The 66,937-nt window shown below is 28.8% G+C and overlaps 2 long non-coding RNA genes across 2 annotated transcripts in view; both read left to right on the top strand.

Moving 5' to 3' along the window:
* Positions 1-29,252: 29,252 nt before the first annotated feature.
* Positions 29,253-38,324, top strand: LOC145259610 (uncharacterized). The gene is made up of 3 exons (XR_013864172.1): positions 29,253-29,382; positions 35,499-35,540; positions 38,301-38,324. It is a non-coding gene; the product is annotated as an uncharacterized LOC145259610 (long non-coding RNA).
* Positions 38,325-54,785: 16,461 nt separating this feature from the next.
* Positions 54,786-66,937, top strand: part of LOC145259609 (uncharacterized) — a 14,253-nt gene continuing 2,101 nt past the window's right edge. The window contains exons 1-3 of the long non-coding RNA XR_013864171.1: positions 54,786-54,816; positions 60,908-60,946; positions 62,972-63,010. This is a non-coding gene — a long non-coding RNA (uncharacterized LOC145259609). The remainder of the gene's footprint in view (positions 54,817-60,907; positions 60,947-62,971; positions 63,011-66,937) is intronic.

Here is a 66,937-nt window from a genome sequence, read left to right as displayed (position 1 = left end):
TAGAGTGATTGTGTGAAAAAAAAAAGTACAAAAATAATCAGCATATTAAATGAAATGATGTTTCTGAATTTTTGAGATGAGGGTTGGTTTTTCGTATTGGTTGAATTCAACGGACTACTCCTTTCTTCTGGAAAGAGAAGGGAAACCATCTACCAGTATGGGACGAAGTAGAAAAACTATAGACAGAGAAGAACGGTGGAAAGTCAGACGACTCAAAGAAGCATCACATATGCTAGAAAAGAACCAATTACTAAGTGGAGCTTCTATAGAATTTAATACGATATGTGAACCATTAATTATAAACAATAGCTAATATATGTAAATATGGAAAACTATACAAAGGTAAGATGTGTCGTCCACTAAAAGTATGGTTAGAAGAACATCGAAAAGCCGAGGTACGTGGAGAGATTGTAAACTCAGGTATAGCTGACCATATCTGGAAGGAAAACGGAAACCATCTACTATTATGGTAGGAAGTAAAAATCATAGACAGAGAAAAGCGATGAAAAGTAAGACGACTCAAAGAAGGAGCACATATGCTGGGGAAAACCCAATTACTAAGTAGACCTAGTATAGAATTTAATACGATATGGGAACCATTAATTGTAAATAATAGATAATATATACAAGTAATAAGTATGAACATATATATATATATATATATATATATATATATATATATATATATATATATACACATACATTGATAGATATACGTTAATATATAGTAATAATTAGTAATAAATAGTGATATTTACAGATAGAAATATAGTAGGTTTACGGCTCCTATAATTCGTACTAGAATTGTCCGCAAGGACCCGTAGCGGAGTGGTTAGACTACTTGGAAAAATCAATTGTAAAAAGGGATATTCTTCAAAAGGTTGAAGGTTCAATCCTCAGTGAGGTCGACCAAAAATAAAATTGCGAGTTACTTAGGACATCCATCATGCCGCACGGAGCAAGATGCATGCTACCCCCGTGGGGTAAATAAAGGGTTCCGTCGAAATTCCGTCCAAAATTCCCGAGTTCGACAGAAACATTCTCAAGGTTGACAAGATACACCTGAAGAAGGTTGGAGGTAACATCGATGGAAACGTTGTGAAGAAAAAACACTCAAGATGAGAACAGTGGTCCGATGTAGCCAAATAATAGCAAATGAAATGTTTATGAATTTTTAGATGAGGATTGATAATGTGTATTGTTTTGATTCTTTGGACTACTGTTCTCACCTCCAATGAGGATTTTTTTCACAACGTTTCGGCAGGTGTAATATCAAACCTTATTTACGTGTCTTTCGTCGAATTCGGGAATCTTTCTGCCAATAGTATGTATATATTTTTATGGAAATCGCTCGATGCAAAGCATGAATCCAATTTATGTAACGGTCTAACGAGAAGTACGGCAGATTATTGCAAAGATACAAAGACAAGAGATGCCTACTGACCTTTGTCTTGAAAAAAAAACCAACACTGTAGGTAGAAGGAAAACAGTGAGCAGGAAGAGAGTTCCACAACATTGCAGACGTTGGAAAGAAGCTACTGGAATAGGAAGTTGCATTACAATGAAGTATTTAAAACTATGAATAGATGATAACCACTAGACCAACGGGTCAAACGAGATGGAACAAAGGACGCAGGGAATAGATCAGACAATTTTGAGGAAACATGGCATATCTGTATTTAAATAAAAAGAGTTGAGGCCAATCAAATTACAGATATGTTTCTGAAATTTATCAAGAACCTTCGAATGGGACACAGATTCACCAGCCCTTAATTTATTTTATATCGCTTGTTTCGACATGTTCATATTTGGATCGTTATTAGAGACAATTTGTTTTTTTAATTCGGAGACATGGAGGCAACAGTGGATGAATGAATTGAAGAATGAAAATCGAAAAAAGGTAAGACACCATACCACTGTCGAGTCTATGTCTCCAGCTCTATATCCTCTTTCGTCGATATTGAGCACTTTTCTTAGTGATTGTACCTATTTACTATGCCTCCCCACGGGACAGAGTTAGACACCAGGGTCGTTTTTTAACGTGGAGAAAAGGTACAAAAATAAAAATTGTCCCAGTCGTGAAGTACTGATCCTCCACAGAAAGAGAACAAGAAATGGAAGTGCAGCATCTGAAGAACAGATACTACACTGTGATCTTTGTATTTATTTGCTTCCCCACTGAGCAAATTAGGCACAAGGCCAATTTTTAATATGAGGAGTGAAGGGAGGGGGGAGGGAAAAAGGGGACCAGCTCCCGAGAGGTGGGAAATGGGAGCTGGTTAAAGGTCAGGTATGTGGTGTTGCCCCCACATCTGGTCCTTGCTTGCAGCATCTGAAGAACAGATACTACACTTTGATCTTTGTATTTATTTGCTTCCCCACTGAGCAAATTAGGCACAAGGCCGTTTTTTTAATGTGGAGAGAGAGGGAGGTGGAGGGAAAGGGGGGTCCAGCTCCCGAGAGGTGGGAAATGGGAGCTAGATAGTAACTGTGATCGTAGGGTGATCCCTACCTTGACCAAGTTCAGATATGTGGGGTTACCCCCACATATGGTCTTTGCTAGTCATAGCTGGTCTCTGCTTGCAGCATCTGCCGGAACAGATGGTATTTATTTGCTCCCCCACCGAGCAAATTAGGCACAAGGCCAATTTTTAATGTGAGGAGTGAAGGGAGGGGGAAGGGAAAAAGGGGACCAGCTCCCGAGAGGTGGGAAATGGGAGCTGGTTAAAGATCAGGCATGTGGGGTTGCCCCCACATCTGGTCTTTGCTAGTCATAGCTAGTCATAGCTTGCAGTATCTGCCGGAACAGATACTACACTTTGATGGTATTTATTTGCTCCCCCACTGAGCAAATTAGGCACAAGGCCGTTTTTAATGTGAGGTAAAAACCAGCTCCCCTAAAAGTAGGCAAAAAGGGGGCACTCTGGTTACCAAAAATAATAATTGTCCCAGTATAGAGGGTTTCCCCTCCATTGACTAGTACAAATTATCTTAAGTGCAGTATCTGTCGGAACAGATGGTGTTTATTTGCTCCCCCACCGAGCAAATTAGGCACAAGGCCGATTTTTAATGTGAGGAGTGAAGGGAGGGGGAAGGGAAAAAGGGGACCAGCTCCCGAGAGGTGGGAAATGGGAGCTGGTTAATGGTCAGGCATGTGGGGTTGCCCCCACATCTGGTCTTTGCTAGTCATAGCTAGTCATAGCTTGCAGCATCTGTCGGAATAGATACTACACTTTGATCTTAACCAAAAGGCCAAGTTCCTATTTACAATGCCTCCCCACGGGACAGAGTTAGACACTAGGGTCGTTTTTTAACGTGGAGAAAAGGAACAAAAATTAAAATTGTCTCAGTCGTGAAGGATTTCTCCTCCACTGACAGAGAACAAGAAATTGAAGTGCAGCATCTGAAGAACAGATACTACACTTTGATCTTGTCCCGAAGGCCAAGTTAGCGATTGTTACAACTATTATATAATATAATTACTACGTGCATAAAAGTAAGTCATCTATATACATGCATGTTTCAGAGTTCTCTCCTCATCAGTATAGCTAGACTTTATTGACAAGGATCGAACCTACAACAGCTCGATAAGTAGTCAGGTGTTTTACAACGGGACCACCAGGCCCTTGCCAATTTTACGCACGATTTTTTACGGTTATAAATGTAAGATTGTCGAATTTTTATTTCTTTTTTTTGGTTAGCGATTAATTAATTTCTTTTTTTCTATTATAAGAAGCATGCATTTATATAGATGACTTACTTTTATGCATGTATTAAATATTAATCAATAATTAATCAATAATATTTAAATAAAATAAAAAAAAAGTAAATACGTCCTAAAAATGTGGCGAAGAAAAATGTGAATAAAGGGAAAATAACTCCTTTCTTATAATTAAAACGATCAGGGAGCGAAAAAAAAAAGAAAGAAATTAATCGCTAATAAAAAATGAATAAAAATTCAACAATCTTATATATATATATATATATATATATATATATATATATATATATATATATATATATATATTAGGCTTTAATTATATATATATATATAGATATATATAAATATATATATATATAAATATATATATTATAATTAATATATATATATATATATATATATATATATATATATATTAGGCTGGAATGAAAAATAAGCTTGGTTATGGGTCCTAAAAGTTGTTATAATACATTAAAAATAATAACTTCTGATCCTTGCTCAATGACATCAGTATGGCGTCTAAAACTGGTGCTACAAAAACCTTCAACGCTTCGAACTCCGTTTAGCAGCCAATTTTAAATTCAGTTTAGAAGATAATTTTTACAAGATACATTATTCATCCTATTATTTTATTTGGTTTTAATAAATAAATTACATCTATATTTGTTTTGTTTTGTTTTTATTTGTTTGTTTCTTTTTCGTTTTGTTTTAATAACTTTATTACTTAGAAACAGGCTCACATTAGGAAGCATGTTTCTGTTTATGTTGGAAGTTGATACAATTTAAATTAAGTTTACAAGGAAATGCTAATTCCTGTATAGAATGATATTCATTTTTATTGATTTTTTTGTTGTTTTTTTTTTGTTTGTTTGTTTGTTTTTAGTCTGTTTTATTATCGTCAATATTTAAAACAACAGCTTTAACATTCGACGGGACGGAAATTATTATTTTTATTGTTATGCTGTTGTTGTTACTACTACTACTACTACTACTAATAATAATAATAATAAGAAGAAGAAGAAGAAGAAGAAGAAGAAGAAGAAGAATGCATACTATCAGAAATATACATATACATAATTATCTATATATACAAGCGAAAATGTATGTATGTATGTATGTGCGTCCGTTTTTTCTGTGTGCCTACAAAAGGCTTTTTTCAGAAAAGCGGTCGCTCGCTTAACAACTTTTTAAAACTTTTTATATCACATACAAATCGTAATATCTCACAGTTAACAACGAAGCTCGCCTGTCTATTTAATTTGCTCGATTTCGGGAAGATAAATATTCAATATTTGTGGCTCACCGCATGTGGGTTAGTCTTTTTCCTATAACATCTTGGGGGTGGAAAAAAACGCGTTCAGCAGTAAATGAATACAATCCCGCAGTTGACCTTATTAACTCATTAAAACGAGCACCTGCTAAATCCAAGTAACGTGTTCAGTAAGCATGTCGCGGTGGGACAATGGTTAACGTCGCACGTATTTTTTTTTTTCACAACTTTGCCTTGACGGTTCGGGTTCGATCCTGATACTTACTTTTTTAACCCCCCCCCTCACACACACACCTCCAAACACCCGGGCGACGCCGGGTACCCCTCGCTAGTATAATATACAGCATTTATGTGTTGGGACACCTAAGTATGAATTTTATTTTTAAATTTCTATAAGGCAACCTTTCGCCCATGTATGGAGTATTGCTGCCATATTTGGGCTGGTGCATCGGCTACTAGTCTCTCGCTCCTTGACAGGGTTCAAAAGAGAGTCGCAAACCTGATAGGCCCGAAACTGGCATCTAAGCTTCAGCCTTTGTCCCATCGACGAAACGTTGCATCCCTCTGCCTGTTCTACAAGTATTTTAATGGTGAATGCTCTGATGAACTGCAAGCACTTGTGCCCCCACGACGTGAACACCCTCGACAGACCCGACAAGCTGCAAAATCCCACCCTCACACTGTAGAGATCCTTAGATGTAAAAGATTTTTCTACTCCGGTAGTTTCTTCCCCAGAACCGCTAGACTTTGGAATTCCATTCCAGGTCACTGCTTCCCCAACTGTACTGACATGCAGAAGTTCAAGTGCAACGTGAACCAACAGCTTGCTGCTCAAATCCCTACATAGTACCCCAGTAGTTTTTTCGCCTGATAGTAGCCCCCTACACCAAAGTGGGAATGTGCCTTGTTTGGGGTGAAACTGTAATAAAAACAAAATAAAAAAATTTATTGCTTTATTTTCTGTACTCATTATATATATTATATTGTATTACTCATTATATATATTATATTGTATTACTCATTATATATATAATATTTTATTACTCATTATATATATTATATTTTATTACTCATTATATATATTATATTGTATTACTCATTATATATATTATATTTTATTACTCATTATATATATTATATTGTATTACTCATTATATATATTATATTTTATTACTCATTATATATATTATATTTTATTACTCATTATATATATTATATTTTATTACTTATTATTTTATTATATTTTATTACTTATTATATATAATATATTTTATTACTCATTATATATATTATATTGTATTACTCATTATATATATTATATTTTATTACTCATTATATATATTATATTTTATTACTCATTATATATATTATATTTTATTACTCAGTATATATATTATATTTTATTACTCATTATATATATTATATTTTATTACTCATTATATATATTATATTTTATTAATCATTATATATATTATATTTTATTACTCATTTTATATATTATATTTGATTACTCATTATATATATTATATTTTATTACTCATTATTTGATTATATTATTTGATTATATTGCATTTTATTATATTATATTTTATTACTCATTATATATATTATATTATTTTATTATATTGCATTTTATTATATTATATTTTATTACTCATTATATATATTATATTATTTTATTATATTGCATTTTATTATATTATATTTTATGACTCATTATATACATTATATTATTTTATTATATTGCATTTTATTATATTATATTTTATTACTCATTATATACATTATATTATTTTATTATATTGCATTTTATTATATTATATTTTATTACTCATTATATATATTATATTATTTGATTATATTGCATTTTATTATATTATATTTTATTACTCATTATATATATTATATTATTTTATTATATTGCATTTTATTATATTATATTTTATTACTCATTATATATATTATATTATTTTATTATATTGAATTTTATTATATTATATTTTATGACTCATTATATACATTATATTATTTTATTATATTGCATTTTATTATATTATATTTTATTACTCATTATATACATTATATTATTTTATTATATTGCATTTTATTATATTATATTTTATGACTCATTATATATATTATATTATTTTATTATATTGCATTTTGTTATATTATATTTTATTACTCATTATATATATTATATTATTTTATTATATTGCATTTTATTACATTTTATTATTTTATTACTCATTATATATATTATATTATATTACTCATTATGTATATTATATTTTATTACTGATTATATATATTATATTTTATTACTCATTATTTTATTATATTATTTTATTATATTATATTTTATTATTGTATTACTCATTATATATATTATATTATTTTATTATATTATATTTTATTATTTTATTACTCATTATATATATTATATTATATTACTCATTATATATATTATATTTTATTACTCATTATATATATTATATTGTATTACTCATTATATATATTATATTTTATTACTCATTATATATATTATATTTTATTACTCATTATATATATTATATTTTATTATATTTTATTACTTATTATATATAATATATTTTATTACTCATTATATATATTATATTGTATTACTCATTATATATATTATATTTTATTACTCATTATATATATTATATTTTATTACTCATTATATATATTATATTTTATTACTCAGTATATATATTATATTTTATTACTCATTATATATATTATATTTTATTACTCATTATATATATTATATTTTATTACTCATTATATATATTATATTTTATTACTCATCATATATATTATATTTTATTACTCATTATATATATTATATTTTATTACTCATTATATATATTATATTTTATTACTCATTATATATATTATATTTTATTACTCAGTATATATATTATATTTTATTACTCATTATATATATTATATTTTATTACTCATTATATATATTATATTTTATTACTCATTATATATATTATATTTTATTACTCATTATATATATTATATTTTATTACTCATTATGTATATTATATTTTATTACTCATTATATATATTATATTTTATTACTCATTTTATATATTATATTTTATTACTCATTATATATATTATATTTTATTACTAATTATATATATTATATTTTATTACTCAGTATATATATTATATTTTATTACTCATTATATATATTATATTTTATTACTCATTATATATATTATATTTTATTACTCATTATATATATTATATTTTATTACTCATTATATATATTATATTTTATTACTCATCATATATATTATATTTTATTACTCAGTATATATATTATATTTTATTACTCATTATATATATATTATATTTTATTACTCATTATATATATTATATTTTATTACTCAGTATATATATTATATTTTATTACTCATTATATATATAATATTTTATTACTCATTATATATATTATATTTTATTACTCAGTATATATATATTATATTTTATTACTCATTATATATATTATATTTTATTACTCATTATATATATTATATTTTATTACTCATTATATATATTATATTTTATTACTCATTATATATATATTATATTTTATTACTCAGTATATATATTATATTTTATTACTCATTATATATATTATATTTTATTACTTATTATTTTATTATATTTTATTACTTATTATATATATTATATTTTATTACTTATTATATATATTATATTTTATTACTCAGTATATATATTATATTTTATTACTCATTATATATATTATATTTTATTACTCATTATATATATTATATTTTATTGCTCAGTATATATATTATATTTTATTACTCATTATATATATTATATTTTATTACTCAGTATATATATTATATGTTATTACTCATCATATATATTATATTTTATTACTCATTATATATATTATATTTTTCTACTCATTATATATATTATATTTGATTACTCATTATATATATTATATTTTCTTACTCATTATATATATTATATTTTATTACTCATTATATATATTATATTTTATTACTCAGTATATATATTATATTTTATTACTCATTATATATATTATATTTTATTACTCATTATATATATTATATTTTATTACTTATTATTTTATTATATTTTATTACTCATTATATATATTATATTTTATTACTCATTATATATATTATATTTTATTACTTATTATATATATTATATTTTATTACTCATTATTTGATTATATTATTTGATTATATTGCATTTTATTATATTATATTTTATTACTCATTATATATATTATATTATTTTATTATATTGCATTTTATTATATTATATTTTATTACTCATTATATACATTATATTATTTTATTATATTGCATTTTATTATATTATATTTTATTACTCATTATATATATTATATTATTTGATTATATTGCATTTTTTTATATTATATTATATTACTCATTATATATATTATATTATTTTATTATATTGCATTTTATTATATTATATTTTATTACTCATTATATACATTATATTATTTTATTATATTGCATTTTATTATATTATATTTTATGACTCATTATATATATTATATTATTTTATTATATTGCATTTTATTATATTATATTTTATTACTCATTATATATATTATATTTTATTACTCATTATATATATTATATTTTATTACTCATTATATATATTATATTATTTTATTATATTGCATTTTATTATATTATATTTTATTACTCATTATATATATTATATTTTATTACTCATTATATATATTATATTTTATTACTCATTATATATATTATATTATTTTATTATATTGCATTTTATTACATTTTATTATTTTATTACTCATTATTTATATTATATTATATTACTCATTATGTATATTATATTTTATTACTGATTATATATATTATATTTTATTACTCATTATTTTATTATATTATTTTATTATATTATATTTTATTATTTTATTACTCATTATATATATTATATTTTATTACCTATTATGTTATTATATTATTTTATTATATTATATTTTATTATTTTATTACTCATTATATATATTATATATATTACTCATTATATATATTATATTTTATTACTCATTATATATATTATATTTTATTACTCATCAGTTTTATAGTCTCTCATATCTATATGGTCGTTGGTGAATTAGTCCAGAAAATACTTTTGTTACCATTGTTTTAGTTTTGTGAGTTTTTAGCCAAACGTTTCGATTGAAAATATTGATTGAAAATACACTTGAAGGTCACTTGTCAGTATACGTTAGGAACGGAAACGAAAACGCGATACTTTGGCGACAACTTTTTCTACTTTCATACAAATATTGGATGAGTTCGAAGAAACGACTGTCAGGACAGATATCCATTTCGGAAACCATAAACAAGTGGCATCGCGGACATTGAAGAAAACCAACGGTCGAATGTCTATTGCATGTTAGAATGCATGCTTATCTGTGTTGGCAGATTCGATCAAGAACGTTTAGAGATTCGATCTTGTTCCTTCATACGAGCGGGAAATGTATGCATTTCGTAAATAACAATCATCCAACGGACTCACATAACGCAACGTTCTTCGAAAGTCATAAAATACTTTTGAGCAAGAGAGATGGGAAAGGGTTAGGGTTAGGGTTAGTGGGGTAAGAAGAGTGTCATAATGTCGGCCTGCACTTGTTCATATCTTTTGAAAATAATACATCCTACACCAGGCATTTCGATTGAAACATCATTTGAATATTACATACGAGGATTCATTTTCTGCCTTATTTGGATCATTCGGAATATTGTTCTCATTTCGGGCATATATATATATATATATATATATATATATATATATATATATATATATATATATATAGTCATTCACATAGAGTACTGTTTCGCTGTTTCACAGCTTCTCAGCGCGGCTAGACAGGCAACTGCCTCAAGCCACGATCGAAACCCGAGAGCCCAAATTACAGTCAATGTTTCCCACCATTGCGCTATACGGTTGATGCTGTGTGGGTAATAAATTAACGATGTTTTGACACCTTCGAAATGCGTATATATATATATATATATATATATATATATATATATATATATCGATTGCCTTCGTTAAGTCTCTAAAGACAAAAGATAACCCCTGTAGGGACATGTGCGTGTGAAGCAAGGGTTGGGCAATCTCCAACCACACCACGGCATTGTTAAAGTCCAGTGGTAAGACTCCAGGACGACTGGAAACAATGCCAAGATAAGCGGAGAACATACACAACATAAATTAATAAATACAAATTCGATACATAAATTAATAAAACCAAATTTGATACATAAATTAATAAAGACAAATTTGGTACCTAAATTAAGAAATACATATTTGATACATAAATTAATAAATACAAATTTGATACATAAATTAATAAATAAAAATTTGATACATAAATTAATAAATACAAATTTGATACATAAATTAATAAATACAAATTAGATACATAAATTAATAAATACAAATTTGATACATAAATTAATAAATACAAATTTGATACATAAATTAATAAATACAAATTTGATACATTAATTAATAAATACAAATTTGGTACATAAATTAATAAATACAAATTTGATACATAAATAATTAAATACAAATTTGATACATAAATTAATAAATACAAATTTGGTACATAAATTAATAAATACAAATTCGATACATAAATTAATAAATACAAATTTGATACGTAAATTAATAAAGACAAATTTGGTACATAAATTAATAAACAAAAATTTGATACATAAATAAATAAATACAAATTTGATACATTAATTAATAAATACAAATTTGATACATAAATTAATAAACAAAAATTTGATACATAAATAAATAAATACAAATTTGATACATAAATTAATAAATACAAATTCGATACATAAATTAATAAATACAAATTTGATACATTAATTAATAAATACAAATTCGATTCATAAATTAATAAATACAAATTCGATTCATAAATTAATAAATACAAATTCGATACATAAATTAATAAATACAAATTCGATACATAAATTAATAAATACAAATTCGATACATAAATTAATAAATACAAATTTGATACATTAATTAATAAATACAAATTTGATACAAAAATTAATATATACAAATTTGATACATAAATTAATAAATACAAAATTTGATACATAGATTAATAAATACAAATTTGATACATAAATTAATAAATACAAACTTTATACATAAATTAATAAATACAAATTTGATACATAAATCAATAAATACACATTTTATACATAATTTTATAAATACAAAATTGATACATAAATTAATAAATACAAATTTGATACATAAATTAATATATAGAAATTTGATAAATAAATTAATAAATACAAATTTGATACATAGATTAATATATACAAATTTTATACATAAATTAATAAATACAAATTTTATACATAAATTAATATATACAAATTCGATACATATATTAATAAATACAAATTTGATACATAAATTAATAAATACAAATTTGATACGTAAAATAATAAATACAAATTTGATACATAAATTAATACATAAAAATTCGATACATAGATTAATAAATACAAATTTGATACATAAATTAATAAATACAAATTTGATACATAGATTAATAAATCAAAATTTGATACATGAATTAATAAATACAAATTCGATACATAGATTAATAAATACAAATTTGATACATAAATTAATAAATACAAATTGATACATAAATAATTAAACACAAATTTTATACATAAATTAATATATACAAATTTGATACGTAAATTAATATATACAAATTTGATACATAAATTAATAAATACAAAATTGATACATAAATTAATAAATACAAATTTGATACATAAATTAATATATAGAAATTTGATACATAAATTAATAAATACAAATTTGATACATAAATTAATAAATAGAAATTTTATACATAAATTAATAAATACCAATTGGGTACATAAATTAATAAATACAAATTTGATACATAAATTAATAAATACACATTTTATACATAAATTAATAAATACAAATTTGGTACATAAATTAATAAATACAAATTTGATACATAAATTAATAAATACAAATTTGATACATAAATTAATAAAGAAAAATTTGACACATGAATTAATAAATACAAATTTGATACATATATTAATAAAAACGAATTCGATACATAAATTAATAAATACAGATTTGATACATAGATTTATCGTTGGTTTTCTTCAATGTCCGCGATGCCACAAATTTGATACATAGATAACAAATAAAAATTTGATACATAAATTAATAAATACAAATTTTATACATAAATTACTAAATACAAATTTGATACATAAATTAATAAATACAAATTTTATACATAAATTAATAAATACAAATTTGATACATAAATTAATAAATACGAATTTGATACATAGATTAATAAATACAAATTTGATACATAAATTAATAAATACAAATTTGATACATACATTAATAAATACAAATTTGATACATAGATTAATAAATAAAAATTTGATACATAAATAAATAAATACAAATTGTATACATAAATTAATACATACAAATTGGATACATAGATTAATAAATACAAATTTGATGCATAAATTAATAAATAAAAATTTGATACATAGATTAATAAATCCAAATTTGATACATGAATTAATAAATACAAATATGATACATAGATTAATAAATACAAATATTATACATAAATTAATATATACAAATTTGATACGTAAATTAATATATACAAATTTTATACATAAATTAATAAATAATAAAATTGATACATAAATTAATAAACACAAATTTATACATAAATTAATATATACAAATTTGATACGTAAATTAATATATACAAATTTTATACATAAATTGATAAATACAAAATTGATACATAAATTAATAAATACAAATTTGATACATAAATTAATATATAGAAATTTGATACATAAATTATAAATACAAATTTGATACATAAATTAATAAATACAAATTTGATACATAAATTAATAAATACAAAATTGATACATAAATTAATATATACAAATTCGATACATAGATTAATAAATACAAATTTGATACATAAATTATTAAATACAAATTTGATACATAGATTAATAAATACAAATTTTGGTACATAAATTAATAAATACAAATTCGATACATAGATTAATAAATACAAATTTGATACATAAATTAATAAACACAAATTTGATACATGAATTAATAAATACAAGTTTGATACATATATTAATAAATACAAATTTTATACATAAATTAACAAATACAAATTATACATAAATTAATAAATACAAATTTGATACATAAATTAATAAATACAAATTTGATACATAGATTAATAAATACAAATTTGATACATAAATTAATAAATACAAATTGGATACATAAATGAATAAATACAAATTTGATACATAAATTAATAAATAAAAATTGATACATAAATTAATAAATACCAATTTTATATATAAATTAATACATACAAATTCGATACATAGATTAATAAATAAAAATTTGATACATAAATTAATAAACAAAAATTTGATACATAAATTAATAAACACAAATTTGATACAGAAATTAATAAATACAAATTTGATACATACATTAATAAACACAAATTTGATACATAAATTAATAAATACAAATTCGATACATACATTAATAAATACAAATTTGAAACATAAATTAATAAATACAAATTTGATACATAAATTAATAAACACAAATTAGATACATAAATTAATAAATACAAATTTGATACATAGATTAATAAATACAAATTTAATACATAAATTAATACATACAAATTTGATACATAAATTAATAAATACAAATTTTATACATAAATTAATAAATACAAATTGATACATAAATTAATAAATACCAATTTTATACATAAATTAATACATACAAATTCGATACATAGATTAATAAATACAGATTTGATACATAAATTAATAAACAAAAATTTGATACATAAATTAATAAACACAAATTTGATACATAATTTAATAAATACAAAATTGATACATAAATTAATAAACACAAATTTGATACAAAAATTAATAAATACAAATTTGATACATACATTAATAAATACAAATTTGAAACATAAATTAATAAATACAAATTTGATACATAAATTAATAAATACAAATTTGATACATAAATTAATAAATACAACTTTGATACATAAATTAATAAATACAAATTTTATACATAAATTAATACATACAAATTCGATACATAGATTAATAAATAAAAGTTTGATCCATAAATTAATAAATAAAAATTTTATACATAGATTAATAAATCCAAATTTGATACATAAATTAATAAATACAAATTTTATACATAAATTAATATATACAAATTTGATACATAAATTAATATATACAAATGTGATACATAAATTAATAAATACAAAATTGATACATAACTAAATATACACAAATTAGATACATAAATTAATATATACAAATTTGATACGTAAATTAATATATACAAATTTTATACATAAATTAATAAATACAAAATTGATACATAAATTAATAAATACAAATTTGATACATAAATTAATATATAGAAATTTGGTACATAAATTAATAAATACAAATTTGATACATAAATTAATAAATACTAATTTGATACATAAATTAATAAATACAAATCTGTTACATAAATTAATATATACAAATTCGATACATAGATTAATAAATACAAATTTGATACATTAATTATTAAATACAAATTTGATACATAGATTAATAAATACAAATTTGTGTACATAAATTAATAAAGACAAATTCGATACATAGATTAATAAATACAAATTTGACACATGAATTAATAAATACAAATTTGATACATGAATTAATAAATACAAATTTGATACATAAATTAATAAATAAAAATTTGATACATAAATTAATAAATACAAATTTTATACATAAATTAATATATACAAATTTGATACGTAAATTAATATATACAAATTTGATACATAAATTAATAAATACAAAATTGATACATAAATTAATAAATACAAATTTGATACATAAATTAATATATAGAAATTTGATACATAAATTAATAAATACAAATTTGATACATAAATTAATAAATAGAAATTTTATACATAAATTAATAAATACCAATTGGGTACATAAATTAATAAATACAAATTTGATACATAAATTAATAAATACACATTTTATACATAAATTAATAAATACAAATTTGGTACATAAATTAATAAATACAAATTTGATACATAAATTAATAAATACAAATTTGATACATAAATTAATAAAGAAAAATTTGACACATGAATTAATAAATACAAATTTGATACATATATTAATAAAAACGAATTCGATACATAAATTAATAAATACAGATTTGATACATAGATTTATCGTTGGTTTTCTTCAATGTCCGCGATGCCACAAATTTGATACATAGATAACAAATAAAAATTTGATACATAAATTAATAAATACAAATTTTATACATAAATTACTAAATACAAATTTGATACATAAATTAATAAATACAAATTTTATACATAAATTAATAAATACAAATTTGATACATAAATTAATAAATACGAATTTGATACATAGATTAATAAATACAAATTTGATACATAAATTAATAAATACAAATTTGATACATACATTAATAAATACAAATTTGATACATAGATTAATAAATAAAAATTTGATACATAAATAAATAAATACAAATTGTATACATAAATTAATACATACAAATTGGATACATAGATTAATAAATACAAATTTGATGCATAAATTAATAAATAAAAATTTGATACATAGATTAATACATCCAAATTTGATACATGAATTAATAAATACAAATATGATACATAGATTAATAAATACAAATATTATACATAAATTAATATATACAAATTTGATACGTAAATTAATATATACAAATTTTATACATAAATTAATAAATAATAAAATTGATACATAAATTAATAAACACAAATTTATACATAAATTAATATATACAAATTTGATACGTAAATTAATATATACAAATTTTATACATAAATTGATAAATACAAAATTGATACATAAATTAATAAATACAAATTTGATACATAAATTAATATATAGAAATTTGATACATAAATTATAAATACAAATTTGATACATAAATTAATAAATACAAATTTGATACATAAATTAATAAATACAAAATTGATACATAAATTAATATATACAAATTCGATACATAGATTAATAAATACAAATTTGATACATAAATTATTAAATACAAATTTGATACATAGATTAATAAATACAAATTTTGGTACATAAATTAATAAATACAAATTCGATACATAGATTAATAAATACAAATTTGATACATAAATTAATAAACACAAATTTGATACATGAATTAATAAATACAAGTTTGATACATATATTAATAAATACAAATTTTATACATAAATTAACAAATACAAATTATACATAAATTAATAAATACAAATTTGATACATAAATTAATAAATACAAATTTGATACATAGATTAATAAATACAAATTTGATACATAAATTAATAAATACAAATTGGATACATAAATGAATAAATACAAATTTGATACATAAATTAATAAATAAAAATTGATACATAAATTAATAACTACCAATTTTATATATAAATTAATACATACAAATTCGATACATAGATTAATAAATAAAAATTTGATACATAAATTAATAAACAAAAATTTGATACATAAATTAATAAACACAAATTTGATACAGAAATTAATAAATACAAATTTGATACATACATTAATAAACACAAATTTGATACATAAATTAATAAATACAAATTCGATACATACATTAATAAATACAAATTTGAAACATAAATTAATAAATACAAATTTGATACATAAATTAATAAACACAAATTAGATACATAAATTAATAAATACAAATTTGATACATAGATTAATAAATACAAATTTAATACATAAATTAATACATACAAATTTGATACATAAATTAATAAATACAAATTTTATACATAAATTAATAAATACAAATTGATACATAAATTAATAAATACCAATTTTATACATAAATTAATACATACAAATTCGATACATAGATTAATAAATACAGATTTGATACATAAATTAATAAACAAAAATTTGATACATAAATTAATAAACACAAATTTGATACATAATTTAATAAATACAAAATTGATACATAAATTAATAAACACAAATTTGATACAAAAATTAATAAATACAAATTTGATACATACATTAATAAATACAAATTTGAAACATAAATTAATAAATACAAATTTGATACATAAATTAATAAATACAAATTTGATACATAAATTAATAAATACAACTTTGATACATAAATTAATAAATACAAATTTTATACATAAATTAATACATACAAATTCGATACATAGATTAATAAATAAAAGTTTGATCCATAAATTAATAAATAAAAATTTTATACATAGATTAATAAATCCAAATTTGATACATAAATTAATAAATACAAATTTTATACATAAATTAATATATACAAATTTGATACATAAATTAATATATACAAATGTGATACATAAATTAATAAATACAAAATTGATACATAGCTAAATATACACAAATTAGATACATAAATTAATATATACAAATTTGATACGTAAATTAATATATACAAATTTTATACATAAATTAATAAATACAAAATTGATACATAAATTAATAAATACAAATTTGATACATAAATTAATATATAGAAATTTGGTACATAAATTAATAAATACAAATTTGATACATAAATTAATAAATACTAATTTGATACATAAATTAATAAATACAAATCTGTTACATAAATTAATATATACAAATTCGATACATAGATTAATAAATACAAATTTGATACATTAATTATTAAATACAAATTTGATACATAGATTAATAAATACAAATTTGTGTACATAAATTAATAAAGACAAATTTGATACATAGATTAATAAATACAAATTTGACACGTGAATTAATAAATACAAATTTGATACATGAATTAATAAATACAAATTTGATACATAAATTAATAAATAAAAATTTGATACATAAATTAATAAATACAAATTTTATGCATAAATTAATACATACAAATTCGATACATAGATTAATAAATACAAATTTGATACATAAATGAATAAATACAAATTCGATACATTAATTAGTAAATACAAATTTTATACATAAATTAATAAATACTAATTCAATACATAGATTTATAAATAAAAATTTGATACATAAATTAATAAGTACAAATTTTATACATAAATTAATAAATACAAATTTGATACATAAATCAATAAATACAAATTTGACACATGAATTAATAAATACAAATTTGATACATAAATCAATAAATACAAATTTTATACATAAATTAATAAACACAAATTTTATACATAAATTAATAAATACAAATTTGATACATAAATCAATAAATACAAATTTTATACATAAATTAATAAACACAAATTTTATACATAAATTAATAAATACAAATTTGATACATAAATCAATAAATACAAATTTGACACATGAATTAATAAATACAAATTTGATACATAAATCAATAAATACAAATTTTATACATAAATTAATAAATACAAATTTGATACATAAATTAATAAATACAAATTTGATACATAAATTAATAAATACAAATTTTATACATAAATCAATAAATACAAATTTGATACATAAATTAATAAATACAAATTTTATACATAAATTAATAAATACAAATTTGATACATAAATTAATAAATACAAATTTTATACATAAATTAATAAATACAAATTTGATACATAAATTAATAAATACAAATTTGATACATAAATTAATAAGTACAAATTTTATACATAAATTAATAAATACAAATTTTATACATAAATCAATAAATACAAATTTGACACATGAATTAATAAATACAAATTTGATACATAAATCAATAAATACAAATTTTATACATAAATTAATAAATACAAATTTTATACATAAATTAATAAATACACATTAGATACATAAATTAATAAATACAAATTTGATACATAAATTAATAAATACAAATTTTAAACATAAATTATTAAATACAAATTTGATACATAAATTGATAAATAAAAATTCGATACATAAGTTAATAAATACAAATTCGATACATAAGTTAATAAATACAAATTTGATACATTAATTTATAAATATTAATTTGATACATAAATTAATAAATACAAATTTGATACATAAATTAATAAATACAAATTTGATACATAAATTACTAAATACAAATTTGATACATAAATTACTAAATACAAATTTGATACATAAATTACTAAATACAAATTTGATACATAAATTAATAAACACACATTTGATACATAAATTTATAAATACAAATTTGATACATAAATTAATAAATACAAATTCGATACATAAGTTAATAAATACAAATTTGATACATTAATTAATAAATACAAATTTGGTACATAAATTAATAAATACAAATTTGATACATAAATTAATAAATACAAATTTGATACATAAATTAATAAATACAACATTGATACATAAATTAATAAATACTAATTTGATACATAAATTAATAAATACAAATTTGATACATGAATTAATAAATACAAGGTTGATACATAAATTAATAAATACAAATTTGATACATAAATTAATAGATACAAATTTGATGCATAGATTAATAAATATAAAATTGATACATAAATTAATAAATACAAATTTCATACATAAATTAATAAATACAAATTTTAAACATAAATTATTAAATACAAATTTGATACATAAATTGATAAATAAAAATTCGATACATAAGTTAATAAATACAAATTCGATACATAAGTTAATAAATACAAATTTGATACATTAATTAATAAATATTAATTTGATACATAAATTAATAAATACAAATTTGATACATAAATTAATAAATACAAATTTGATACATAAATTACTAAATACAAATTTGATACATAAATTAATAAATACAAATTTGATACATAAATTACTAAATACAAATTTGATACATAAATTAATAAACACACATTTGATACATAAATTTATAAATACAAATTTGATACATAAATTAATAAATACAAATTTGATACATAAATTAATAAATACAAATTCGATACATAAGTTAATAAATACAAATTTGATACATTAATTAATAAATACAAATTTGGTACATAAATTAATAAATACAAATTTGATACATAAATTAATAAATACAAATTTGATACATAAATTAATAAATACAACATTGATACATAAATTAATAAATACTAATTTGATACATAAATTAATAAATACAAATTTGATACATGAATTAATAAATACAAGGTTGATACATAAATTAATAAATACAAATTTGATACATAAATTAATAGATACAAATTTGATACGTAGATTAATAAATACAAATTTGATACATAAATTAATAAATACAAATTTGATGCATAGATTAATAAATATAAAATTGATACATAAATTAATAAATACAAATTTCATACATAAATTAATAAATACAAATTTGATACATAAATTAATAAATACAAATTTGATACATAAATTAATAAATACAAATTTGATACATAAATTAATAAATACAAAATTGATACATAAAATCATAAATACAAATTTGATACATAAATTAATAAATACAAATTTGATACATAAATTAATAAATACAAAATTGATACATTAATTTATAAATACAAATTTGATACATAGATTAATAAATACAAATTTGATACATAAATTAATACATACAAATTTTTTTTTTTTCAATTTTCACCCCAAACAAGGCACAGTGCCACTTTGAAGCCGGGGGCTTCTATTTGGGAATTAATTAGCGGGGTCATTATGAAGGGAGAAGAGTAGAAAGATGTTTGTTAACATTACACTTGAACTTCTGCATATCATTGCAGTTGGGAAAGCAGAATCCCGGAAGGGAGTTCCAAAGACCCGCAGTTCTGGGGAAGAAACTATTGGAGTAAAAGGCTTTCTTGCACCTAGGGATCTCCACTGTAAAGGGATGAGACTTAGTAGCTTGTCGGGTATGTCCGGGGTAGTTACGTCGGGGAGGTACAAGTGTTTGCAGTTCGTCAGAGCATTCACCATTAAAGTATTTGTAGAACAGGCAGAGGGATGCAACATCTCGTCGATGGGACGGAGGTTGAAGCCTAGATGACAGTTCAGGACCTATCAGGTTGGCGACTCTTTTTTGAACCCTGTCCAGGAGCGAGAGACAAGCAGCAGCATATGTGTTCGTTTGTTTTCCCCTCATATCTGTTATAGAGAGTGGTGTCATCGGCAAATATACCCATCTCCGAAACAATATTATCAGGGAGGTCGTTTATGAATATCAGGAACAATAGAGGTCCAAGGATAGACCCCTGAGGCACTCCCGCATTTATGTCATATTGTTTGGATGTACGTCCGTCGAGGACAACTTTGATTTTTCTATTACTTAAGAAGGATTTAATTACGTTATGAATTCTTCCAGTGATTCCATATGATCTAATTTTCCTTAGAAGACCATCGTGCCATACCCTGTCAAAAGCCTTAGATATATCAAGGGCCACCGCTCTACCCTCCCCTGTTTTATCCAATGAACGGTATATACGTTCAGAAACTACAGTTAAGATATCTGCTGTTGAACGGGCTTGCCTGATTGAGGGTACCGGATTGACAGTTCCTGGCTGCTGTTTCCGACTGATAGTACAGGAGCCCTAACTCTTTGGTAGCGCTTAGAGCGGCTGCTCCATCAACAGTTGTAAAATGTCGGGATGTTTGTAGTGCCATGTCGCGCATGGAAAGGGACCCTGCACTCATCCCCGGTGGGGTTTCCTGAGGCCACAATCCTGTGGGTGAGGACAGCTGATGGTCTACTTGTATTGCATGTCTGGTATTCTGCACAACTACTTGTCCAGTACCCCCTCATTCATCCACCCTAACTGAAACTTTTAAATAAAATAAAATTAATAAATACAAATTTGATACATAAATTAATAAATACAAATTTGATACATAAATTAATAAATACAAATTTGATACATAAATTAATAAATACAAATTCGATACATAAATTAATAAATACAAATTTGATACATAAATTAATAAATACAATTTTGATACATAAATTAAAAAATACAAATTTGATACATAAATTAATAAATACAAATTTTATACATAAATTAATACATACAAATTCGATATATAAATTAATAAATACAAAATTAGTACAAAACTGTGAAAACCGCAAAAGTGAACCAAAAACTAAACTCTAAACTCTTTACCATCTCCCGAAACGTTGCATCCTTGTGCCTGTTTTACAACTATTTCAATTGTAAGTGCTCTCACGAATTTAAAGCCCAAGAACCCCCACGACAGTAATACTCTCGGCAAATCTGACAAGCAGCAGAATCCCAACCTACAGTGTACAGATCCCCAGATGCCGTAAAACCTTTTACTCAAACAGCATTTTGTAATTCCATCTGCACCCCTAGCTGTAATGTCATACAGAAATCCATGCGTAATGTGAACATACATCTCGCTCTCCAACTCCAAAATAATATCACTGCAAATCTGGTCCCAAATTGGAGACCGTCACAATTAAGTTGCCTTGTTTGGAGTTAAACATAAGTAAAATAGATCTCGTAATTGTAAAAGCTTCTCCGTCTCTGCAAATGTAGTAATAACTTTCTACTTCCATTTTATAAATAATCTCACTTGTTATCGCACTTGGTTAACTCATCTTGCAAATCAACAAGAAGATTTACCTTATTAATCTCCCGTTCTTTATCCGCGGGATAACAGAAATAATTACACGAAAAGCGGAAGCGTGAAAATCCGCTTTTGGATGAGAAAATCATTTTATCTCACAAAATAATCGGCGCAAAAACTACACAAGCTGGATAAAAAGAAGAGTAAAATAAAGATGACGCCCATGTTGCACCTTGCATTGAGTAAAATAAAGATGACGCCCATGTTGCACCTTGAACTGAGTAAAATAAAGATGACGCCCATGTTGCACCTTGCACTGAGTAAAATAAAGATGACGCCCATGTTGCACCTTGCACTGAGTAAAATAAAGATGACACCCATGTTGCACCTTGCACTGAGTAAAATAAAGATGACGCCAGGACTCAAATAACTATCCTTCCTCGCTTTGCTCATTATGTCCGATATGCAGTCGAGGCGACACCGATGAAAACAAATGTGTGCACACATGTACATTCCAGATGGATTTTTGTCCTATTATTTGAACGGAATTGTAATTATCGCCGAAAACAAATAAATGTATACGTTCCAGGTCGAGAGGTTATAAATTGCGCAACGCAAAATAAAAATAATGTAATATTTTTAACATTACATTTTAGGAATGTGTGGTGATATATATAAGACAATATATATATATATATATATATATATATATATATATATATATATATATATATATACAACAGAAAAAGAATAAATAATAAATGACTCTATATTACACAAGCTGGACAAAAATTAAAGGTTGCGTATTGTGTACTTAGCTCTCCTGACTGTATTGACATGCAGAAATTCAAGTGTAATGTAAACAACCATCTCGCTGCTCAACTCCCTAAAAAGTATCCTAACAAATCTGGTCCCAAATAGGAGCCTCTCGTGGCTAAGTGGCTCTGTGCCTTGTTTGGGGTGAAATGAAAATGAAAAGAAAATTTTTAAATATCAAGAACTGAATCTTACTGGACATCGTTTGCTGAAAGCTTTAGTCGATGATTCTTCTGACTTGACGGTATGTGTACACGTTAATATATTACATTTATACATACATACATAAGCTTTACAGACTATAATATGTGCACAATATTCAAATGTCTCCGATTTACATTTAATTGTATCCACAGTTGTTAAACACCAATCTAGCAGCATTCACTGTATTTCGATTTCTTCTTAAGCCTCCTTAAGCTTAAGTCTTAAATTTTAGACATTTTTAAGAAAATAATAATTTAGTAGATTTTGATCAAACCCAGAACAATGATTTCTACCATTATAGAGATGGAACTCTGTGTGTGTGTGTGTGTGTGTGTGTGTGTGTGTGTGTGTGTGTGTGTTTTCTCTCTATTTTTTTTTCATTTTTCTTATCGTTTTGTTTAAGCCAGGGATGGGGCATCCTACCAGATGCCAAACATACACCTGCTATTTTAGACACTCCAACCGAGAGATCTTTTTAAGATTCTAACCGTCCCTTTAAGTGCAATTGTGTGCGTGTGTGTGTGTGTGTGTGTGTGTGTGTGTGTGTGTGTGTGTGTGTGTGTGTGTGTGATCAGTGAGTTCGTTCTCTATGGACACGAAAACAGTGAGCTGATTTTATGAAATTTCAAACAAAGGTACTTTATATGTCTGGCAATGTTCTTAGGTTTTGTATCGGAATGTCTTCGATAAGTATCGATACTTGATTTGAAAAAAATCCGATGAAAGAAGGAAACAGACGATTTTGACCAAAGTTAACACCTTGCGCCTTGCACAGCCTAACATCACAAGTGCATTTGAGAAGTTTTATAATAACATAAGCCGAAAGGCCCCACATATAAAATCAACAGTAGGTTCTTTAGATATGACAGTGACGCGTTGGAAATAAATGTTTCTATTCAGAGCACAATTGTATTATGATATTTGACTTTTTCATTTTAAACTTGAATTCGAGCCATTATCACCCAACAAGTCGTAAGGCTATGCCCATAATAGTAACTGTAGATTCTTTGTTATGACAGGGGCGGGTCCGAAATTAATGTTTATGTTTACAGCAAAACTGAACCATGATACTTGACTTTTGCATTTTAAACTTTAAGCCATTATATATATCTTCAGACAAGGGAGGATGGGGTCTGGTGGTCTCCCTCCTTCTGCAGCCTTGGACTCTGCTATTGGTCAGCATTTGGTTGACAACCCGTGCTGTGCCCATAGATATAAAATAGATTGGTCGAGGTGCTTCATAGAGCGAACTCCAAAACCATTTAAGGATTTTGGAGTCTGTCTCTATTGCGGTGCGTCAACCTTCTTTGTGCCGACAAAAGAAAACATCATTGTTTCTCTTTGGGGAACTTTGAATCTTTTCTCCCGCTTTTTTTTTTTTTTTCTTCCCTCGTTGTGCCAATATTTTAATCGTTTTTAAACGTTAATAAATTTATTCAGTGTCCCCGTACTTTTGGCACATTTAATAAGTTCCCCATTAGAACTCTTTATTTTTCGACACAATATTATTTTGTTCGCTATCGATTTTCTCCTGACGAGATGATAGCCGAAAGAGCTCTCGAGAAACTTCAGCCTATTATTTTTAAAACTATATATATATATATATATATATATATATATATATAATTTTATAAAATCAACAATAGGTTCTCTACAGTGCAATGTAGACTACAATGTATTGTGGACTAAGGCACTGTGGGAAGGCATGTGAAGCTTTCTTTCAGTGCGCCGCGATGAATCCACAACTAGTGCAGACAATCGATTGATTTGATTAAAAGATCGATTTGATTGGTTTCGATGACAATAAAAATAGGGTAGTGTGAAACATTAGTTGGTCGTCATTCAATCCCGTGCAACGTCGGGTCACCATGAAATATATATATAATCGTCAGACCTTATATCCTGATTTAAAGTTTCGTCAAGTGAAATAAGAATGTCTCAAAACTGTTATATTTGGGCGGGTATATTTAGCATGTGTACATACATCTCTCTCTCTCTCTCTCTCTCTCTTTCTCTCTCTCTCTCTCTCTTTCTAATTATATATATATATATATTCAGGTTTGAGATGTTCAAAAGTCGGTACAATTGAATACAACGAGGTTGTTAGATAGTGCTCAATAATAAGAGCCAAATTTTTTTAAATTATTTATTAATTTTTTTAATTATTTATTAATTTTTTTAATTATTTATTAATTTTTTTAATTATTTATTAATTTTTTTATTATTTATTAATTTTTTAATTATTTATTAATTTTTTTAATAATTTTTAATTTTTTAATCATTTATTAATTTTTTTAATTATTTATTAATTTTTTTAATTATTTATTAATTTTTTAATTATTTCTTAATTTTTTAATTATTTATTAATTTTTTTAATTATTTATTAATTTGTAATTATTTATTAATTTTTTTAATTATTTATTAATTTTTTTTAATTATTTATTATTTTTTTAATTATTTACTAATTTTTTTATTATTTATTCGAGGGTAAACAGTTACAGATGGTCGCTACAAACAGCCATCTTTTTCAGTCAAGGAGACTTCGTCAGGCGACCCTGAATCCATCGACGCCGGTTTTTTTTTTTTTTTTTTTTTTTTTTTTGGTTTTTGGGGGGTTTTTTCTTGGCGTCGATGGGTTCAGGGTCGCCTGACGAAGTCTCATTGACTGAAACAAATGGCTGTTTGTCGCGACCATATGTAACTATTTACCCTCGAATAAATAATATATATATATATATATATATATATATATATATATATATATATATATATATTCAATACGAAATATACATTAAATACAAAAATACAGATTAAAAACAGTATTAGCGACCCATTACAGGGACCTCAAAGAAAGTGGACGTTAGCCAATGATCTAGTGGAAAATAATACGAGAGGTCAGCATATGTAGAAATTGAAAACGGAAACCGCAGAAAAGTTTTCTGAACTTTACCAAGTACATTATCCACTAAGCCACGGGTCCGCAACATTGAAGGTTCAATCATCGGTGCTAGCGACACTCATAATACGATTGTGAATTTACGTAGGACTTCTTCTCAGTCATGGCTCCTACTCCCGCGGATTAAATAAAAGTTTCCGTTCGAAATTCCATGCAGATTCGCGAGTTCGACAGAAAGATTCCCGAGTTCGACAAGGTACACCTGAAGAAGGTCGGAGGTTATATCGACCGAAACGTTGTGAAAATGAAATGATATTTATTAACTCAATTATTCTAATTTTCTTTTCTCGGATATTATTCTCACGTTGGTCTAGGCGATGTCATCTACCCCCACCCCGATCTTGATCTGTGTACTTCCGGTCCCCTTTCACTCAAAGTCAGGATAGTTCTAACCCACAATCGTTTTTATAATCTTAGCATAACAACGAAAATGAAGTAATAACCACCACAATGCCACATTTACTTTCATTTTTTCTCAGAAACTACTAAACCGATATCTATGAAATTTTGTATGGGCCTTTGTTATGGTTAGGTACAGCGAACTAATTATTATGATACCTGTTCGATGTACAATTTGTGATTAATATGGAAGTATAGAAATTAGTCAGAACAATACAACATTCACTGCAGGGGTTTTTCTCGGAAACTACTAGACGGATCTAGATGAAATTTTGTATCAACCTTCGTTATGGTGAGGTGCAGCGAACTAAATATTATGGTATTCGTTCGATGTACATTTAGGGATTCATAGCGATTGATAGGGATTAGTCATCACAGTACCAAATTTACTCTAGAAGTTTTCTCGGAAACTACTGAGCCGATCTGGTGGAAATTTTGTATGGATCTTTGTTATGATAAGGTGCAATATTCTGTTTAATCGGATAATTATATTCGTCCGATGTAGAGTTATGGATTAATAGAGAGGAATCGATATTAATATTTAATGCAAAAATAAGCACAAATTTAATCATATTTAACTATCAAATTAACAAAAAGCACTCAGTCTAAGTAAACGGTCTATAACTTTTTCCCCATATTAACAGACTAAAAACTCTAGTAACTATTTATTTCAAGATCTACTAAGATTTGTAAGCACATTTTCAAAATGACGGTAAAAAAAAAACAATCAATAATTTCGCCAACAATTAAAACTCGGATCATTAAGTAAATCTGTCAACAAAAAAAATCGTTAACATTTCTCATGAAAATTCGCATGGTGGTGTACTTTTTAATTAGATTTTGGAAGAAAAAACTAATTTGAAAAAATTCGAAGCAAATCCGATTTTTAAACACTTCGTATAAAATCGGGAACGCACTCTTGTTACGAGTATAACCATTCGCGTTTCCTTCAAGCAAAGCTGGTCTCCTGAAGAAGAAGCACCTTCATCAAAGCCAACTATGTCGCCGAAGTGTCTTCTTGCGTGCGGACTTCTCGGTAAGGATGATTTTTTTCCCCGTGTTGATCCTTTTATTAAAATAATCATCTCTTATTTTAATTCCTCCTTAACTTTTCATTAGAAAATGGTTATTTATGTAATATATAGCCAAGGCTTCTGCATAGGAAGTGGACTCTCTTTACGGTGCTAAAAAAACTACTCACAACTGTATTCTGTATCTTTACAGAGCAACCATTTGCCATATATTCAGAATCTGGGTATATATATATATATATATATATATATATATATATATATATATATATATATATATATATATATATATATATATATATATATATATATAATTTAATCACATAAATCATATAAATTAATATACGAAATATAATTTTATGCGTAAAGTTTAAGTATTTACTTCAACAGTGCTCAATAAATCAGTAGAGCTAGATAGTAAGTTATATATATATATATATATATATATATATATATATATATAATATATATATGGCAATTAAACTACACAGAATATTCCGCGTTTTATCCACGCGTAGATGAAACGCGGAATATTCCGTGTAGTTTAATTGCTATATATATTTTTATAACTTACTATATATATATATATATATATATATATATATATATATATATATATATATATGCATATGTATATATATGTATATGTATGTATATATATATGTGTGTGTATACGTATATATATGTACATGTATGTATATGTTTATATATGTATCACCATCATCGTCGTCCTGATCATTGAGTATTTAAGACCTTTGGAATGTTCCTTCATGTGTATCATATGTACGTATGTATATGCATGGGTATGTATATGCGTATTTGTGTGCTACTATGTGTGTATGTTTGCATGTGTGTGCACATGCATAGGTATGTTGGCATACATCTGTATGTATGCATGTGTTTATTTCCATGTGTGTGTGGGGTGGAGAGGGCTCCCGTAAGGCGTGGTGAAGGCAACCCCTCTAGGAGAAGCAAATCTCTGATTTAAAAAAAACACAAAGCGGGAGACCAGTACCCGCATTAAGCTTAATAAAATATGCAAGAGAGCTATATGCTCAGTCTGTTAAATCCAAAGTAGCTGAGCAGCGGCTTGGTTCCCACCAGTTCTGGCAAATAGCAAACAGGATCTTGAACAGAAGTGTGCGTTCTATCCCAACTATCATCAATGGACCTGAGGTCATCTCGTCAGTATCAGACAAGGCCAGACTATTTGCCAAGAATTTTGCAGCTAATTCTACCCTATGCGACAATGACCATCAACTCCCTGTATTTCCTCCTATAGCAGACAACACGCTATGCACCATACAAATATCTGTGCGTGAGGTCGCCAAGCTAATCAAGAACTTTGATTCCAGTAAAGCAACTGGCCCTGATGGCATTCCAGTTATAGTGCTGAAAAAGCTCCAACCAGAACTTGCCTCCATACTTACAAAAACTGTTTAAGCGTTTCCTTAAGGAGAAGTGCTTTCCAACACCCTGGAAAACCTCATCAGTATGCCCTGTATTTAAGAATTCAGGTGAAAAGTTATCTCCCTCTCAGTACAGACCAATAAGTCTCCTGTGTGTCATGAGTAAGTTGCTGGAATCCGTATTAAATAAAGAAGTAATCAACCACCTCAACAGAAACAACCTTCATAGTGACTTGCAATATGGTTTCCGCTCTGCAAAATCTACAGCAGATGTGCTAACGGTTATGCCACATAGGATTTGTGAATCTCTTGACAAAGGTTTCCTTTCCAGGGCAATTGCTCTTGGCATATCGAAGGCCTTCGATAAGGTATGGCATAAGGGCCTACTTCACAAGATTTCTAGCTACGGTATTACTGGAAATGTTTTCTCAATCATTAAATCATTTCTCTCCGATAGGTTCATAAGAGTAGTGGTTGATGGGCGGAAATCAGAGGCCCACAGTATTAATGCTGGAGCCCCCCAGGGGTCGATCCTGGGCCCAACTCTCTTCCTGATCTACATCAATGATCTCTCAAAACACATACTTAAATCACTCGTTGACATCTATGCTGATCACACGACCATCTATGGCAACACATCAAAGGACAAAGTTCTCTCTGATTCTCTCTCCTCTGATCTTGAGCACGTAGTACAATGGGGGAAGAGGTGGCTTGTCACTTTTAATTCATCCAGAACCAAGCTTCTATATTTACATCATCAACGCTATGATCCCCATCTTGCATCAATTGAAATGGATGGCTCTCGTCTTGAAGAGGCTCCGTGTTTTGACAAGCTTCTGGGTTTGACCTTTACTCCTGATCTGAAATGGAACACGTACATAAAATATGTTGCCAGGGACGATGGGAAGATGGTGGGATCCTTCTACCGCTCCAGAAGATATCTCACTACTGATGCAATTCGTTATCTGTATAAAAGCCAAGTACGTCCAAGGATGGAGTACTGTTGCCACATCTGGTCAGGAGCTGCTAAAAACAGCCTATCCTGCCTTGACAGAGTACAAAATAGACTTTGTGATTAGTGGGAGATGCCCTTTTCTCTTCCCTGCAACCTCTCTCCCACAAAACAGACGTTGCGAGCCTGTCTTTGTTTTATCGCTATTTCCATGGCAGGTGCTCGTTTGAGCTCCAATCCCTCGTCTCCCTCGCAAATCTTTCACGAGAAACACCCGTCTGGCTGAAACTACTGTCAATAATTTTCCCCACTCTTTATCTGTGCCTAAATCCAAACGTAGATTCCATGAGCAAAGCTTCTTTCTTAAAACTGCACGCCAGTGGAACTCTCTGTCGCTTGCCTGTTTCCCACCTGACTACAACTTGGACGTCTTCAAGTCCAACATAAACAAACTCCTGACAAACCGCCCCCTTAAGTAAGACACTCTATCAAATCTCCAATACTAATGATTACTACAATACTATCTTATTGATTACTGTACACGCAATAACCCTTATCCCTGAGTGGCCTTCAGGCCTTGATAAGTGGTGACCCCCATGTAAAAAAATTAAAAAAAAAAGCTGGCCTGCAGTTTGACTTGTTGCTGGCTATCTTGCTCTTGCTTGTTGCTGGATATCAACATTTTGAACCGAGAGAGAGAGATTTAGCTGTCGTACAAAGCTAAAACTCTGTAACATCATCTTTGTATAGATACTCCCTCAGGCATTTGTCTATTAAAAAAAAAGTCCTGTGGCGATAAAAAAAAAGTCGTGACGTGTGTACGCCTGATATGCTGGAGGCATTTAACAATTAATCTGCCATCATTATATGTATCTATGTATATATGTATGTATATGTGTACGTATATTTATATATGTACATGTGTGTATATGTATTTATATCTATGTGTATATGTATGTATATGTGTCTGTGTGTATATATGTTTGTGTGCGTATGTATATACATTTATATATGTTTGTATGCATGTATGTGTGTATATGCATATATGTGTTTATGTGTATGTATGCACATATATATGTATGTGTATGTATGCATGTGTGTATGTATATGTATGTGTATATGTGCATGTATGTGTATGAATGCATATATATGTATTTGCATGTATATGTAGGTAAGTGTATGTATATATATGTGCATATGTGTACGTATATGTATGTGTATGTGTAAGTATATGTGTGTATGCATTTGTATATGTGTGTATATGTGGATGTATATGTATGTATATGTGTATGTATGCATGTGAGTATGTATATGTATGTTTGTGTATTATGCATTGTGTATGTATATGGGTATATATGAGCGTATGCTTATAGATATGTATGTATGTATGTATGCATGTATATATTTATATGTATGTATGCCAATGACCGTCTTGTTTATGTTTGCATGTGTGTGTATATATATGTATGTGTGCATATTATGTATTGTGTATGTCTGCATGTATATATATGTGCGATATGTGTACATATGTATGCGTGTGTGCGTGTATATATATATATGTATGTATACCAATGACCGTCTTCAGTGTCATGTCTGCTTGAGCATGTGAATTCGCCGGCAGGACTATATGTCATTTTCGGGCTCATGAACTTTCAGTATTTGAGGGAGTGACACTCGTCTGACAAGACGTTGCAATCATCATAATCATCATGTATATCTATGCATATATATATATGTATATATATATATGTATATATATATATGCATATGTATGTATGTATATTTATATATGTGTATATGTATATATATGTATGAAGGCTGTTTTTGAACCCAGTCAACGACGGGTACTTTTGCTAGTATATATATATATATATATATATATATATATATATATATATATATATATATATATATATATATATACTAGCAAAAGTACCCGTCGTTTACTGGGTTCAAAAACAGCCTTCATAAAATGGACTCTGATTTATTAAAGTATGAAAGGTTATGAAAAAGAAGAGTTGTAAAGAGATAGCTTCGAATTTAGGGTTATCAAAACCAAAGCAAAATATGATGAAAGTAAAAATAAAATAGATAAACCCCATAATTTATTATACCATACCTGTTCACACTGAAACACTTATCACAATATTCTATGGATCTATATTAAAAAACCTTGTTAAACTTTGTGACATATTTCCATTCTATGGAGGTCAGTCGCGAACGAACGCTCCATAATTTTATTATACCATATTTCTTCAAACTGAAACATAATTATCAAAGTATACTTACGCAGATAGATATGAAAAGTCTTTATTAAGTTTGTACCTATTTGCATTCTATGGAGGCCAGGCGCGAACGCAGACCCCACAATTTTATTATACCATCCCTATTTAAGTTAAAACATACTTATCAAAGTATTATTATGTACATCCTTATCAAAAACACTTGTAAACGGTTTTTGTTTTTTAATTTTTTAATTTTTTATTTCCATACTTTGTGGACCAGGCGCGTACGCAGACCCCACACTTTTAATGAATCATCATTATGCCAGATCAAACATACCCATTCCTGTGTCTCGATACATCTTCTATCATTATATGTGATCAGTTTTCTATAATAGTCAACCATACAGGAGCCTATTCGTGACCAGACACACACACAGGCGTGCAGCTTTATATTATAGATGTATATATGCATATACATATATGCATATGTATATGCATATATATGTATATGTATATATATGTATATATATATTATTAAACAGCACAGCATTTTCTTGTTTGACAATTTTCCGTTTTATTTTTTCCAGTTTTCGAATAATCCTTCTTGTGTTATATGTAAAAGGGTGTAAAAGTGTTCCGTAGTCTGCGAGCGCTTTCGGCGTTTCCGCCATCTTCAAGTTGGTTATATAAAAAGTCGTTTTTAAATTACGTCGAATGATAAGGTCGTGTTTTAAAATTACATCGTACTATAAGATCGTTTTTGGCTTATGTGGGCTATTTATATACAAATTTATTGGACAGTTTTTTTTTTTGTTTTTTTTTATATACATTAACAGAGGCATTTTAAAATATTTTGCTGGATTCATAATTTATATTGTTTATTTTGGGTTGTCTCACTTTTATATACAATGCCTCCAAAACCTTCAGTCTCCTAACGTTAGAGTCTGTTTGTAAAATTTTGGTATTACATTCATTTCGAACGCGTCCTTGTCATATCAAAGAACTTACTGTTGATTTTATATTCTTGGCCTTACTGCTTGTGCAGTAATAATGGTTCTAATTTAAATTTAGAATGAAAAAGTCAAGCATCATGGTGTAATTGTACTCTAACCAGAAACATTTATTTCGAGCGCGCCCCTGTTATATAAAAAACCTACCGTTGATTTTTGTATGTCAGGCCTTTCGCCTTGTGTCATCATAAATGTACTTGCGATGTTAGGCTGTGTAAGGTGTTAACTTTGGTCATAATCACCTGTTCCTTTCTTTCATCTGATTATTTCGATTATCGATAATCGATACTTATCGAAGACATTCCGATACAAAACATATCTAAGAACACTGTCAGGCACATAAAGTATCTTCGTATGAAATTTTATAAAAATCGGCTCAGCCGTTTTTTAGTCCATGGAGAACAAACTCACACACACAATGTTCCTTTGATATAATAGTAGAGGTATTCGAGTATAAAATTTGCAACGTTTCAATATTTTTATATGCCACTAAATCGTGCATTCTTTCTTTTTTTTTTCTTTCAGCCATTGCATTCTTCCTAAAAAATGCGGATTCTCAGTGCACAGGTAAATTGTTATATATTTTGCTTACGTCATTTATTTTCCTCTGCGAATAACCCCAAAAGATTTGTATTATTTCGATTATTTCGGACTACTGTTCTCATCTTTATTCTCTCAACGTTTCAGCCGATGTATCCTCCGAACAATTTCAGGCGTATCTTGCTGAGCTAGGAAACTTTTCTGTTGAACTCAGTAATATGTACAAAATTTCGTATGAAATTCTTTATTCATTCCACGTGCTCTCATTCCGTCAGCCATGATCCAGTAGAATTTTTTTTTAAGTAATTTGCAATTGTATTCTTAGTATCGTATGATTGAAACTTCAACCTCCAGAAGAGTGTCATTTAGGGCTGAATTTTACCTAGCACTTTAGCCGTAACGCCACGAGTTCTTCAGTGCGGGTGATACTCGGAATACAGTTATTAATTACTTAAGACTTCTATCTGGTCATGGTTGGCAGGATGAGAGCAATCTACCACCATAACTTAAATAAGGATTTCCGTGGAAAATTCTCCGCAGATCCCAGAGTTCAGCACAAACAGTCCCAACGTCCTCCGAATCGTCCAAATAAAACAGATTATAAATTCTCATCTAAAAAATTTAGAAACATGGCAAAAAAGAATTGAAGTTTTGATTGAATCGAGGCAAAAACTGTTTTTTATTTTCAGACATTTTCAAAGCATGGCATTCATGAACATTTTTTTTTAATTTTAATTTTTTTTTAACTAATTATTTGTGCATTTTTTTATATAGAGAAGATTTTTTATTAAATACAACGAATTTAAAATTAATCATAGAAAAATATGTTTATTATAAAAATATGTTTATTATAAAAATATGTTTATTATAAAAATGTGTTTATTATAAAAAAGTATGTGGCTTATTCTAAAGATTAATCGTTAACATTTATAGTTTAAATACAATTTCGAACATATCGCTCTGCGACTCTTACCTGCATGGCGTCATCTGCAGGTCCAATTTTCACAACTCTATGCACTAAATTAAGCTGTATTTCGAAAATATCTCGTCGCGGTTAATCACCAGAAGAAGGCCAGAGGATGAGTTGGCTGAAACGTGGTGAAATAACAACAACTATAAAGATAAGGATAGCAGTTCGCAAAAAGAATGAATGCACACATTATGACCCGCCCCACCTCAAAAAAAATAATAATAATAATAATAGAATACAGCAGTAATGCAAAGTAAGAAGTTATGAAACTATTGTATAACTACGGGCTCCAAAAACACATTAAGAAGAATATTGTAAACAGGGTCATGAAGATTGAAGGTTTTGTAGATATTGCAAAATGGACGTTGGTTATTATGATGTGTGCTAGTAGGACTTTCTTCCGTCTGGAACGATAAGCACCATAGACTGGTTGAGAGAGATGACTGTTTGGTGAAATATAGAGTTTCTTCGACGACAACGCTCCTACCACGTATGTCATCATCAGATGGTGCTAAACCACCCATGTAGATCACCGTATGCAAACTAATATAGTTCATATATTCAAGTCGCTTCTTTCTGAAATCTGCGAACTTATGGAACTTCTCCTCTTGACCGTCTTTCCTCTTACCTAAAGTCTTGGTCTTTTTGTATAACGTATGCAAATACATGCGTAATGACGTCATTGGTAAAGAAAGACTATAAAAAGGAAAAAAAGCACTTCGAGAAAACGATCACGTTAGAGACGTGGATGACGTTCGAGAAGACGAGCACGTGAGGGACGTCACAGCAGTAACGAGAGAATGAGGAAATAAATGTCGTTGTACAAAAACAATGCGAGTTGAAGTTCTTCTCTATTCTTTGTCTACTATGTGACTGAGTCTACAGCGTGTTGGTTCCCGGACGCTAGCGAGTTATAAAAAGCCCTAAATTAATCACGACGAAATTGCTCCAGGCAAGACACTTAAAAATTACCGAAAAGGTAGATGGTCGAGATCAAATGAAAAGAAAACCAGCAAACTTAAACTTCGTTAAAATTGAACAAATCTATTTGTAAATAAAAATCTATATCATATTTCTTTTAGTTTTTATGTCTGTCTATCCGTTTGTTTGTCCGTTCCACTTTTTCTCTAAAAACTACTTGGCCGATCTTACTGAAATTTATATGGTTCTTTGTTATGATAAGGTGCGGCAAATTAAGTATTATGGTATCCGTTCGATGCACAATTAGGAAGTGATAGGGATTAATTGGGATTGGTCATCACAATACTACATTTGCTCTAGAAGTTTTAACAGAAACTACGGAGCCGATCTGGCTGAAATTTTGTATAGACCTTTGTTATGACAGGGAGGAGCAAACTAAGTGTTATGGTATCTGTTGGACGCAGATTTAGGGATAAATACGGATTAATAAAGATTAGTTACCAGAATACCACATTTACTCTAGAAGTTTTTATCTGTAAAAATTCATCTATAAATCTGAAACTTAATAAATATTTGCTTTAAACTACTATAATACAGGGTGACCCAAAAAAACGGGCCCAAACTATAATTAGGCCCCGTTTCTTAGTGGTTTGTCATAATGAAATGAAACTTTGATCGTAACTAGTTTATTATATTCAAAGCATCACATCAAAACACTAGGGTATTTGACCTTTTTTTTCTCCATTCTACAGCATATGTTCTAGATATACTTTCTATGTTTTTGTTTTTGGGGGGTCACCCTGTATAAGAATCATTTCAATTATAAAATATATTCATAGAATTAAAACGTTTTTATCACGTTGATATACTAATATAAATATTTTTATATATTTCAGGTTCATGCAAGGAAGGACAGGTTCGTATATATATATATATATATATATATATATATATATATATATATATATATATGTATATATATATATATATATATATATATATATATATTATTTTTATTTTTATTTTTATTTCCTTCTCCCACTCTCTTCAGTTTAAATTTTGCGCTTTTAATAGTATTATAACATTTTCAGTTGTGCTGACAAAAACTGCATCTGATTTTTAAAGACTATTTTGCATTGGTTTGTTAAGCAATTCTTTCATTTAATTATTTTCATTTTCATTTAATTTTAATTTGATTTTATTTGCCTGTCTACGGATATATTTTGGTTTTTTATTCACAAATTAATTGAAAACTTGAACTGAATTTTGAAACTGATATAATGGGAAAAAATTTACCGGGTTGATATAATCAAAGATTTGCCGGATATCTTTTCTTTTTTTTTTTTTTTAATTCAGATCAATCCAATCAAACTAAAGAAAAACTTTGGAAATATATATATATATATATATATATATATATATATATATATATATATATATATATATATATATATATATATATATATATATATATATATATATTAGATTGTTACCAGCTTCCTTGGATTTATTACAATACGCGTCGGATCTTTTTACCTGCCGAATACCAAGAGCTTCCATTTTAAAAATTTAAAAACATTTAATTTAATTTTCTATGTTTATTACCTTTAGCAAATTAGTTGCAAACCCTTTATAAGATTTGCTAATATTTTTCCTCCGAGGAGATGTATAAACATCGAAAACTCATGGGCTAAGGATATATATATATATATATATATATATATATATATATATATATATATATATATATATATATATATATATATATATATAACTACTTCATTTACTCACATAAAATTAATATACGAAAGTATAAATTTATGCGTAAACTTTAAGTATTTACTTCAAAAGTGCTCAATACGTAGGTAGACCTAGTTAGTAAGTTATAAAATGTATATGGCGATTAAGCTACACTGAATATTCCGCGTTTCATCCACTTTAGGACTCTTCAGCCTGAAGAGTCCTAGAGTGGATGAAACGCGGAATATTCAGTGTAGCTTGATCGAGATATATATTTTATAACTTAATATATATATATGTATGTATATATATATATATATATGTATATATATGTATATATATATATATATAAACAAAGAATACAGTTGAATAAATATATTTACTTAACCCATGAGTTTTCAATGTTTATTCATCTCTTCAGAGGAAAAATATTAGCAAATATTATAAAAGGTTTGCACCTAATTTGCTAAAGGTAATAAACAGAAAATTAAATTAAATGTTTTTAAAGTTTTTAAATCATTTTAGCTACATAGGATAAGGCAAATTTGATATTGATGTAGAATAAAAAAGGATATTGAACTTCAGATCCAAAATATATGCTAGATCCTGAAATGAAAGTTCTTGGCCGCAGGAAGGTAAAAAGATCCAACGCATATTGTAATTCTTCCAAGGCACCAGGTAACAATCCGATGCAGTGCCACTTTGAAGCAGGGGGCTACTATCAGGGACTTAATTAGCGGGGTCATTATGAAGGGAGATGAGTAGAAAGATGTTTGTTAACATTACACTTGAACTTCTGCATATCATTGCAGCTGGGAAAGCAGAATCCCGGAAGGGAGTTCCAAAGACCCGCAGTTCTGGGGAAGAAACTATTGGAGTAAAAGGCTTTCTTGCACCTAGGGATCTCTACTGTAAAGGGATGAGACTTAGTAGCTTGTCGGGTTTGTCGGGGGTAGTTACGTCGGGGAGGTACAAGTGTTTGCAGTTCGTCAGAGCATTCACCATTGAAGTATTTGTAGAACAGGCAGAGGGATGCAACATCTCGTCGATGGGACAGAGGCTGAAGCCTAGATGACAGTTCAGGACCTATCAGGTTGGCGACTCTCTTTTGAACCCTGTCCAGGAGCGAGAGACAAGAAGCAGATGCACCAGCCCAGATGTGACAACAGTACTCCATACATGGGCGAATGGTTGCCTTATAGAGGTATAGGATACTGTCAGGCGTAAGTAGTTTTCTAGCACGGTAGAGGGAGCCAACCTTCCTTGCAGCAGCCTTGGCAATGCTCTCAATGTATCTATTCCAGTTCATATTCCCTGTAAACGTTAGGCCGAGGAGTTTAAAAGAAGTACTTTCAGGTAATGTGTTCTTGGCCATTGGTATTGGTGGTAGAGAAGGTTTCTTGTAGTTATTGAAGGAAACAAGCTTAGTCTTAGCAGCATTGAATGTGACCAACCATTTTTGTCCCCATTCCACTACGGATTGGAGGTCATCCTCTAGTGTTTCTGCCATTTCCTTGGATATCAAGCAAATATTTGATTATATCAATCCGGTAAAGATTTATATATATATATATATATATATATATATATATATATATATATATATATATATATATATATATATTTATATATATATAAGTTTCATAATTCAATCCAAGTGTTAAATCAATTTGTGAATAAAACCAAAATATCCGGGAACAGATAAATAAAATAAAAGAAAAGAATTGCTTATCAAAGCAAAGCAAAATAGTTATTAAAAATCAGATGCAGCTTTGGTGATTAAAATTATATTTATAAATCGGAACAAGTGAAAATGTTATAAACTTACAAAGACTAAAATGTATCAAATTTAAAATCCTTATTCTAAAAATTCGATGTTAAGGGAACAAATAGTGGTGGAAGAATAAATTTGAAAGGGAGGAAGAAGAAGAAGAAGAAAAGAAAAAAGAGTGAGACTGCAACGAACGTATTAAGTTGGAATGTGAAAGGACCAGAAATGTCTAGACAGGATTTAAATATAAGTCAAGTTTCCTAGACAGCGACAGGGAAGGAAAAAAAGGAAAAGGCCAAGTAATGTTATAAAGAAAGGGAAAATAAAAGTCCTAATGTTGTTTATTTATTCTAGTTAACCAGAAAATTATATCTAAAATATAAAGTGAAATTCCAACGTATATAAGTAGTACTAACAGCAATTAAATATTACACAAGTAATCGACATAGTGGGGCTTTTCCTATCAAAAGAAATTAATATAGAATCCACCAATCTACAAGGAGGGCTCTACAAAGATGACGCATTATTTGTAACTCCAGCCAGGCCTAGATAATACAACAACACTATAAAAAAAAGCTACACGAATTTTTCAAAAATTATATCCTAACAATTGAAACTGACCCAAATAAAAAAAAACATCCAATTTATCGACATTTCCTTGAATCTGTATTCTGAATCTTACACCATTCACCAATCTGAACATATTTTATGTGCACAAACAATCCAATCATCCAAAATAATAAAAAATTTGTTTAAAAAAAATGTTTTAAATTCGTCGTCATTGGTTTTATTTTATTTTTTATTAATTTTAATTATAATGTGTTTTTTAAATTTTCAAAAACCGTGGAATTTTCACGGGTCCTACTAGTGTGCATGATTTTATTTATATGGACACGAAAAAAGCGTACTCATCGATTAATTGTCATACCAAAATAACATAAAAAGAACTAGCGAGGAGGCGCCAGGCTTTGCCCGGTCGTAAAATACGCTTAAATACGATATTTTAATTTGTTCAGATTTCGTATATATTATTATAGAATAGTGATTTCAAAAGCAAAAAAAAAGAAGTATTTGGGTGCCATCAGCTAGAATCGAAACTGTATCATTCAAAGCTGGTAACGTCACCACTGTACCAACGTGATACACATATGAACTAAATAAAAAATAAAAGTTGAATATACAAAATGTATAACGATTTTTTTTTAATTTTGACCTCTTTTTGACCCCTTAAAACAATTTTAACCGGCTAAAGACCCATAAAAAGGCCCATAAAAATTCAATCATTGTGGCCACTAGCGCCGCTCTGCGACGTTTAGTTTCTGGTGAGATAGAGCTTGAAAATATGGAGAGAGACATTTAGCCTTTTATATATTAAACGAGCATGGGACGTCCGGCTTTGCCCGGTCATAAAATACGCTTAAATATGCTATTTTAAATCGTCCAGATTTCGTATATAGTAGCAGTTCAGTTCATCCCGGATTTGCTCGAGGGTTATGTACTTTTCATAACTTTATGTGCATATATATATATATATATATATATATATATATAGATATAGATATATATATAGATATATATATATATATAGATATAGATATATATATAGATATATATATATATATATATATAGAGAGAGAGAGAGAGATATAGATAGATAGATAGATAGATAGATAGATAGATAGATAGATATGTGTGTGTATTAAAAAGTTGGACTCATATCCAGGTAACCTACATCTAAAATTTCAAGTGTTTAGACACAAAATTGGCGGAGGAGTTTCGTAGAGTCTGTAAAGGTCAACTCCTTCGAATTTGACCCCTTGGTAGGCAAATTCTAGCCCACATACTGATTAAAAAACGTGTTGCGTGTCTGAGTACCCTTTATGTAAAATGTGAACTGTTTAGACCTAAAATTAGCTGAATAGTTTGCTAGAGGTCACGAAGGTCAAATCTTTTGAACTTTGACTCTTTGGCAGCCAAATTTTCGGCCAAAAACCAATTAAAAGATTGCTCTATGTCTGAATACACTTTATGTAAAATTTCAAATGTTTGGACCAAAAATTGACTGAGTAATTTGTAGAGACCGCAGAGATCAATTTATTTTTTTACTTTGACCCACATTTTGACCCCTTAACATTTATTGATTTGGGCTCAAATCACATTAAAAGTTTGATCATGTCTAAATAACCTACATCTAAAATTTCAAGTGTTTAGACTGGAAAAAGTTGCGGAGAAGTTTGGTAGAGTTTTCAAAGGTCAAATCGTTGAATTTTTACCTCTTAACAGTCAAATTTCTGGTCGAAAAACTATTAAAAAGATTTTCCCAAACCTCAAACCCCTTATGTCAAATCTTGAGTCTGTAGGCTGAAAATTGTCAGAGTAGTTTGCTAGAAAAATGTACACACACAGATAGACACACAGACAATTCCATTTTTATAGATATATAGATGTATGAACATATTTATAATCCCTATTTTAAAGGATCAAGCAACTAAGCTTATCTCTTACTCATCAAATTTATTTTTTGTTTATCTTTTTTCGATTGCCTTCAAATTGAGTTAGTGTCTTATTATTGTATTTCTTCTTTTTATATGATAATTCACCATTTTTCTATTTTCATATTCATAAATCTTATGTTGTTGCTAATTCTTATAATTATTTTATCCTTTCCGATTTATTAATTTTATTGATTTATTCCCCAAATCCTAATCTATACTTTCAAATGTATCTCTCTCTCTCTCTCTCTCTCTCTCTCTCTCTCTCTCTCTCTCTCTCTCTCTCTCTCTCTCTCTGTATATATATATATATATATATATATATATATATATATATATATATATATATATATATATATATATATATAATGAGGTGCTGGACGAAAAGAGTAATACATGAAAATTATGGTGGGAGGGAGATAAGAGCACTACAGTAATTATATATCAAAGCTAACAGATCTTATTACGTCAGTTGCTTCCATGACCTGATACGTGACTTCCAAACACGTTTTTGATACTTGATTTAGTCACGTTTCTCTGCGGTTTGAACACCTACATTCCCATCAAGGCCAAATTCCAGCATCTCTTTGTTCTAAGTTAAATATTTTACTAAATATTCCCCTGTTTCTGTGACATTTTTGTTTTTTCAAGTTTAAAACAATTTTGTTGCGTAACTTTCTTCTGAAGAGATCTCACGTCCAGATTGCATTTTTTTAAATTCACAGCTGTGACAATTAAGGTTTAGTAGTGTGTATTTCAACACCTGCTATAGCTGTTCATTTGAACCTGAGATCATAAAAAAATTGGTCAGTCATCTCATAAGGTGTATAGCAGTAACATACTGAATTTTCAAGGGTCTCAACAATTTTAAATGCCTGTACAAAACAGTCTGGAAACTTATTGAAGGCACTGCGTATATTCCGGTAATAGACTAGCATTCCCAAATGGTTGCTAATCTGATACTTGTCACGCTTGTTATGACTCGGTGTTGATTGGTTGGTTGGTTGGTTGGTTGGTTTATTTTACGGCATACCAACCCTTTTCAGGTTATTTAATACCGAATCCAGTGATTTTGAAGAACAATTTTTTAACAGAATAGATTTGTTGTTTTTTTTTTAAGTCGGTTTCTATTTTACCAATAGTTGGGACCCTAACAAGTTATACCACTCCGGGTCAGAGTGGACCTGGGAGCAACGGCAATTAAAGGGTGGCTCCACACTCCCCAAAGCCCGCAAGCTGAGGTCTCACCATCGGATATAGTTTAAGATCATACCCAGGACCGTGAGAATCGGTGTGTCAACACGATCATACCGGATATTTTGTAACACTTCAGACGTCGAAAATAACCTTGGAAATGCAAATTTCAGGGTGATTGAAAAGTAATATAGTTTATATAAGCACGTGAGAAAATATCAGCAGCAGCGAAAATATCTGGCTTGCGAAAAAATTAGCTGCAGTAGCCGCAAAAAAACGCACATGCAAATTAGAAAGCGTACGCGAGCTGGTGCGACAAGAAAAAAAGGAAACGTGATCGAGAGAAGCAAAATGTGCGTTAAAGAAAATGAACGTGTAAGGCTGAGGACGAGAATGGGCCGGATGTGGCCGGCCTGCGGTCGGAGGAAGGAGTAACGCGGTCAGCTAGACGGTCATGTCGCAGCGAGAGACTATATAAATGGTGTTGAGACATAAGAGTAACGATAATAACTTTTTTTTTTTTTTAAAAAAGAAGGAATGCCGACCCTTATTTTTATTTATTTATTTCCTTTTTTGTAACTGTAACGTTACGGGCGCTCCCTATTTTAAAATACACGCAATTAATTTTTGAAATTTAATTTATACAATTAATGAGTATGAAAAGAAATTATAATGCATGGACTTTTATTTAAAATTCAATTCAGAAGCATTCATTGGCCACAGGTTTTTCAAGTCAATCAGGAATCACATCGATTGATTTCATCTTGCGGAATGGTAGCCATAACTTCACGTTCTTCTAAATCCCTTCATTTGGTTAAGTAGACTTGCTCTTTCAGCCAACCTCAGAGAAAAAGAAAAGTCGCAGGGCATTAAGTCAGGACTTATGGCCGGACATTCGTGTAAACTGCGATGACCCATCCATCTTTCAAGGAATTGGGCATTCAGCCATTCACTAACAACAATAGGAAAGTGTGTACGAACGCCATCTTACATAAAAACAAAATCTTCAATAGTGTCCTAAGAATTAGCGAAATTCCATCTCTCAAGATAGTGAGGAACATCTACACTTTGCTAATGTTGTTATTCAACAGAATTATTGTTCATGACTTTTGACCGTTAAAAGTGGTGACACATTATTATATATAAAAAAAATTGTTCGTTTCCCTTAGAGTTTTCCCTGCTACTTTATTTCTAAGACATTTTACCTATGTCTTAATAAGTATTATGATTTTTAATTCATAAATTCGAAGAGAATTTTACTCCTATTTATTATTTATCATTTTCACAACGTTTCGGCCGATGTAACTTACGACCTTCTTCAGGTGTATCTTGTCGGACTCGAGAATGTTTCTGTCGAATTCGGTTATTTAGACGGAATTTCGAACGGAACACTTTATTTACTTCACGGGGAAAACATGCTCTCGTTCTGTCAGCCATAACTGGATAGAGATCCTTAATAATTCGCAATAGTATTTTTCGGTCGCCCATACTGATTGATTTTTCCAAGTACTCTAACCACTGCGCTCCGAACCAATGCAGACAATATATATATATATATATATATATATATATATATATATATATATAAGTATAAATTTATGTGTAAACTTTAAGTATTTACTTCAAAAGTGCTCAATACGTACAATAGAGCTAGTTAGTAAGTTATAAAATATATATGGCGATTAAGCTACACTGTATATTCCGCGTTTCATCCACTCTAGGACTCTTCAGGCTTATGCGCATAGCTTACTATATAAATATATATATATATATATATATATATTATATTATATTATATTTGAGCGTAAACGGTTACATATGGTCACTACAAATAGCCGTCTGTTTCAGTCAATGAGACTTCTTAAGGCGACCCGGAACCTCTCGACCCCACAAAGAAAAATTGGAAAAAATTGAAAAAAAGAAAAAAGATCACTTAAAAAAAAAAACATAAAAAGATCATAAAAAGTTGTGAGCTTTCTAAAAAAAAAAAAAAAAAAGATGATAAAATAGGGTTAATAATGTAGAGACCGCATTTCAACATATTGGAAGATTATTCAAAAACAGTTTAACAACTGGGTATAAATTTTAAATGATTAAAGTGGGTCATAATTTTACTGAAACTGTAGATTGTATAGGAGAGTGGGTATGGGGGGTCTCTTTATACACTTATTTCCACGTGTACGGAAAAGAAGTTTGCAAATGTGTTCGTTGACATCATGAGTTGCGTATCGGCATAAGTTAAGTGGAGGGAGGATGATAGAGAGAAAAGGGAAAGAAAAAGAGCCCTGTCACTATAATGGAGAATGAAAAGTTAATAGACTAGGACAGACATATTCATACCGAGACATACATTCATATACATACATATGTGTGCACACACTGAAACAATCACACACACACACACACACACACACACACATATATATATATATATATATATATATATATATAAGAATACACAAACACACACGAATAACCATCTATATGTATAGATACACAAGCAATCACAAGTATGTATATACAAATATATATATATATATATATTCATATATACACACATATACATATACATAAATACACAATCTCTACGAAATTATTCAGACAAGTTTTGGTCTAAATATTTGAAATCCTACATAAAGTGTATTCACATGTAGGACAAGTTATGAACAGTACTTAGGGCCCGAGCAAAGCCGGGCTAAACTGCTAGTAATTATTATTATTTAAAAGATTCAACCTAATCCATAACACTTCAGAAGTGATGTCAATCCTTTATATTGTGTTTTTTAGGTGGAGGACGTCCTACATTATGCTACCTGTGTATATTATAGATTTAAATATTTTCATGAGATCATTAAAGTTAGAACCACAAAACAAAACGTACTTATTAGGTAAATGTCATTGACGCCAAAACCTTTTAATGCTTGCAATATCGTTCCACTTTTTTCACAATAAGTAAATTGTTCTTGAGGACTTAACATATTCTATATTCTAATGCACATTTTTATTTTTGTTATTTTATTTCAGGTTCAAGGAACAAAAAAGGTTTGTATATATAATTTCACTGATATTCAATTTTCTTGACAGAAACTGACAATGCTAATTATTTCCGGTGTCATATGATGATAGATGCTGATAAATCTTATTTTTGTGTAGCAGGGGATAATATTAAAAGATGATGCGGAGTTCATATTGGGGCACATATATAACGAGAGTCATGTAATACAGACATAACGATAGTGATGATGAGGGAGAGAAGACATTTATACAGTTCTGTGATGCTTGGGATTTCATATATATACTGAATGGAGATACATACAAGTTCTTAACACAGAGAAGAGGCATTTATAGACATTGCTTGCAATGGAGGAGATGGGACACATAACTTGGAAGGGTTTACAATGTTCATTATAAGATGATAAACACGATTACCTTTCGTTCGTGATGAAGGATGTGACACAAGACAACAGTTACAACAAAATGATGAGTTCTTGATTCATCTGATCGACCGGTCGATAACGTCAGGAATTCAAATTTGAATCTACATAGTCTAAATGTTCTCCCTTCGCTTCCGATGGATTAACTGACCAACTATCTGGCTCTCTTGCTGACTGACTTGCTCTTAGACTAAAATCCGAACCCATAATATGGAGAAATGTCCTTTGTCTATGACGTCAGAAGTGTGTTTTTCAAACGTGACCAATTTAACGTGGCTTTACATATGTTCAACACACTTTTAACAACAAAAGAATCCTCAATTCTAATCTAACCTATTTTTAAACAATATAATTTAACTAGACTACCCGTGATCCGTTGGGTCAGTATGTTATGTTAGCTATGGAATTAATGTATGAGCGTGATACTTGTGACGTAAAGAAAATAGTTTTTGTGGCATAACAGAAACATTTCTATGAAAGTATATTAAAAATGAAAAACAGAATATAGATAGATTTCTATGAATCGTTCTGTTTATAATTGTTTATTTTTGGAAAATATATACAGCCATTGAATAATAAGTGGTTTACCATACTTATAGGTAAATCTGCACTATTCAAATTTTGATATATCGTTTAATTTAAACGCAAAAAAAATAACAATTGGGACGCTGAAAACGTACACAGTAAAACAATACGTTGTAAAATGCTCTTACGGTTGTCAAAGGTTAAAATAGATTTATTTGTAAAAAAATTGCGTAAAAATAACTTAAACGTAAGACGGAAATGAACGATGTAAAAAAAAATGCAGAATGTATTTACAATTATTTAGATAATTTAAACACGAAAAAAAACAATTGGAACGCTGAAAACGTACACAGTAAAACAATATGTTGTCAACGGGTCAAAGTTGATTAATTTATAAGAAAATTGCGACAGTATACTTGTAATACAGAATAGTTGCAAAACAGCATCACCCTTCCCATATTAAATAATAATTTCTAAATAATAACGTTAATATTTCAGTGCGCAGGTCAAATTCTGCTAAAGTAGCGATTTGTGTTTATTTGTTTACGCTGTTATGGGTTTATGTTTATGTACGCATGCGCAACAGGAAGTCGTAAACCAGATGTTGGGTTACAACACTCGTTACAAGGGCATTTGAGTTTTATAATTATATAGATTTGCATTATTCATTCTTTTACTGACATATTTAATATTCAGACTTCTAATAGAATTTAACAATAGACTTAATTTCTACCATTCCATTTCTAAACTTTGCCTACAGGGTTCGATTCTAGACTTAATCTAATCTCATTTTTACTTATCTAATATTCTTATTTGCATGGAAAGGGGACAGCCCTTTTCCGTGTAACATTATAAGTAATTCAGGCTGGTTCTGGATGCTGTGCAGAAACGTATATGTGATTTTATTTGCCGCATCTTTTTCCCTCTCAGCAAACTCTTTCTCACAGACGTGATGTTGCTAGTCTCAGTCTTTTTTTTTCTATAAATACTATTATGCTATGTGTTCCTCAGAATTGTCTGATCTATTTCCTGCTTCCTTTGTTCTAGCTCGTTTGACTTGTTGGTCTAGTGATCATCATAAATTGGATGTTTTTATACCTTATCGTAGTACAGCTTCCTATTCAATAAGTTTTTTCTTCAAAATACCGTACGATCATGAAACTCTCTTCGTGTTGACTGTTTTCCTCCTAATTATACTTGGACTTTCCAAGACTGGTGTTTACTAATTACCAGCTTTACCAAATATATATATATATATATATATATATATATATATATATATATATATATATATATATAAAGTGACCCTGTATGTCTGTCTGTGTAGGGAACTGTCTCTGACGAAATACTCTTTTGGGTCTACAAAGAGAATTTGGATCTGTGGAACAAATTCGATTTGATTATTAGTCTGTAAAAAAAAAGCTGCTAAAGGTTCAAATTTGAGAAAAAAAAATTCGAAATTAGCAGGCATAAGTCGACTGAAAATGTTACTTTAACGCATGCGCAAATATACATTTATATCTTTAACAACGTTATTTTATTTTAAGTTTTTTATATACGTGAGGACTTAGATCAGACAGTAACGAATAAGGCTGGAGTGCTAGATGTTTGGTTTCGATTCTAAGTGATATTATATATTTTTACTCTAGAAATCACTACTATATATCGTTTACGATATGATAACTAGGGCTATGACAACAGCATATTATTTTCATTGTTTTGACTCTCGAGTGTGTATCCGTTGATGTCTTATATGCTTTTATATAGAGTGATGTGGTTCTCGGTTGATTAACTGTGTCTAACTGGGTCGGATATATACTCGAGAGTCAAAAAAATGATAAAAATATTCTGTTGTCATAACCCTAGTAATAACCAATAAAGTATTTGCTCTACAATTGGTCAAGATCAAAGTGTAGTATCTGTTCTTCATGTGCTGCACTTCTATTTCTTGTTCTCTTTCGGTGGAGGAGAAATCCTTCACGACTGAGACAATTTTTATTTTTGTACCTTTTCTCCACGTTAAAAAACAACCCTGGTGTCTAACTCTGTCCCGTGGGGAGGCATAGTAAATAGGTACTATACTAATATGAAATCTGCATGAATAAAAAATATCATATCTAAGCGTATTTTACGTAGCGTGTCCCATATTAAATATTAGGTACAATATAATAATCAATAAATAATTGGCCTTATAATAATAAATATGAAATATGCATAAATTAAAATATTTTTAAGCATATTTTAAGACGTGAAAACTAGTACATACATAAATGTATACGGTAAGCCGACTTCAACCATTAGATGTATTAGTCGATTTTAGTTTTGGCTAACAATACAAGTCCATTCAAATTAGTACTTCATTTTCTTTTTCTTAGAAAGAAAGAAATTTAATGACTATTAGCTGTTTCATATGCTCTATTTTGTATTTCACGTAAATCCAGGCACCAATTTTATAAGATACATTTTTATGCATTCACCGGAAAAGATTCGAAACAGTGGATTGCATGATTAGCATGTATTCATACGAATAAACGCGTGGAGAAATTGCGAAAATAAATCAAATAATTATTAGAAAAAATATTCCGTACAAAAAACGATAAAAATACAGTAAAACTTGCGTTTCAATTTTTTTCTTTTTTATTTGAAATTAGTATATTCTTGCAGGTTAGTAAAAAAAAAAAATATATATATATATATATATATATATATATATATATATATATATATATATATATATATATATATATATATATATAATATAATGATATAATTCGTTTGGGAGACGACAAATAACAAGTCAAAATATGTTATTTTGTAAGTTTTTTCGTCAGTATAAAATGATTCTATCACAAATGCAAGTAAAGCTATGAATATAAACTTTATGGACACTGTCTAATGATAAATGCAACAAGCATAGATGGATTCTACTATCAGAAAAAAATTAGAACCGTATACTTAATTTAAAAAGTGATTTCGTGAAATGTTAAGGAAAAAACATTGTTATATAAAACATGACGAGACAATTTTTATTACTTGTATTAATCGGACTATTGTTCTCATCTTGAGTTCTATTTGTGCAACGTTTCGGTCGGATTGCCTTCGACCTTCCTCAGGCATGTTGGTTGTGGTTTGGAAAAACAAAAGAGAAAGGTTACTGGCTCCGTATATATTTTCGTATTCTTTGAGTTAGTCTCTATTTTATGATTATTGTTTCGTGTTTGTGCAAAAATTGTCGACAATTCTAATAAAAATCGAAGATTATTTATCTTCCATCCATTTAATTGTACACCCTTAAATTCTAGGCGATGGAAGGGAGATAATTCTCCTGTCGATCTTTATTAGACTTGCCTTCCTTTTGTCAACCAATTTCTTACAAATGCGAAACAATAATCATAAAATACAGATTAACTCAAAGAATATGAAAACATTACGGAGCCAGTAACTTTTCATGTTTCTTTTCCAGATAACAACCAACATGCCTGAGGACAGTCGAAGGTCAATCCAATCATAACGTTGCACAAATAACACTCAAGATGAGAACAATAGTCCAATCAAAACAAGTCATATAAACAATCAGCCCTCATCTAAAAAAAACTCAGAACTTTAATGACGAGACAATATTATGAAAATTAATTTACCGAAGAAGCAAAATGGACAAAAAGATAAAAAGTGAAGCCGAACAAATCTTATATCACACTTGCACATAATATATGAATTAATTAAAAAAATATTTATACAATATTTACAAGAGAGTCATCAAGAGAGAATCACCACTTATCAAGGCCTAAATGCCACTCAAGGATAAGGATTAAGGAATATACGGTGGCAATCAGGCCAACAGCGTAATAATAGTTAGTGGTGGAAATCCGTTACGATTTGATTATTTAAGGAGAATGCTCAACAAGAAGTTGTTTACGTTAGATTTGAAGACGATTGTATTGTAGTCAGCTGGAAAGTAGGCCACCGGACAGAGTTCCACAGGTGGACAGTTCTAAGAAAGAATCATTGTTCATGGAATCTGTGTTTAGATTTAGGCATAGATAGAGAGTGGTAAAAATTGTTGATATTAGTTGTAGTTAAACAAGTGCTTTTATGAACGTTTGGTAACGGGAGGCATAGATTGAAGCTCAGACGAGTATTTGCCATGAAAATAACGATAGGGAATAGAAAATGGTATTACTAACTAGGTTTTAACGCCAAGGTAAGATACGACGAGCTACTCCTGCCTGGATGTGGCCACAGTACTCCATCCTAGGACGTACATGGCTCTTATACAGGTAGATTATTGTATTGACAGTTAGATATTTATTAGGGCGATAGAATGGTCCAACCATTTTTCCGACGATTTTGGGAACCAAGCCGTTTTTCAGCTACTTTAAACTTAACTAATTGAACATGCAACACTTCTGGGTTCTTTATTACTCTTTTACGGTAGTGGCTGGCACTTTTAAAGCCGGCTTTAGTTTCAGAACATCTATTTTGTTGAAAGTAAATACAGCGGAACATATTGGAGTAAACCATGGTTGGCCGTTAGATTTTTGTGGGCATTTCTTGGAGAGTGTGAAGCGATCTATACCGAGAGTTAACAATTCAGTCAGATCTGATACTGTGGAGGACACGTTCTTTTTAAACATGGAACAAAGATGCATTCTTGATATAAATCCATGGAAACTACGCCAGTTAACCGTAGAGTATCAACGTACAGAGATACGTCCGAGGACTTACTACATTTTGTTGGGTTTTTTTATCTAAACTGAGACAGTCAAGTGATCGGAAGATTCCAATGGAGACAGAATAGAGAATGAGCACAGTTATCACCAAGTTGAAAGAACTGCACACCTGTGGAACTCTGTTCCGTCTACCTGCTTCCCACCGGACTACAACTTGGATGTCTTCAAGTCCAATATTAACAAATTCCTAATGAACCGCCCCCTTAAGTAAACACTTCATCAAATCTCCACACTAACGTAATGTACTTACAATAACCCTTATCCCTGAATGGCTTCCGGGCTTTGATAAGTGGTGATCACTGTGTAAAAAAAGAAAAAAAAGGTCTAAGAGACTTGCTTACCCTCTGTTAGCGTTGCGCACAAGGAAGGGTCCATAGACAATATGTGTTCGGTCATAAGAAATAGAGAAATCATGGCAGAACCTACTCTCATCTACTCGGGAATCTTTCTGTCAAACTCGGGAATCTTTCTGTCGAACGCAGCCTTTTCGATGAGTATCCAATTGGAAATATTATTTACGCTTATAGTACAACACCCAACGGCAAGTAGTTCGAGCTTACATTTTTTTTTAATAGTTTAAATACTTAAAAGCAGATAATCAGTATTTTGTGAAAAACAATATATGAAATAATAGTTTTTAAAGACAAATACATTTCTTACTGGATAAAATATCCTAATCTTCATTCTAGACAAATGGAGAATTATTGACAAGATTTATTGGCAGTTTAAGAATACGCTATTTTATTTTTTATATTAATATTTATATAGTTTTTTTTATATTATTAATAGAAATATTTTTTATACAAATATATTTTTATTTTATAAGTAGACATATACTTTAATTTTATTAATACGAATATGTTATTTGTTATATTACTAAAATATTATTTATTTCATTAATAAAATATATTTTTAATATTATTACTAAAATATTTTTATTTTATTAATAAATATCTATTTTATTTTATTAATAAAAAATCTATTTTTATTTAATTGATAAAAAAAATTGTATTGTACTAAAAATATATTTTTAATATTATTACTAGAATATTTTATTTTATATATATTTTTATTTTATTAATAAAAATCTGTTTTTATTTTATTAATAAAAATCTGTTTTTATTTTATTAATAAAAAATCTATTTTTATTTAATTGATATAAAAATTTGTATTTTACTAAAAATATATTTTTATTTTATTAAAAGTATTTTTATTGATAAAATATAATTTTATTTTATTAATAAAAAATATTTTTATTAATAAAATAAAATTATTTATTTATTTTATGAATTAAAATATTTTTATTGCAAGAAAACAAACATATTTTTATTTTATTAATAAGTTTTTGTATAGTATTAATTAAACTAATTATTATTAAAATAAAGATATATTTGTTTTATTGCAATAAAAATATTTTAATTTATAAAATAAATAAATAATTTTATTTTATTAATAAAATAAAATTATATAAAAACAAATGCATTTTTATATTATAGGACAAGGAATTATTTTCCCCGCAGGACTCGGTATGTATAAATTATTTTAATTATATTGAATCTCTTTGCTTTCATATTATTTTTTTATTTTATTTTTTTTTTTCATTTTCACCCCAAACAAGGCACATTGCCACTTTGATGTAGAGGGCTACTATTAGGGACACAGGCTACAGGTGGACTAGGTGGGGAGTTGGGTAGCAAGATGTCGATTCACGTTACACTTGAACTTCTGCGTGTTAGTACAGATGGGGAAGCAGGAACCTGGCAGGGAGTTCCAAAGTCTAGCCGTTCTGGGGAAGAAACTACTGGAGTAGAAGGCTTTCTTACATTTAGGGATCTCTACTGTGAAGGGGTGGGATTGTACTGCTTGTCGGGTTTGTCGGGGGTATTTACGTGGAGAGGGGTACAAGTGCTTGCAGCTCGTCGGAACATACACCGTTAAAGTACTTGTAGAACAGGCAGAGGGATGCTACATTACGTCGATGGGACAGAGGCTGAAGATTGGATGACAGTTCAGGACCTAATAGGTTGGCGACTCTCTTTTGAACTTTGTCTAGGAATGAGAGACTAGTAGCAGATGCACATGCCCAAATATGACAACAATATTCCATACATTGGCGAATGGTGGCCTTATAGAGGTACAGGATACTTTCTGGGGTCAGTAGCTTTCTAGCACGGTAGAGAGAACCTACCTTTTTCGCAGCGGTCCTGGAAATGCTCTCAATGTAATTGTTCCAACTCAGGTTTCCTGTGAACTTTAGGCCGAGGAGTTTAAAAGATGTGCTATTCTTCGAACACTGTTCTCATCTTAAGTGTCTTTTAACAACGTTTCGGTCGATGTAATCTTCGACTTTCTTCGGGTGTATCTTTTTGAACTTGGCTATGTTTCAGTTTAATCTAATTTATATACCTAAAAGGTTTGGGCTTTTTTGTCGTTTTGACATTAAATAGAGAAAGTAGACTTTTAATATCAAGAATTATTAAAAACTACTTTGTAATATACTCAGTCATGGATATGCGAGCGACTACGTGAAGGTTTATTAATTTGCATATACTTTCGAAAAACGAGAGTTAATTAATTACTTATTCATCTTTTATGTTTTCTTATTAAGTCGTTCATTTCATTTCACTATTTCGCTAAATTCTATTTATGCATAGTTTCTGCATTCTGCATAATTGCTTAAAATTTAAGATTGAAACGTTCTAGCACATGGAAATATATATATATATATATATATATATATATATATATATATATATATATATATATATATATATATATATATATATGATGGACTCTCCCGTCGATTTCGACGTATGAGGTTCGGACAACCCATATTTCTAAAACTCATTTACGCTTTTGCCTCTGATGACTTTTTAGTCCAGCAAGGGACTTGCAAGCAAGGGCACAATAGAACATGAATTTGGATTTAATGCTGCAGATATTGGTGCGGCTGCTAGTCGTTTTGCTCTTACTCTGTTTTCTTTCTGTCGTTGCATGTGCGAAGGCACAGAGTTACAAGATCAACAGTCCCCAAACGCATTGATGTGCGGCCTCTTAAATCCAGGGAAAAGAGAACTGAACTCTCCAATAAGCTTGATGAAAACCTTGAGGGTGTTGATGTAACTGATGATGTTGAATCTTCTTGGAAAGCATTGCGAGAAGCAACTCAAGCTGTAGCAGTAGAAGTCCTTGGAATACCGAAAAGAAAACACCAGGATTGGTTTGACGAAAGTGACGATGAAGTTAAAGCACTGATTAACCAAATGCACTCATCTCACAAATGTTGGATTGAGGACAAAAACTCAACAGTGAAGCACACGGCCTACAAAAAGTGTAAAGGTGAGGTACAACGAGCTCTCCGAGCTATGAAAGAACAATGGTGGTACAATAAGGCAATTGCACTGCAGGGAGCTGCTGACAGCAAGAACACGAAAGCCTTCTATGATGGTCTGAAAGAGGTATTTGGTCCTCAGAAAAGTGGTGCTTCCCCATTAAGCACAGCCGATGAAGAGGCATTGCTGACTGATAAATCAGATATTCTCAATCGTTGGAAGGAGCACTTTGAAACTGTCTTAAACACCTCATCTGTCATTGACAGCGATGTCGTGTCCTCTATTCCTCAGAATCCAGATATTCCAGAATTGTCATTGGAATCTGCTTATCAGGAGGTATGGGAATCCATCAAACAAATTGCTTTTGGCAAGTCCCCATCACCAAAAGATCCAATTCCGCCTGAAGTGTACAATATATGATTAATATACGATATTAATGCTTATTTTTTTCTATTTAAAAATCATTAAACCGAACTTTTAAATATACTTTGCATATTCATTTAAATATACTTTGCATATTCATTTAAAAAACGAACCTTCATTAATTACGTATTCATGTTTATGTTTTGTTAGTGGACAACTGCATGAGTTCTATTTATGTATATTTTTTACATTGTGCGTAATTGTGTGGTATTTAAGATGAAAAAGTTGTAACAAACGACTATATATATAAATACACACACACACACACACATATATATATATATATATATATGTATATATATATATGTATGTATATTATACAGATAAAGTTGACTTTCAAACCGACTTCGAAAATGTGAGGTGCCCCCCCACTTGAAACCATACCAAGGACCATAAACGTGGCCGGAAACTTTGTTGTCATTGCACTGGGCACGTCCGTCCCTGTTTTCTGGATTTTCATTTGAGGGTGCTGGCAATGGATCGATTGTCATAACTTGGATCGATAGAAAGCGTGAGTGTACAGCGGCGCATCTTCGATCTCGCTCTTTGAACATTTTGTCACATTCATACATGATAGAAGGCTTTTATCGCTCTGTGGATTTGTACACAATTGGCCAACTAGTAGTTGGTCTGCAACAAAAAAAGAAAACCGGTTTTCTTCAAACGGAAATGGAACCATATCTTTTCCAAGGTGACAATTTTACCGTTCCACCAAACGCATGTTTCGTGGTTATTCTTCATCTTATAGTTTGTGCAAAGTTTCTCGTATTGGCGGTCGCTGGACTTTTTTTTTTTTTTTAGAAGTCACTCCATACAAGGCACAAAGCTAAGGAGGATAATAAAATACTACTTCAAGATCAACCAACGATAAATGTGAGACTAAAATATTCCAACTCAGAAAACGGCAGTTTTTGCACCTTTGTCAGAAACATTACTGTTACTTTGTACAATCGTTTACACACGGGACCCAACACGTTGTATGCAGTCTATGTCGCAAAGAGACTAAGACAAAGAATAACTCGAACTCACTTTTTCGTGTAACAACGACATTTATTTCCGGGTATTTTCCCGAATAAACCGTGATTGTGCTCCTTCGCTCTGACATCTGTCCTCTCGATTGTCGTTTCGAACGTGCTCTCGAACGTGCTTTCAAATGTGCTCTCGAACGTTCTGAACATTATCGTCGGTCTGTGCAAACGCTCTTTATATAGTCTTTTTCTTTGCACCCGGCTCCGGATTTCCATACGCACGTCCGCGCTGTGTTCTATTACAAAGAGTTAAAGGATTCCGATGATAAGATATGTCGATTTTCAAAATGTAGAATATATTTTAGATGCATTGATGGCGTTAGAATACCTTTCATCGTTATCTTTCGCGACGCGAACTGACAACTTGAGTGTGCTAAGTTTGTGACGTGACTGTGCCAAGGGCGATTGGGCTCTCCACTGGGGAGAGGCTGAGACTCCCGAAACACTGGAGAAGCCGGGCAAATGTGATTTCTTTTTATTCTTTAATTATAATTGGTGTGCCCGGGTAATGGCAAAAGACCTTGCTGAGAGAATGATTGAAATTGTGATTTTTTATTGTTATTAAAATCGGCGACAATATCATATTTTTTTGTAAATTGTACTCCAGAAATGAAATGACTCAGAGTTCAAAACTAAGGATGTTCATAGTTTGAGTACAATGCCCGCGACCCTCTGGGTCACGGGAATGACCTTTCGGGGCATGGGAACGCTTGCAGCTCCACAGGTGCATTTCAGGGGGAGAGAACCACCCCTGAGGTGACGTAACTGGATACGATTGGTCCAGGGAAAAACCCAGGCCTCACCCCTCCCTTGAGTATATGAACGGGGCGCAGAGTCGAACCCGGGAGTTGAAGCTGAATTTGGAGTCCAAGTTGTTGAGAGTCTGAGACTGTATTGTAAAAAGTCGCCACACCCTTTCTTCCCGCATCATCCCTACCGCAATACCAAGAGAAATCTACCTTTCGACTCAGTGGAGTCTGTCAAAATCAACAGTGAACTATGGGCAATTGTATATAACTATATATTTGTATATCTTATCTTGAATTTAATCAGTAGAATAGAACACCGAGTTGTTTTTCTTTTGCGTGCATGAAATTGCTTTTCTTCTAGCGCGACAGATCGACGAAGCGGCGACACATCAACCCGATTGCGAAATTAAGATCAACCAAATTGATTTATAGGTCCTGCCACACTAAGACACCTGCGAAGAACGGGTCACAAGTTCAAATCTAGTTTATTCTAGATAAACACTTTTACTGAGGGTGTTAGCAACTTAATATGGGTCTTTCTGTAAGTGTTCACTGTCTTTCGAGAAATATTTACAATTAGAAAGGTATCGAGGAAATCAATGCGAGCAACAAAACCATCTACTTCACTTGGTATCTAATATATAAAAAGCTATATACCTTTCTGTCTGTCTGTCGATCTCTCTGTCTCCATATTTTCAAACTAGCTCTTCCGAGAGTAAAAGTCGTAGAGCGTCGCTACGGGCCTTAAATGATTGAATTTTTTTATGGATCGTTATTTTATGGGCCTTTAACCAGTAAAAATAGTTTTTAAGGGGTCAAAAAGGATCAGATTTGAAATTGATCAGATTTTGTACATTTGTCTTGGTTTATATTTAATTTTTAATTTTTAATGTTTGTTTGTGCAGTGGTAACGCCACAAGCTTTGGATGCTACAGTTTTGCTTTTGGTTTCGATTCTATCTTATGATACCTATATATTTTTTTTACTTTTGAAATCACGACTCTATAATAATATATACGAAATTTGAACAAATTAAAATATCATATTTAAGCGTATTTTACGATCAAGCAAAGTTAGGTGCCCCCCCCCCGCTAGTCTATATCTGTCTGGTCGGAGTTGTGACTCTCTCTCTCTCTCTCTCTCTCTCTCTCTCTCTCTCTCCAGATTTCCCTGTCTTCCATCAACTGCCACAGATCTTAAGGATCACAGTTGGCGTCATGAGCAATTTGCTAGATTTACATGGATTTAGATTGTTCTATGCTCGTACGCCTGTGTTGCGGAGTCCACAGCTATACATTTCTCGTCAGCTCTTAATTGCTCCTCTGACAGTGACCGGCAAAATGTAGTCGTCGCTCTCTGATGGTAGTAGATATGGCAGGTAGGTTGCCACGGAGAGAGATATCGAAATTCGCATCTCAAAAGCATGGTCTGCATCGGATAAGCTGCAGTCAGTATGGACTTCAAGGCTTACTGACAAACTGAAAAGACAGTTATTCAGAGCAATGGTGGAGTCTGTCTTTCTTTACAGTGCTATAACCTAAACACTCACCAAAAGATTAGAAAGAAAGAAAGAAAGAAAGAAAGAAAGACGGCATGTACACTCGTATGCTACGAACAGTGTTAAATATATCTTGGCAAGATCATCCCACTAAGCAGCAACTTTATGGTAACCTACCTGACATTGGTATACATTCGCATATTGGTATCATAGACAAGTCTCTTTACCTTTTAAATAAATTAATGGAATTCTTAAATCAGGTTGACGTGTTTCACATAGTACAGAATTGTAAGCACACAACTCCTCTTTATTTCGCATGTGCTACTTCGCTTTTCACATAAATACGGGCATAAATTTAATAAGATACATTTTTTATGCATTCACCGGAATAAATTGGAAGCAGTGGATTGCATACATAAAATGTATTCACGCGAATAAACTCGTGAAGAAATTGCGAAAATAAAAAATCAAATAATGTCTAAAAATCAAATAGTTTAAAATTAAAACCTTCCAAAAGATAATGACAAAAAAAACAGGAACATTTTTATTTTCTTTGTTTTAATTTGGTATTTTATTTATTCTTGCAGCCTAATAAAAGATATATGCCGCCTGCAATACGAGAAAGGGTAAGTCGAAATATTTTATTTTCGAAGTTCTTGGATTTTCAGCTCAGGGAAAAATACTGACCAAACGGGGTAACTTTTGTTTCCCGTATCTTTACAATGTTTCTCTTTATATTTTATCGTAATAAATAAATTTAACGTTCAAAATAATATTTGAAAACAATATTTATTATTATATTATTACTACGAGCAGTGGAAGATTTTGGTTTAAACAAAATCAAATAAAAAAGATAATTAAAGGAATTCGTTTTTGCATAAAAAATCAGTACAAATTTTTTCGATTTCGATACCGATTCCGATACCCAAAACAGTTCCGATTTTTCCGATTCCTATTTCGGTTACTCGTTCCAGCACTCGTAATTTGTTAAAAATACATCAGGTTGAAGAGAAAGTTCTTGCGGTTTTTAACTTTTAAATTCAGATCAACATATCTCGGCTCATACAAAAATTATTGATCGAAATAAGCACCATCAAAATCAACAAACTTTTGCCAATGCAAGAAATATATATTTATGCCAGTAACATAAAATCTTGCGTTCTGGTGGCGATGAAGCCTCTGAAGGCGTTTTTAATATCGTTTAGATCTTTAAATGATTTCTCACGCAGAATATTGTCGAGATGCTTGAAAAAGTGGTAGTTGGTAGGTGAGAGATCTGGAGAGTATGGCGGATGAGGTACAGTTTCATAGCTCAGAGTCGATTTAGCAACGTGCGGTAGGGCATTGTCGTGGAGGAGAATTGGTCCTTTTCAGCTGATTAATGCCAGGTGTTGTTGTTGAAGTTTCTGATACATTTCATCCATTTGTTGACAGTACTTCACCGTAATCGTCTCGCCTGCATTAAAAAAAAACTGCAATAGAGGAGACTAGTCGCAGACTACTAAACAGTCAGCATGCCATTCTTTTGGTGCAACTCTGACTTCAATCTGACTTCATTCTGACTTCAATCTAACTTCAAGAAGTGTCGTGGGGCTTTGTCAGCGTCTAACCACAGAGCTGAACGTAGCTGGTCGTCGTAAAGAATCCAATTTTCATTGCAAGTCACAACTCGGTCGAGAAACGGGGCGGTCTTGTTGCGTAAAAGAAGGAAAATGGCACTTCATAAAGGCGTTTCTTTTGGGGGGGTTACATGGGGGTCACCACTTATCAAGGCCCGAAGGCTACTCAGGGATAAGGGTTATTGCGTGTACAGTAATCAATGGTTGCGTTTAATTCGTGAGGCACCCGTTCATCGATTTATTTTGTCTTTCCAATCTCTCTCAAGTGGTTGAAAATTGTCGTATACGTTACGTTACGCCTAATTCAGAAGTAAGGTCTCCAACAGTTGTACATGGATTGACTTCAACTAAGATTCTTAATGGATCGTTGTCAGCATCCGATAGCTGATCACTACGCTCATCATCTACAAGATTTTCGTCGCCACCACGAAATTTCTTAAACCACCATTGTGCCTTGCATTCATTAGTGGTTTCTGGGCTAAACGCTTCGTTAATATCGCGAGCTGTTTCAGTAACTTTCAGCCTAGCTTGAATTGAAATAAGAAAATTATGTGAATTTACTTTTTTTTTCCATCTTGTATTCAACGTTCTAGTACGGCACAATCACGTTGACACGCCGGTTCTCGCCAGATCACCGAAGTTAAGCAACGTTTAGTCTTACCAGTACCAGATGGGTGACCATTTGGGAAGGCTAAGCGCTGTATGTACCTTCTGGGAAGGTTGGGCGTGGGGCCAGCACCCTCACCCTGTAAAAAGAACTCCTTGCTACAAAAACATCTACAAAAGTTGTAGATGGCCTATGCCCCTCCAGGGCTATGGATGGATGGGTTCAACGTTCTGAAAAGAAGACATAATTGTTTTTATTGTAATTAAAACGATAAGATAGAGCGATAAAACGCTATTTAAAATCATATATAAAGTAAAGGTATTATAACGAAAACTTATTTGAAAATACATCATTTGAAATCAATATTAAAAAGTTCCGCCAAAACTTTAAATTTAATAATTCTTAATTTGAATGTATTATTGCAGTTTGGTAGAAATAATATTCCGTCCAGAAACCGAGGAAAGGTAAGTCGAAATATTTTATTTTCATACAAAAAATTTTATTCCAAATGCTTTCCTGTTGAAAGAAACACAAACGACAGAGAAGCAGAATAAGAAATCGAACTAGACAGAGAGAGTTTGAGCGTTGGGGGCAGGGATTGTATGGCTCTGTGCGGGGTGAGGAGTAGAATCTAAAAACACGCGCAATCTTTCGACAGGAAAGCATCTGGAATAAAAACTATCCGAAAATATAACCGGATGTTAAAAGTATTTAGGTTGGAAGATAATTAAATTCTACTGTATTGGTATAAGTTTTTTTTTTTTTTTTTTGCTGTTGTTTCTTGCTTTTTACAATTTTCGACTGAATTCAGAGGTTGGAATGCCTCCCCCCCCCACTAAAATGTACTTGGAAAAATCGATTTCATAGCGAGATTTAAGAATGGTTAGCCGAAAAAAAGGTGAAAACAAAACAAATAATCAATGAATAATTGCTACCAAAGGCAATAAATGCTACTTTTTTTTTACTTACATGAATGAGTTTATTTTATGTTTTAAAGTATTTTCAAGCGCTTTTCTTTATTTTTTAATCTAAAATTGCGGGTGTGTGGGTGCGAAATATCTCCAGATTTTCTAGAATTCCCCGCTAGATTGCAAACGAAATCTCCAGATCTAGCAGGAAACCCGCTAAATTGGAAACACTGGTCACGAGACAGGAAGCGGTAATAAATAATTGTCCCTAAATAAAAAAAAATGGCTTATCGGTACAAAGAAAACCACCAATTTTTCATAGAAAAATTAAGTATAATGTTATAATTAAAAAGAAATATATAAAAACCCACATGGATATAGTAAACATATTATACCAAAACGTGGAAGCCATCCGTTCAGTGGTTTTTCAGACTATTAATTGCGAACGAACCAAGAGTTACATTTTTATATGTATAGATTTCGAAGATACACTTCATCTTCAGTATGTATTTCTTTCTTTTTTTTTTGCCATGTTGTTGGAGCATAGAATCAGTAGAAGTCCGTTTGTTGTTTTTACGGTAGTCTTTTTGAAATGTCGGAACAGTGCGTTGGTCACGCGGAATTCACGTTAGGGGTTTGTGTTCTGTTTCTGTTTATTTTGTAATAATGCTGTAATATATATTTTGTAATAATGCTGTAATATATATTTTGTAATAATGCTGTAATATATATTTTGTAATAATGTTTTGGCTTGGAACGTATCTAATACGTATTTATTTTATTGTTGTTTTTTTTGTGTGATTATTGACAATTTATGAGAATTTATTTAATATTTTAACTATTTTAATGGAAACATGTTTTTGATCCTTCAGGGAAAAAGAAGGAAAAGTGTATGCATATATAAATTTACTGTTATTAATTTTTCTTGATATAAGTCGAAACCCAAAATATTTTAATGTGATAGTTTGACAATAAAACACAGCCGCATGTACATGCCGATAATAGGAAGATGTTTTAGGGGGTAGGGTTAGGGTTAGGGTTTTAATATTTCAGTCGAAAGATATTTCAACACGTTTACTTACCCTTTCTGTATTATTATTAGGGCTATGACAACAGCATATTCTTTTCGTGGTTTTGACTCTCGAGTGTGTATCTGTTGATATCTTATATGCTTTTATATAGAGTGATGTGGTTCTCGATTAACTGTGTCGGATATATACTCGAGAGTCAAAACAATGAAAACAAGCTGCTGTTGTCAAAGCCCTATTTATTACAGATTAAAATATTTTCATAATTGCATTAAAGTTATAGAAACGAAAACGGCGTATTTATCTAGTATCTATCTAGTATTTATCTAGTATCTATCTAGTATTTATCTAGTATCTATCTAGTATTTATCTAGTATTTATCTAGTATCTATCTAGTATTTATCTAGTATTTATCTAGTATTTATCTAGCATCTATCTAGTATTTATCTAGTATTTATCTAGTATTTATCTAGTATTTATCTAGTATCTATCTAGTATTTATCTAGTATCTATCTAGTATTTATCTAGTATTTATCTAGCATCTATCTAGTATTTATCTAGTATTTATCTAGTATTTATCTAGTATCTATCTAGTATTTATCTAGTATCTATCTAGTATTTATCTAGTATTTATCTAGTATTTATCTAGCATCTATCTAGTATTTATCTAGTATCTATCTAGTATTTATCTAGTATTTATCTAGTATTTATCTAGTATATATCTAGTATTTATCTAGTATTTATCTAGTATTTATCTAGTATCTATTTAGTATTTATCTAGTATTTATCTAGTATTTATCTAGCATCTATCTAGTATTTATCTAGTATCTATCTAGTATTTATCTAGTATTTATCTAGTATTTATCTAGTATCTATCTAGTATTTATCTATTATTTATCTAGTATTTATCTAGCATCTATCTAGTATTTATCTAGTATCTATCTAGTATTTATCTAGTATTTATCTAGTATTTATCTAGTATTTATCTAGTATCTATCTAGTATTTATCTAGTATTTATCTAGTATTTATCTAGTATTTATCTAGCATCTATCTAGTATTTATCTAGTATCTATCTAGCATCTATCTAGTATCTATCTAGTATTTATCTAGTATCTATCTAGTATTTATCTAGTATTTATCTAGTATCTATCTAGTATTTATCTAGTGTTTATCTAGTATTTATCTAGCATCTATCTAGTATTTATCTAGTATCTATCTAGTATTTATCTAGTATTTATCTAGTATTTATCTAGTATCTATCTAGTATTTATCTAGTATTTATCTAGTATTTATCTAGCATCTATCTAGTATTTATCTAGTATTTATCTAGTATTTACCTAGTATCTATCTAGTATTTATCTAGTATTTATCTAGTATTTATCTAGCATCTATCTAGTATTTATCTAGTATCTATCTAGTATTTATCTAGTATTTATCTAGTATTTATCTAGCATCTATCTAGTATTTATCTAGTATCTATCTAGTATTTATCTAGTATTTATCTAGTATTTATCTAGTATTTATCTAGTATCTATCTAGTATTTATCTAGTATTTATCTAGTATTTATCTAGCATCTATCTAGTATTTATCTAGTATCTATCTAGTATTTATCTAGTATCTATCTAGTATCTATCTAGTATTTATCTAGTATTTATCTAGTATTTATCTAGTATCTATCTAGTATTTATCTAGTATTTATCTAGTATTTATCTAGCATCTATCTAGTATTTATCTAGTATTTATCTAGTATTTATCTAGTATCTATCTAGTATTTATCTAGTATTTATCTAGTATTTATCTAATATTTATCTAGCATCTATCTAGTATTTATCTAGTATCTATCTAGTATTTATCTAGTATTTATCTAGTATCTATCTAGTATTTATCTAGTATTTATCTAGTATTTATCTAGTATTTATCTAGCATCTATCTAGTATTTATCTAGTATCTATCTAGTATTTATCTAGTATTTATCTAGTATTTATCTAGTATTTATCTAGTATCTATCTAGTATTTATCTAGTACTTATCTAGTATTTATCTAGTATCTATCTAGTATCTATCTAGTATTTATCTAGTATTTATCTAGTATTTATCTAGTATTTATCTAGTATTTACCTAGTATCTATCTAGTATTTATCTAGTATTTATCTAGTATTTATCTAGCATCTATCTAGTATTTATCTAGTATCTATCTAGTATTTATCTAGTATTTATCTAGTATTTATCTAGTATTTATCTAGTATCTATCTAGTATTTATCTAGTATTTATCTAGTATTTATCTAGCATCTATCTAGTATTTATCTAGTATCTATCTAGTATTTATCTAGTATTTATCTAGTATTTATCTAGTATTTATCTAGCATCTATCTAGTATTTATCTAGTATCTATCTAGTATCTATCTAGTATTTATCTAGTATTTATCTAGTATTTATCTAGTATCTATCTAGTA

The sequence above is a fragment of the Euprymna scolopes genome, chromosome 35 (genome assembly GCF_053919585.1).
Source record: "Euprymna scolopes isolate OS-2025 chromosome 35, ASM5391958v1, whole genome shotgun sequence".
Lineage (NCBI taxonomy): Eukaryota > Metazoa > Mollusca > Cephalopoda > Sepiida > Sepiolidae > Euprymna > Euprymna scolopes.
The sequence above is the reverse complement of the archived record's forward strand: the minus strand, read 5'-3'. Positions and strand labels throughout refer to the sequence as shown.